At 39.5% G+C, this 72,089-nt stretch overlaps 1 protein-coding gene across 5 annotated transcripts; it reads right to left on the bottom strand.

Annotated features, from left to right (window-relative positions):
* Nucleotides 1-24,535: 24,535 nt before the first annotated feature.
* On the bottom strand, nt 24,536-33,037 carry SLITRK4 (SLIT and NTRK like family member 4). 5 transcript variants are annotated; one of them, XM_071569423.1, is made up of 3 exons: nt 31,565-32,015; nt 30,735-30,887; nt 24,536-29,728 (listed from the first exon to the last, which is right to left on the bottom strand). In XM_071569423.1, exons 1-3 carry the CDS (start codon nt 31,587-31,589, stop codon nt 27,165-27,167), a joined length of 2,742 nt encoding a protein of 913 aa, XP_071425524.1. In that variant the 5' UTR covers nt 31,590-32,015; the 3' UTR covers nt 24,536-27,164. The 5 variants fall into 5 exon arrangements, with proteins under 5 accessions (XP_071425524.1, XP_071425527.1, XP_071425526.1 ...); XM_071569426.1 differs by lacking the exons at nt 30,735-30,887; nt 31,565-32,015 and adding an exon at nt 32,958-33,037; XM_071569425.1 differs by lacking the exons at nt 30,735-30,887; nt 31,565-32,015 and adding an exon at nt 32,453-32,727.
* Between the last annotated feature and the right edge of the window lie 39,052 nt (nt 33,038-72,089).

The raw sequence follows: 72,089 nt of genomic DNA, 5'->3' as shown, positions 1-72,089 counted from the left end.
ATCATTTGCTGCCCAGGGAAGTGATGGAATCCCTATCCCTGGAAGAGTTCAAAAAACATGTAGATGTGGGGACATGGTTTAGTGGTGGACCTGGCTGTGTTAGTTTCATGGTTGTACTCAATGATTTCAGAGGTATTTTTCAATCTCAATATTCTATGGTTCTGTCTTAGCAAGTGAGCACTGTACACACATACTTTTTTTCTCCCACTTAACCTTACAATTTCTTTAGCAATATGAATTACATGCATCTGCAGAGAAAGAAGTTGGGCTTGGTAGTTTCAAAAGTAGAGTTTACTGCCTGAAGCTACTGCTCTAATGCACACAGGTCCCTCAGGGTCACCTGAATTCCTGGACAGCACAGCAAGGACTCACTCACAAGGTGGGTACCCTTCATTAGCACAGCGATCAGCCAGCAAAGAGTGCCCCTGACAGAGTAAGGTTAGGTGGGGACAGGAAAAAGAGAGAGAAGCAAGCATGCAGTAATTTACCCCATTCATGTGCAGTTGCTCTTTGGCTGCCAGACAATAGGAAAGTCTTGGAAACCATTTTCTTTATTTGTGTTAGAAAACCAGAAGCTTTGCCTACCTGAGGTTCTGTCAGCTGTATCACACAACCAACAGAAATATCATTGTCCTATTCTGCTCTCACAGTTCATAAACTGAACTGTAAGAATTAAGTGGAAGTTGAAGTTGGCAACTAAAGAATATTGAGAAGTCCCTAAAAGTTGGGAATTTTTTATAGCTGCCTCATTATGTTACATTTTGACTGCTCAACCACCTCTCTTTTTTTTTTTTCTTTTTAAATAAATCCTTCATTCCAGGTTTGCTGCACTCATCATAATTTTTTTGAGAGTCTGGAGAGTGCTTGCTTCTACTTTTGAAAGCATCTTTCAGGGCCTGACAAGTATCTTCTATGAAAACTGACCCCAAGTGCATTTGTCTTCTTAAATTAAACATCCACTGCCATTTACAACCAGCTTTCTTTAGAGACACCAAAAGCCATGAAGACCTCAGCCCCTCCTTTCTTTAGGACTGTAGCAGCTGGTAAAATGGCACATTTTTATAGGTTCTATCATATATTTTCATCAATCTCAATACAAAACAACCTTGTTTCCTCAACACACCACCATATACTGCTCATTACAACTATTAACAGGTCCATGAGCAGGAGGGGAGATCATTATCAGGTTTGATGGATGGGTAGCATTTCTGTTCTGCATCTTCCTTGTCAACTGATACCCTGTGCCAGGAACTACATCATAAGATGTCCTTTTTTTGTGGCCACATATTAAGTTTTCCTACTGTAAGTCTGTTATAACTTAAGTATTCCTCAAAAGCAGGCTAAAGGAAGATAGTGCGTGACTACATCAAAAGGTATTTCCAAAGAAACTGTGTTTTCATATTTCTTTGTCAATTCCTGAGAGCAATATTAAACTTCTGCTTTTAGTGGGACTTTTGTGGCCTAAATCACGAGGCCTTAGCAAATGCAGATAATAACCCTCCCTTTCTCACATACTGACTCCCCTGTTGTGACTTGACAAGCTCTTTGGGAAATGCATGACCTTTACTGCGTCGCTTTAGAAAGAACCAAAAATTGTTCTCTAATCTCAGTTGCTGTTTATGTAGTGCTAGATAAAAAACTACCTGTGTTTTTACATGTCTGTCTTTACAGTAGAATCGTTAACAAGTTTCTCAGCAACACCTACATTTAAAGACTTAAAACAAAATTCCATTGAAACTCCACTAGGTACCTTGAGGTTACAATAGGCTGTGATAACCAGCAGTTTGCAAATGGTAGCCTGCAGCCATAACAAAAGCTTGCTTGATTTCTCTATTCAAGAGGTGGAAGAGTAAAGCAGTAAATATGCAATGTGCTTTCCTCTGTGGGAAAAAAAAAAAAAAGAAAAAACCACAACAAACAGGAACAGACAACAACATTTGGAGATAACCCTACTAAAATAGAGACAAGTTGCAGCCTGAGGGCATCAGCCCGACTTCCCTTAAACTTTTGCAGTGTAGAATCATTGCCAGTAGGGCCCCTCCCCCGTTTTGCTGAACTATTTAGCATACAATAATCATTAGACGGACCACGCCAAACCAGATGATGACCAAATGAACTTTTATTCTTTCTTCCATCTTCTCTTTCCCTGCACCATGAATGAAACCAACTTCCATCATCTGTCCTTTATAAATTTAGCACTCTCCCCTCCACGCTGTTTATCTATTGCTTCTAGGATTTTCTTCTTTTTTTTTTTAGGATTTGAAATGCTTTACAAAAGGAAGAGGCAAAGGAACAAAGACAGGCATCTGAGAGAGCAATAATAAAACTGGGTGGCAGCTGGAAAAAAAATAATCACTTGAATTAGGAAAGATTCATAGCTCCTGAAAGAGAATCTGCCTCCACTGACACCAACAATCTAAGAAATGTGTGCAGATACCCATGTTTCTAATCTATTGCCATTCACAGTACCAGCACCGTTAAAGGAATCCAATGACTTTCCACTAACACAGTGCAATCCTGTTTCCCCCATACTACCAAATGCATTTACTTCTAAATCACAGAATTCATTGCTTTTTATTTCACTTTCTGACACATAACCATGGCTGATTCCCAGAGTTATTTTTCTCTTAGCAAAAACCATATTAATAACCCTGCAAGTGAATATCTAGCAAATTTATTATAAGAGGAAATAGTAAGACAAATACAAACCTCTGAGAAATTTAATCTATGCATTAAAATACTTGTTGAAAATGGAAAGTGTAATACAGGTCTGGATTTGGAGCAGAAGTAAAGAAAGTCACGCAAATAGTTTTGCTCTTCCAAAATGAAGTACTTAAGATTCCTTAAAGCTATAAAAAAATCGTTCCTGTGGGCACTGTAGAGAAGTAATTTTGTTTTTAATTGAAATGAACAGCCTGGACTTCTATCAAATCTGATTTGGTTGTGGTCTTTTTGTCTTTTTGTTGTTAATTTTTTCCCCCAAACAAATAAGCAATGCAAAGCATTTGAGGGAAGACAAGTGCTGAAGCTTCAGTGAAGCAGCAGATAGATGTAAAAATCTTGCTGCAGAAGAAATGCTTAAAATTTCCAGTTTATCACAGAATACAAAGTCTAATCAGCTAGGACTGAGTTTAATACATAAATGAGGTAAAATACATTGCAAGGTTTACAACCTTAAAGTGTTATGGTTGAAATAGTGTTACCTTTATCAAAGAGCCCCAAGCACAATGCACCTGAATGACTGCACATTGTGACTTCATGAGAGACTTTCTCTGCTCCAGTAAGAGCAGCTTAAATGTGCCTTTTTATTTTTTCTTTCAATGAGTCAGAAATCGTCCTCATTAAAGCCTAAGGCAGCCTTTACTGCTCTTCTAGGTGGTACACCATTGTTTTCAGCCTAGATATTACGGTGCCCAGATGCCACATCATCCAGGAGGAGAGTTGTCAGCACTGCGAAGCTTGAGTTTGTTTTTACTGTAACAAATTAGTGTTTCACACATACGCAAATCCCAAAGTAGGGCGTCTCCCAGCACCAGGTAATTCAAACTCCCACGAATCCCAGGTCAGCACAATAGGCTGGGATCAGCCCAGCCAGCCCCGCCCCCGCCTCTGCTTTAAGCAGTGGCCGAGAGAGAAGGCGACTATCCTGCTGTTTGCAGAGCGTCGGTCCCACTGCTGCTCCCCAGAACACAAACCACTCAAACACTCACTTGCACAGGTGGCCACAGCTCCCAGGTACGAACCTGCTGTGCTGGGAGGCTGCAGCAGTGGTGACCTTACCGAGGCACTGCACATCTACACGGGATGCAGACCTGCTCATTTCAGAGAAAACTGATATCCATGTGTCTTCTGATTGCTATAAAACAGTACATTAATATTAACTCTAATACTTAGACAATACAGCCCTATTTTCAAGCTGTGCTAATATTTGCAAGTACTTTATGCTCTTTGAGGATTTGAGTCTTGGTGCAGACACACAGCTCTTTGAAAGGTGGACCAAGAGATGTTGAGCTCTCTGGATCCCCAGTTCTTTTAAAAGTTTGGTCCCAGATGAAAAACTGGCTCTGCCTGTTAGAAAGCTCCCTTGGCAAACAAAACAAAAAACCCAAACCAAAACAACAGTACAAAGTACATGCATAATACACATACATCCTCCTGTTGGTCTTCTCAGTTTCTTTAAGAAAGCCTGAGCAATTTGGGACAAACAGATTTCTCTGTGCTCTGAGGTTATACAGCCTCATCTTAATGAAAGAAGGTGACTACAACAGTATAAATAATGTGTGCACACCCAAATATACATTTGGGACCTATATAAATTCAGTTCTCTGTGTTTTTTTGGGAGGGTTTAGCTAGTGAAGAAACTATTTAACCATAAACTCAAAGCAGCAGTTAATTTTGTGTTTTCTGGGTTTTGTGTTTTTCTTTCTTTTTTTTTTTCCCCAAAATGCAACATTTCTATAGCATCTTGGATTCTTGTTGCCTTTTAGTTCTTTTAATGACATAAGCAGAAAAATTCTTGATGGCTGTGATCTGTATTCCATTACCTTTACATGGATTCTTTAGCTTTTGCATTCTTACACAGCTGTTACACTATGCAGGCAAAAGATGACACCAGTAAACCATGTTCAAGTCACACTGAAACATTTTTATGATGAAGAGTTTCCTATTCAAGTAACACTGCACATTTCATAGCTCTGCTGAACCTGTGTTAAGTTGGCAGACTCCAGTTGTGCCATTGCCTCAGCTCATGACACGGGGGTAAGCTGTGAAGAGCTGAGGGTGTAGCAGTTTATGCTAAGAGCAAAATACTGGATCATTGATCTTACATGCAAGATGCAAGTGAGCTCTCATTCCCATGAAATTGAACTGTAGCCTCAGCATTTGAACCAGTCACAGGCACAGATTCCAACCTCCAGCTGTTTTATTCTCCAACACTTTTACTATTCCTACATCTGCATACGATTATGTGTCAAGCTCATATGTTATTCCTATTAAAAAGGTGCTATATAAACCAGTTTTCCTATTGCTGCTGTTAAAAACTATGAGTTGTATTTTGTCCCCTGAGGAGAATTTAATGCACATGAAAAATATCGCTTCCCTGAAAGTGCCTTGGAAATTTATAAGGACTGACAAGCTTTTGTCCATGTATCCTTACATTTACAACAAAGTGATCCATTGCTCAGTACGATTAGCACGTACCAGATCTACAGCAGACAGGGCTTCTTTGTTCATTTCTTAGAGAATGTAAACCATCACTAACATGCAACTTATCACTCTTTATCTTAGTCCATTGCTGTGAAGTCAAACCCAATAGTCACAATGGGTAAAATGCACCCAGTTACACAGATAGAGGGGCTTTAGTCCCCCACAGTGCTGCACCGACAGTCTAGAAGATGAGAGAAAATAAAAACCAAAATATTGAACTATTTCTATTCTTACATTTATACAACTCAGGGTGTGTTTGTGCGTTTGTTGTATTTCTTGATGTATATAGATATTTAAACTAGAATAATTATGCAAAGGAGTTAGTACCCAGAATTAAAATGAGAAAACAAAATTCACTCTCATTTCAATTGATGAAATTGTATTGAATTATATCAATTCCTCTTCTGTCTCTTAATTTCAAATAACACATTTTGCTTTAAAAGGGTGGTAATGGCCAAAACAAGTGCCCACTATAAGGCACATGGAGAGCAAGAGTGAGTGAGCATGAGAGGCTGGTTAACTCTCTGGAGTAGACATTTCAGTATTTTTCCTTCTTAACAATCATGTAAAAAGGATTTTGACAACACTTGTATTAAAGGATGGCTCCATTATGTGCAAATATAAATCAAATAAATATAAATGTGAAAATAGGAACAAGCAAATTTCCCATTTACATAAGAAAAAAACCCAGACTTTCTTTTGCACACTCAAAAGGTGTGCATTACTAGAAACTGTATTATAAATAATGGCCTTATACTTATCTATTTTAAATGCAGAAACAATACCATCTGATTACAAAGCACAAAGGATCCACTTTCTCAGTTCACAAAGTGAGAAATATACCTGCAGAAAATCAAAGTCTGTACTGATGACGTTCAGAAAAAAGAGATAATTTTATTAGAGGAAATAGTTGTAAGCAGCCACATTGTTTTCAGCAAACTACAAAAGAAGCATTAAAATTTTAAACTATATTATTCAGCTTCTCGCCTAGCCCTTTCACCAAATATCTCACCTCAATTTGTAAGAATCTTTTGTTCAATGGCTGTACTTTTAAATGACCAACAATTAAAGTGGTTGAGCTGCATTACAAATCTAGCCTTCTGGTTATGGATTTTTAATTACTCTCAATTAGTCTTTCTCTTTTTTGATTTCTTATTACTTGTTTTTGCCAAACAGGATTCCAATCCAACAGCCATTCAACTCAGCAGGAGTCATTCCATTAATGAAGTTTTGATCTGTAACAGCTTCTTTCATTTGCACTACAGACTATCAGGATCAAATCACAGCTGAATGATGTGGTAAAACAAATTGACTCATGAATAGCAGAAATTAAAAAGTCTGGCTTCCAGATAATTCCTGTCCTATTTCCATCCCCACCCCATCTCCCCCAATAACTCCTGCTTCCCCACAGCTCTATCAAAGCAGTTCTGCCCTGCACAGTTGCAGTTCCTCTCCCACAGCAGCTTCCTCTGGTCCCCAGGCCTTTCCCCTGCTATCCTACATCAAACCAGCCATCCTGCCAGGCTGATTGCTCTGCCTTGTACTATGCAAGCAAAGAGTTGTCTGAAAGGTTGTTGGCTATATGGCTGCTTTCAACTCAAGTGAAAGCAATGGAGTACTCCTGTTTGTCTCTCACTAAAGGCTCTTTCCCAGCTCCCAGTTTTAACAGACTGTGTAGGAACTTAACATCTTTCAGATTTCTCTGTGCTATCAAATTAGTGGATATTTGTGAATTTGTTTGGAGTTTGCTAAAAAAATTATCAAAAGCTGCTAGGAAGTGACTCACAGGGAGATGGACAATGTCATCATGAGTTGTGTTTCCTTAAAAAGCTAGACTAAATGTTCCCAAGGAGAAGGGTACAGTCTTATAAAATCTCAGACCAGGTATGAATGATAGTGCACTGGCAGCCAAATTGTTCATTTTCAAGAATGGGATCATAAAAGCAGAGTTCATTTGCTCAAGAGAAACAATTCTGTTGTACATTTGCAGTAGAGTGCATAAAGCTCTCAAGGTTACTGAATCTGCAGTGAGGGAAGACTTGTTTCCAGCACCCTGGCTGCAGGTCATTGCAATCTCAAGCAAGTGATCACAGTTAAATAGCTAATCCTGTTTATTCTACAGTTTAGCTTGAAAGAGAACAGAAAATCTCAACTCCCCTTGAATTTTGTACTTGGAAACTGAGCTGAAGATCTCTATGTAGGCTTAAGTCTTTGCAAGACTGAATTACATTGTGAAATCTGAAATGCTCAGTTTTAGGGGGAGTCACTTTCATTTTATTTTATCCACTAAGTTTACTTTCCCCTTCTGCTTTTGTATCAGGAAAAGAAAGTGAGTTTCACTCACCAAGAGAGCTCATGCAGAATGTCAAACCATTGTCCTCTAGCTACATATTCAACTGATGGTTACACCTGCAAGTTCCACTGGAGAAACACACTGAGCACAACATTGTCAACAGTTAAAATACCACACTGCCTCTTTACAAGGCAGACCGTGCATAGCTAAGCGTTCAAATATGTTCCCGGTACTCTTATTACAACAATATGACCAAATAATCTTCCCATTTTAATGATGTTATCTTCTAGAGGGAGCATAATAATTTAATCTGCTTCAGTGGAGACAATAAAAATTTTTGTACTTTTACACATCTCCCTGCTGTCAATAGTGGATTTTTTCCACATTTTTCTTTAAGTAGAACGAAGAACCATTTATCAAACACAAGTAGCAACTAGCAAGCTGAGATAACCCCATCTAAAAGTGATTATTATAAGATCCTTGACTTTTTCCTCTCAGTCCTTCAAGTGAAAACTCTTAAAAGTTAACAAACTGAATTCTCTTTTTGACAGAAGCACCAAACAATGTTTGAAACGCTGCCCACATCTGGGAAACTATATCTAATCAAATTCACGCCTGCACTGGTTGCCTGGGTAACAATCAGACAGTTGCTCCTACAAACAAACTGCAAACAGCAGAAGGAAATGTGCCTTAACTGGAAGCATCCACTTCTCTGAGCTTGAGCCTTGTTAGCTTAAGAAATAATCATATAACACTATCTTATTCACAAAGCAGCAGATGAATGAAGGGACGATATTATACATTGGTTGGTTCACTCATGAGGATAAGGAAGACATAGGAAAGGCTGTGAGCAAATGAACATAAAAGCACAGTTCCATTTTTAACATTCTCTCCTTTTCTTCTCCCTGAGAAGCACAGCATGGCATTTGGATGTAACTGTATGTCACTGTATAAAAGGGTGATTCATTACTTCTTTTTCAGGACATAGATTAAGTTATTGTCTACATTTCGCCCTCATAGCACAGGCCCTTAATTGATCAGCTTCATTTTAGACTCCTCCTAATGCCATACAGAAGGGATGGCTCTTCTGAACTTATATAGATGCGATAGGCACTGCAAAGACCGTCGTTTCCACAGCAACAGGGACCATGCAGAAGCTCTGAGCCAAACTTCATCCTCTCCCCTTCCCTCCCCCCTTACGTCTGACCACACAGGTTTCCTTCTTCGTGCTTCCCACAGACGCTTCCGGGAGGATCCAGCTACATTTGCACGGGTGAATGTCCCTCACATCACTCAGATGGACGAGTTGTATAGACAAGCATTGGCTTCGGGGCTCACGTGATTTTCAAACAAGTCTAGTTTGTTAACCTCAAGCATTCAAAAATGATGGTTTACAGAAGTAAGGTTTACTTATATAAAATCTTGAGACTTGAATAATAAATATCTTTGTGTGTGGTTTAATTTGGGTTATAAGACTTACTCCCCTTTTCATACTAAGTTTGGTTTTAAAGTTAGATGGTTATTTATTGATGTTATTGCTTTAAATTAATAAAATGCAAGCTGCTTACAAAATAACTCAGAATAAAAGGGATCTAAATGAACAATTATCATGAAAATATTCATAGTAACATGCTATAAATTAGACATATTGCAGTTCTCCTGTAGCACTAGTTTCAAAAAGGAAAGAAAATGGAATTGTCAAAGGGATGTTCCTTATCGAAACCTGAATCACTTACCTGCTAAAAGTAAGCACTGCAGAGGAACGTACTTGTACTGCAGATTTCCAACACAGCATAAAGCCCCTAAATAGTGCCTTACATCATGGGTTTCAAGTTGGTGGGTGTAACTGCAAAACTGAAATCATCAAAAAAAAAAACAAATACAGAAATGCCCATCTGACATTCTGGCCACAGTAGCAAAGCTGACAAAACCAAAACTACTGTGGGAATCCATCAGCAGGATGGCTACTTGCTTTGACAACCAATAAGCCTGTTGCAGTAGCAAGGATCAGATGCTGTCTGTTCTTCAGGGTCAGTTTTTCCAGTGCATTCCTACCTCTGTTTATTTTGTTTATTATCTTATGCAGGCAGTAGCCACGCACTACATAATGCTGCGCTCTTCACATGGCACAGATGAACAGAAACCAGCTGTGAAGTGAATGCTTTCTTCACAAACCTTTACACTTGTCACATTTGGAAGGTAGAGAGTAGATTTTGTACCAAAAAGGCTTCACCTCTGTGTTGGCAGACGTGTGTGCACATGTGCCTCCTCACCCCAGTGCAATCAGCTGGCAGGGAGCTCCCACATTCCCTCAGATTGATTCCAAGTCAAAGAGAGCTACAGATCACAGGCTGTTTAAATATAACCAAATAGGGGGACTTTCAAAAAGGTTGATAAAGGTAAGGGAAAGCTTCATGGTCCCTCAAGAGCTCTGAAACAAGCCTGTGGCTAGGCTCTGGAGAAAAAGGGGAATTTCTGTTTCCTGGTGCTTTAGTTTAAAATATTTTTTTAAGGAAATTTCATGCTTTTAATCAAGAGCAACTGTTCAACAACTCCTTGCCTTTTTCCTCCTTCTCAGACTGCAGTCTACTTATGTGTACATTAATCAGATTGTAAACTAGCATGCCCAGGATTGGAACAGGAACAAGGATCATCTCCTGAAGTTACTGCAAGCACTGCCATTTCAGCTGCTGCAGTTCCAGCTTTGAGCAAATGTTCTGAGCATTTGACTTTGGTAGCTGCTTGGTGAGGTGCATTTCCATATCAAATCAAATACATAGGAAAGCAAGTTGTGAACATGAAAAAGCAAATAAGGAATGCCTCATAAAAGCAGGAGCAGCCCTCAACTCCTCAATATTAGAGTATCTACCCTTCTATGTCTCTGCTGACCTTACCTAGAGGGATTTGCTAGGTAAGATGAAGAAACTGTCATCTATACTTATTGAAATCAGCAACAGACTGAAGTATTAGAATTTTTAAGGACTGCTTTTTGTTTGTTTATTTTTCTTCCAGCTCTGGAAAAATGTGGACAATCTTCAATTTCATAAAAATTTTCCCTACAGGCTTTTACATACATATCAACCTGAAACAGATTACTTGGTTTTCAGCAACCAAAAATGAGATTTTTCCCAGTGGTTTAGCAATAAACACTTAGAAATTATTTTAAGCTTATTGCAAAGCAAAACACTTCAATGTTTAGTGTAGTTTGAAGAATACTTTTTTCCTGAGAAATGTATTTTTTATTTCTTTCCTGTCCCCATAGTACAGTTTTTCAGCTCTAAAAAAAGCCAGTGGGTCATGATGATACTGTTGACTCGTCAGGTAAGCATCAGGAAAATGGAAGTTGCTTTGTGTGACTTTTTTTCCTGAGAGATATAGGGTTTTTTTTGATTTTATGTATTTACCTATTGCTCAAACATGTTATAGGTTTAGCTGGACATCCTTTCTAAACCTGTATTGAAAGTGAGTAGTTAAAATGCATGAATGAATGAATGAAGAAGACATTAACCTAAAAAGTAGAAACTGAGGCAGAGAATGTGTACTCTGAAGGAGTACATAAAGAAACAGATGTCAACAGAATCCTAGAACCCCTCATTTTTTTGTGGAGAACTTTCCAACAAACTAGTGTTAAATGAAAGATACCCTTAGAAAACAGCCTTATGTAGGGAATTATGTTAAAATATAACAGGAATAAGGAGGTACCATACAAATAAAAGATAAAAAAACATGCTATGTATACAGTAAGTTTTGCTTTAAAAATCATATTTTTGTGGAAAGGTTTATTATTACAGTAAAGAACCCTGTGACATTTAGTGCCAATATTACAATATTTTTAACCAATTAACTCATTACCGGGTACAATATTCTCTATGAAAACAAGCTTCTATGTCAGCAATTTGCTTCCTTCTCTACACCTGACTTTATATATGAAATTCAGCCATCAAAGTCTACCATGGCCATCAAAGCCACAAAGTCACAGCCATCCACAACTACTATGGTCACAACGACTGAAGGTCGAACATACTATAGAACACTATTTCATAGAAGTGGAAGTTATTTTTACTTCTTATCTCCTGCACATATATCCCAGGGAGAACTCACAATCTGTGCTTCCCAGTTCTGGAAACAATGCACTTTACTTTGTAAACACTGGTCTTATGCATCATGTAGGTATCCGTGGTTACATAGATGTAAAGAGCTCTTGAATTACATCCTGCTTGTTTGCTGAGTTTCTATGCCAGTGAGAGCTGCTGCAGCAGCAGATACTGTGGGTCTGAAATAGAGTCTACCACAGTTGACAAGGAGATGTCATTAAATTAAAAATCTGAATATCTGAATAAATTAGGCAGCTGGTACAACCCCAGTTGGTCTCAATTTATATGCAGAATAAGAAAGAAAAGAGGAAACAAGAAAGCTTTAGATAGTATATTTTCTAACTCCACATTATCTTGCCATGGCATCAACTGAAAAAGCCTGTAACTTATTCTTCCACCGTGTTGCACTTCCATGAACACCAGTGACACCAGAGTCTACATCTATTGGTAAAGCTCATTCTAGGGATACTCGAGTCAGTGGAGCTCTGTTGACTCCAGCAGCTGCAGGAGATGCTACCAGAGGGTCTCCATGCCAAGCCTACCCTCTCCACCCCAGCAGTGAAGACAAGGCTAGGATCATCCTCAGCTCTTTGCCAGGGGGCAGCAGGCTCCCAGGTGACACTGCTGCTCAGTGTCCTGCAAGCCATAAAACACAAGCAGACTTACTACTGATGTCAGCAAGGAGTAGGCATGTCTACCTTACTTTTATCTGCCAAAGCTTGGTTTACATGCCCTGAAAAGAAACTGTCTCCGGTTCCTGCCCTTTGGCTGCACCCTCTGCAGAAGGGCAATGTCCTCACATCATTTGCTGCAAACAGGACAGGATCTGCTTGAAGGTCAGTGCTAATTCACTGGCATCTGCAAAGCACATGGGGACAGCACAGATCCTCAGCACCTGGGTCTGCAATATAACTCAAATGCTGCTCTTCTTCCTTTCCACTGAAACATCTGTATGAACTCTGTGCAACAAGCTTTTTCCTGGACACCCTCTGTGCCTTCTGCCAGCCCTTGCAGATCAGACTTTCCTGAGGAATCAAACTCAACGTTGCCTAAATGCCTCAAACTGATGAAAAGTGGGGTTTAATTTTTTTTGTCTTGTTGCACCCCTTCCCTTCACCAATACACATCCACTGAAATTTAGAAAGATGCCCATAGCTGCCTTTTAAGTGGTTACAAAGAAAGAAGGAGAGTGAGACTGGCATTCCACATACAGCCTTTGCTGCTTGCAAGGAACTTCACCATTTGCATACCAGAGTTAATTACCCAAAGAGAATAAAGGGCTGTGAAGGAAGCTGAAATTCGGTTTTTACAGAGGTTAACACATGCAGTGGCTCATTCCAAGCTGTGTTCTAAATATGAAGATGATCTGTGTTCTGCCACCACATTTCACAAATTGCTGTTTAGTCTTGGATCAGAGAAGAGCTTGACAACATCTTGCTGTAAAAATAAAATGATAGATTCAGGTCTGCATTTTACAGTCCCACAACACTGATCTTTAATATTTCTTAGGCAAACTTTCTGTTTGAGGTTTGGAGATGGTTTTATTGTTTTTCCTCTCCTAGAAAAGATTTGTTGCCCAAATTCAACCTCTGAAATCTCATGCGCACTCCCTGTCATACTATTTTTTAGAAACAGCATTTGATCTTCTGGAATAAATAGTATGAATAATTCATGAGAAAGATATTTTAAAGTCCAAATTCCACCCTTCCCTTCTTCCTTGTACTTCTTCATTCGGCATTAAAACTATTATAAACAGGCACATTTTGGTAACAAGCTAGACTGCCTGTGGGTAGGAGGAGTATCATCAGTTAAAGAGAAACCACGCATAGGAAAAAAACCCTTAAATAAAACACTGGAACAATAATACTGCCAAGGTAGTATTGATTCAGCATACTCTTGAATTATGTTAAAGCTTTTAATCCCATGCTGTCTTGCTTTTTTTCCTTAGGACCATATTACTTTAAGTCATATACCTTACTGAGGCCTTATACTTAAAGCATTTAAACATGACTGTCAGCATTACCAGCATTTTGAAGTTTGTGAATAGTGTGTGTGTGGCTTGGCTTCGCAAACAAAGATTTGGGAAGGGCTGTCCCCACGTGGGTGTGCCCTTCCAGCCTGCACAGTGGATTTTAGGTGAGGCACAGTGTGCGCAGAACTGGCCCCACCGTTTAAGTCCTGAGGTTCATCTGCCACGGCCGAGCGAGCTTGGACAGTGACATTGAAGTCCTCAGGACTAGAACCTACAGCGCCCAGCATTTCCCAGGAGGTCTCCCATCCAAGTACTAATCCGGGGCTGACCCTGCTTAGCTTCCGAGATCTGACGGGATCGGATGTCAGGGAGGCATTTAACTGCCTGGTTTGTGAATAATATTTACTCTAAAAGCATATCTCCACAAATCTGTGTTCCTAAGGTAATAATTTTCTTCATTAATATCTTGTATAAGACATTATTTACTCCTTTTTAAAAAGCATATGGAATACTGCAAAGCCTTAAACTTACCAAATTGTTTCATGAGTGACAAACAGTGGTCAACATTTTATACCCAATTCTAACATATTAACATCAGTTTTCAAATTTTCAATTCCAGAGCATGGCAAATCATACTGACTCTTTTTTAGTAGAAGTGAACTGTTTTAAGGATCCATCAACAGCTTGTGACCCCTCTAGCTCAACAGAAGCACCATCAGAAGAGGAGCAGACTTCTGTTTCAAACACCCTACAGCACAGACTGGATGACAGGGCAGAAAGATCAGCCATGCTCACTGCACACAACACAGGTACAGCTATTTCTTGGTTACAAATGGGGTAAGATTTCTGTTCCTTGGCTCTGTTCCTTGTAGGTATTTGAGATGATACTGGAGATGACTAGTTGGGGTGACACTCCCTGTGGAGATGTTGGTACTCTCTCCTGGATAGGAAGAGATATGGAAGGTAAGAATAATCCCCAAACCTGTGGATTTCCTGGAAACTCAGAAACATTGTATGGCCTGGAACCACTTCGCTCTGCCCCTCACTTCCTTTGAAGTCCACCTTTCATCAAGATTGCTGCTCTTACAGCTCTCCTGAAAGCTCAGGGAAGAACATCAGGGTAAATTGGCCCATCTGTTTTCATTTGGCAGGGATTCAGCAAAACACAGTTTAGCAAAGTGCTTAAATAAATGCTTAACCTTAAGCTTTCTATTAAGGACTTCAGAAAATGCTTTACTGGATTAAGAACAAAAACTACTGGAAAAGGAAGGAGGTGTTCATGGTCTGTTGCACAGTGAGAGGCTTGACAGCAGAGAGGGAGACTGCTTTCAAGATTTGCCAAGATTTGTGCATGTGGTATAGGATGGGGGTGATGGTGGCCATATGTGACCACAAAACAGGAGAGGGACGGTGGCATGGAGCTTTCACAAGACATTTTCATAAAAAAACCAGGGAAGATTACACAGCCCTGCTTTTTGACTGTTTAAGCCCTACTGGGCTGCTTCACTCTCCAGACATTAGAGTGACACCAAGGCCTTAATTCCCAAGGGTGCAGAGAGAACTGCACTGCCCATCAGTACAGGGGAGAACAAGCACAGGGACACTGCACAGCTTGTCTGGCTCCCTTGCACAAGGGCCTGTCCTGATATCTCAACTCCTCCCACAACCCCTGCTCATGGTTCCTCAGCCATGGGAGGGAGAAGCAAACAGCTCAACTTTTATGTGACGATGTAGGTAATGAAGATCCAGGTCGCAGCATCTCTACAGGTTCATAATAATCCTTCCTTTGCAATACAAACACTGCCTGCAGGTGTTTACTCCTGCCTTTTCATAAACTGAAATGAAACAACACATTTGCACATGACTAATCTCTTCATAATGCATTTTACTTCCTCTAAACTGGTTATAAGTACAATTATTTTTCAAAAGACTGAGAAATCTGTTGGATCTTTATATATAGGTCCTTGTGGACATCACAATCCATCACCTTTCTAGTAAAGAACTATACAAAATGAAATATTTAATATGTGATAAATTAAATATTAATGGCCAATGTATCACAGACTTCTCCAAATGTTTACATGACTATATAAGTTAGTTTATTTTTGTAGCAGCTCTTCCCATTCCCACCTAATTTGATTGCTAAGTGCTTCACAAGCCTCTAAGTAATCCCACAGCTCCGAAGTTACTGCTCAAGGCCTCCAAACCCAAGTTGTTTCAGTTCCTCCTTCAGCATCTCTCAAATATCCCCACAGGCTACTGGGCTCACCTGTGTTTGTCTGCATCACTCACATAGTTTTACTGTAGTTGGAGGTTGTGGTGACACAAATAGAAACCCCTGCTTTCACTCCCATTAGTGAAAAACAGCATCCTCCTCAGCAGAGGGAACTGCAGAGGTTTTGTGAGAAGTTTTGAGCTGGCAGAGGAGGGGAGGCTGTGGAGGTTGCTCAGGAAGCACTGCGTGAAAAGCAGGCCATCCTGCTGAGGTAATTAAAGAGCTCCTACGGGATTTATTCCAAGATCAAAGCCCTAAACATACTTATTTAACTCCCATATCCTTGAAAAGCAGCACACAAAGGACTTCTGAAATGCCTGTTCTGGGATGGGGAGGGGGGTGCTGGTGGTGGGGGTGGGGGGAGATCCCAAGCCCAGGGCCCAGAAGCACTTGCCACTGAGCGCCAAGGTGTGGCAATGCTGCAGAGCAGCTGGGGTTTAGCAGCTCAGCTTCTGGCCAGAGTCCGAGGATGTTCCCCACACTGGTTCCCACTCTCTAGCTCCAATGAGCAATGCAGCCAGATCCAATCTCCAAAACAAGCATTTCTGTGTCTATGCCTTTGTGTTTCTGCTACAAGCCTCTCATGTAGCACCTCTCTCCACGTCCCTGTGGTGTCACCCTCTCCACCCCAGGGACATGAGCGAAGCCAGCCTGCAGCAATTGCCACCACTCATTAATCCCCAGTGGAACACTGCCAGGGCTGTTGACCTCCCACACATCATCCTGGTCCTGGAGCTGAGGCTGCTGCTTCTGACAAAATCCCTGCTGGGAGAAGGAGCTGGATGGAGCAGCCAGAGAAAGGGATGCTCAGTGGCTGCAGGGTCAGGCATGACCCCTGGGATTTTTCCACAGCTTTTCTAAAGCAATGCCATACCTTGCTGGCTTTGCATCACCCCTCACTGGCAGAAAAGTCCAGCCCGTCTGAAGCAGCCTGAGCATTTCTCTCTCTGCAGCCTGCTAAATAAATATATATTCTGGGAGTTTGGAAAAAGTCAGTTCCCCCCAAAATTAGCTTGCTGACTGAGACTATGAGGTCCTCTGGGACAGCTGCTGTCTCTCATGGAAGTCAGTGGGGTTTTAAATACTGTAATTTTTTCTCAACACCTGAAAAAAAGCCCCATGGTGGCAGTTCACACAGATTCTTCCACTGACTTCTGAAGCGCAAGACAAACTCTAAAAAGAATGTGAGGTTTCCATCTCTAATCCCCTTCAAAATAGCTTAGGTGTGTATGATGGAAGTAACTGTGAGAGGCAATTGCTGCACGGGGGCCCAATTACTCCCATACTTCAAACCAACCCAAAACTCCTGTCTGCAATGAATGAAGGGCTTAAAAGGTGTGAGTTAAGAAACAGATAAAAGCATCATTTCAGACCTATGTAACTGTCAGTTTACTTTTTCTTTATTCTTACTACAAAATACCATTAACCTAAATGTGACTTTTACCTATCACTGGCATTCTTTGGGGTTTTTTGTTGGTTTTCTGTTTGTTTGTTTGTTTGTTTGTTTGGGTTTTTAATTTGAAGCTTCTGTTTCAGATGAATAAAAGCCTTCCAACACTACAGGAAACTGAATTTTGTAAGGTTTATGTAGTGCAACAAATACCATAAAGCCTTGCCCCAGGGTTCATTAGGTCTTTAGAGACCTGCAGTGGTGTTAACGTGCCTTAACATGGCCTGTAAAGGTTTCATGCATGGAAAAGTGATATCCTTTGCAGAAAGTATTTTCCAAAAAGCTCCTTATTATGAATATCACCTATAAACTATTCCACACAGTTTGGGTTGGGTTGGAGTCTCCTTGTGATGAGTTCAAGTAACAGAAACCTTTCTTCACCTTTAATTGCAGTAGCAGTGTTGGGTGGTACTGCATTAAACTGACCTTTGGCTTTATGTTACCTCAGCTAAATAAATAAAAAAAATCACAATTTCCCAGCAACAAACACAAGCATATCTTATCATTCACAGTGTGAAGTTGTTACTACAGTGCCATCTTCAGTGTGTTACATAAAGTGGAGTTTTCCTGTAGATGATTTTTCTTTGTTCTTTATGGGTTGGAAATGGATTAAAATAATTTCAATGGCAGAGAAAAATGAACAAAAAAAAAAGGTGAAAGCTTTCTCTCTTTGTTAATAATAAACAGTGTTGTGATTGAGAAAATAAATAAATTATTTTATCAGAAGCATATAAAACTACTAGGTAAAATGATCCGAGTCTGGCCATCACAATAGGCTGTGAGGTAATAAATGGTCATCCTCATCTACTGCCAGAGACACTCAGCAATACTTCATGGAAATGATATTTTTGCAAGTGCACATTATGAGTAGTATATTATGGAATCATTAAAAGTTGTTAATTCAGGTTTGCCTGTACATTATTTACAGACAGGGAAAAAACATATATCTCTGCAGATGTGACAAAGAACCTGGTCTACTTGTACTGTGGAGGATGTGACATTTGGATAAACACGTTTTCCAACCTGGTCCCAAACTTTAGATTGGACTCAGAAGTGAAGATTGTTTTTCCCATTGCAAAATGGACTGGCCCATATATTGAAGAAGCAGACAGGCAAGGAGAGTCTTACATTCTTGATTACAGAGCTACTGTGCTGTTCTGCTCCTGTTCCTTTGCTGCCCTGCAATGTCAAAACAAGGATGTCACTGAGCCTTGATTGTTGCTTGGCCCAAGCCATGGATGTCCTGGGCCACATCACTGAAGTGAGCTCCAGAGGGTATAGGAGAAGACACTTTAGCAAAGGTCACTGCCATGCTTCTCTCCTCTCTGGAGACGTCTTTTTCATAAGGCCCATGGCAAATGCCTGCAGAGCAGGTATGGATACATGTTGTTGCTTCAACCCCATATGGCACCGAGAGACACCAGGCAAACCCACCTCATACATTCATGATGTCAAAGGGAATACTTGTGACGGGAAAGGGAATAGGAATTCACTCCAACTCTACACCTCAGACCCACAACCAATCAGTACAGTAAAAACCAGAGGTGCCAACCAGAAAATAAAAGTGATTTTATTATTATAATGCAGATGTTCTTTTTGGAGGGGATGCATTTGCTTGTCATTTTTAAGCTTACGTATTTTCTTGCATATGGCTCAGAGCTGTATTGCTCTGTATAAACAAGTCTATTTAAAAGTTGAAGGAGAAAAGTCTACAGAAAGGCAAACACAGCTTATGCACTTTCAGTGATATTTCTCAATCTGAACAATAGAGCACTATGTACAATACAATGGTATTCCCCTTTTGAAATGGATTGCATGCTGATAGTACTCATCATTTGCATACTGCTTTCATTTTGAAAGCACATTACAAATGTAAAGGAATGCTTACCAACACTCTTTACAATTTATAATCCTTACTATCTTTGCTGTCTTATGCTGAAGTGGTATAAATTACTTGACAAAGCTACACAGAGAGAATGTGCCACACTCATTTTGTTGACCATTACTTCTACTAGTTACTGTTTACGTGACTTGCAGCAAAATCATAAAATCTTGCTCATGGCATAGCTCCAACAGCTGAACTGAACCTCCAAATTCTACGGGAAGCTACTTAAAAGATAAAACCTCTTATAGCTTCCATATTTTATATTCTTGAGAAAGGATTACAAAATAGTGGTCTTGTTTGTTGGCAGAAACCCAATTCTTCCAAAGTACTTCCTGAATATTTTGCTTAGTTAAGGCAAAAGTCATTTTTGTTGAACAAAAAGAAATATTAAATCTAAGTTATTCATGATGTAGTTGTTCTTTATTTACATCTTAGAAAACGATGAGAATTAAAAGCAAAGTTTTTGGATCCAACCTCCTGATCACATTTGTAAACCCACTGATTTGTTGAACTCATCCCACAAAGAAAGATCTTCATAAGTATAAAACAGTGCAAGCAATGGCAATATGTTAAGAAAGAAACTGTATGAACCCCAATTATTTGTGTTAACCCCACACAAAGAAGTCACCCTGTGTATGACATTTGTACTTTTGCTGCTAATTTCATCAAACTGCAGACACAACTCAGCAGGAGCTTGAAGATTCGTCCTGAAGAATGCCTATTGATCTAACTTCCATGGAAGCAAACAGAGAGGGAACATTCAAAATCTTGCATTTAATTTGTACAACACAAAAGGCAGAAAGACATTTAAGTCAAATCTTTGCAACTAAATTGTGCCCCGAGCTGCACATGTAAGTCCCTTGGCACCCAAGGGCATATTCTAACCCAGGAATGGAAGAAGCTGAAAAGCTGCATGCTAAAAATATAAAAACCAACTGCTTTCTTTCTCTCTGTCTTAGTAAAATACTTCCTAAATGCAGATATGAATCAATAATTTGACCATTCTTTAAAATATCTGTATTTTTCTTTTTCGGTCTGGAAAAATTCAAATTCAGCCCACTTTGCTTTTCAAAGGAAAAAAGAAATGTTATTCTTCTACCATTTTCCTACCCTTCTCCACAAAACTATTTTTGGGTATCAGCAAACAGACTGCTCATACATGAGACTGGTGACCTGGAGTCTTATTTGCAGTGTATAGACAAGAAGAATACCCTGCTGAGAAGGACTCAGAGAGTCTATGAAATCCTGCCAGGGAGCAAGAAAATCTGCTGTATGGTACATCATTTCCTGCAGTTTCTTGCAGTGAAGAGCTCAAAATCTGTCAAAACATGCTGCCCTTTGTGACTGCTCATTGAGACGTACTTACTGTACAGTGTCTCATATTCAGATGTGAGCTATAATGTACCACATGAAGAGAGTCTCTACCAAAGCATCTGCTCAACAAACATTGGGTACAGACTGACCTCCACACCCAAACAGCACTCAAGTGTACCCACATCTCAGTTAGAAGTGTCATTAAGAAATATGTATCACATCTGGTTTAACCTAAATAATTTGTTCAAGACTTTTCAGTGAATAGTGACACCAAAACCTAACTTGGGTGAAGTGAGTGCAGGTATCTGCAGGATTTACCCCCCAGTCTGTCAGGATTGAATTGCCTGAATCCCATTTATGTTACACTGTACAACTTACAGTCCTGAAAAGCTATGACTGTCCAGCTTCAAAAGCCCAGCGTGAATCTTCACAACAGAACCTTAAACTATTTCCTACACATCTCTGCTTTGGATCACACACCATCTGACATGACTCAGAAACAATCCAGGACAGACTCTCACAGTTTGCCTTTTTAGATGGTTTTCAGAATTTGACAAATCCTACTCCTTTGCCTCTTTGGAAACTGCTATTAACAGAAGTCTAGACAAACATTCAGCTCCAAAGGACTGATGCACTGAAGGTGAAGGGAGAGCATGAAGTGGAAGGATGCCCTGGAAGGTCACAGTGCACACATTTCCAGGAAGTTACATTGGATTAAAAAACAAAATGAAAACACTGGTGGATGGGGGAAACTGAGGAATATTCTCTGCTACTCCATGGTTACAAAGTTACTACTAAACTCTATATAGAGATACCCTTTTGTTTTCTGGTTAAACAAAGATCAAACAGACAATGATGCAGCACTGGTTACCCATCAGGGTTGTTTTACAGAATATTAAGCCTTCATATACACATATATATATAAAAAATCACATTTAGCAGCAACTAGGTCTTTTTTTCTTATCTAATCCTTATTTCTGCTTTTAAGAAATTATTTAGTGCTAAATGGCTACAAAAATTCCCAACAAGGGAATGAAAAGTCAACATAATTCAGTATCAGTCTGACTGATACTGGCTGGTGGTACCAATGACTGGTGTTTTAAAAATAACAGACTCCTCAAAGTGTACTGTTTTCAAACAACAAATGAATTATCTCAAGTATTACTAGTGACCACAAAATTAACAGTAAACTGAAGTTATTTGCAATAAACTCCCTACTTAATGGGAAAGAAGGGTAACTTTGTTCCATTATAGAAAGAAAATAAATTGTATTGTTAAGAAAGCATTTGTATTTTATGTGAGATTATCCTAAGACTACGTATTAAACTAGTAAATTTAAATAGTTTTTATCCACAGTACATCTCCAGGATGTCCAGAGCTCATGGCAGAGTTCCATTCACATCAAACTGACCCAGGGCTGCACTTAGTCAGTATTCTCCCTATAGTCATTTGAAAATAGTAACAGCTTTACAACACAAATCAACAGAGCATAAAGCAAGATTATACCACACTTCAAGTGAAAATTTATTTATTTTTATTTCAATGATGGATAGCTCCTCAACTAATATTTTCTGCTTTTGTTTACTAGGATAAGGCTGTTTTGACTCCAAATGCTGCTCAGTCAGTCTGGATTTACATTGGTACATTTCTCAGCCGTTTGTCCCTGAGCACCAACATTCCTATTTTTATTTTCCAACAGAGCATCGATCAGAATGCATAAGGATGAGTAAACCAAAACTGGAAATAAAGACTAAATAATGACAAAACATATCAAAGCTGTCAAATTCCTCTACATTCAGGAAAGCAGTGCACACATTATCAAAACATGAATACTTAATTCTTGGTTCTCAAGTTTTTTTCTTTAGAAAGAGAGTTTATGGAATATACATGTAGGCCTTTTTCAGCTAATGCTGTGGGTTTGCTCCTAATGTTACACTTCAACTGAAAGTGAAAAAAATCTGTATCAAGTCCTGATTTTCTAGTCCATATCATATTCCGACTTTCATTCACAGCTAATGTAATGCATGTTAAATCCTACACAACAGGGAATGTTAGATCCAGGTATAATATAGCTCTGTTCCTGCTCATCTCCCTTGCCATGAAGATTTTTATGAGGCTTTGTAAACCATTTTTAGTACAAAATATAAATTTAGAAGTTAAACTACCTAAAGACATCTTTTCAACTTTCAGTTATAAAACTAACCTAACCCAATGCAGTAATAGATGGATAGCTATTTTTTTTCTGAGGACAAACTACCTTTTTCCTCTGAAAAATTGTGTTATTGAAGATGATTAATACGGGAGCAGAATCAAAACAAATGCCCCTAGAAATATGTAATTGTTCCTTTAAGCACTTCTGTATTGAAGAACTCAGAATCCAACTAAAAACTAAATTCTGCTTGTGTAACCAATGCAAAAAATTCACAGACTTTGGAGGGATTACCTGGAGGGGAAGATTTTGTTGGATAACAGAAGGTGGGAAAATATTTCATAAAATATAATAAGAAAGTGTTGAAGTAATTAGAATACATTACTGTTTAACTGCTTTACAGACTCTCTGTCATTCACATACAAATGAGCCAAAAGAGAATATTACAGGCACTTAACAAAGTCTAGTTTCCGAAATACAATAGTATCAAACAATTTTATTAATATTTCATACAAATTTTGAAGTCAACACTGGCTACTATCTTGATGCTGATGAAGGCAAACAAAATTAATAAACAGCAGTTTTCTGTGTTTTACACTGGGATGGATAAGTCATCTTCATTAAAAACTAAACTATAATAGTAATGATCAAAACAGGGTAAAGCCAATACATTTTGTTTTCTTTACTTTATTTCAAAATAGAGTGATTATAAATACATTCTTGTTATATTTCCTTCCTAACTCTTTGGATGCAACCAAAAAAAAAAAAAAGTCTCACTGTGCTCATTTCATACAATATCAATATACAAATCATGCAAAAGATATTATAGATACTATACCACCATCAAGTTCTGGATGTTTTATCTTGATTCTGAAACATTTGCTAACATTATTCACAAGACCATGCCTTTATAATTTATATCATCATTATGGCTTTAAAAAAAGCATTTAAAAATATTTTTTATACTAGATTGCTGCATTATTGTCAATCTTAAACACTAAATGCAAAACAAATATCCTGGTCTTGTGTTCTTCCACTGTGGTATTTGCTTTTTGATAAAACTGCACAATTCTTTTCTTTTTCAATGAAACAATTACACTTTATTGATTTTATTTAAAAATATAAACTTCTTTATAATACAATGGAGATGACCGATTCTGTTAACACCTTCACTGATCTAGTTTGTGTCTATGGGGCTTAACAGCCATTTTACAAGCATGGCCACTCAAACCAGTAGAATGAACAGACAGACCTGTTAAGCCACACCCCAAGAGTCACCTCTCGGAAAGACTGACTAGAGATTTGGGTGGACATTACACTAAAACTGCTGTGCAGACACATACACCATTTCAAAACATGGAGAACTCAAACAAAGGTTGACACTAAGGTTGTCATTCAAAGTAACAATTTCACAGAAATACAGTGTTTTGCCAGCTTCTGCATTCTTCACTCACACTATTATGCCTACATATTGCACCATATATTGTAAAACACTTACGGACAAGTTCTACAGGAAGGTCCAGATTGTGCAACCTTTACTGGTGCTGGTGAACCTACACTCAACTGCCTAACCCCAAAAGAGTCATTGGCTCTATGTATTATATACAATGTTTCTGAGCTGGCTTGTTTTGAACTCAATGACAAAACTCTATCTAAGCCCCACTGTTGGGCAGGTGTTTAGTTAATAGCTCATGGATGGCACCTCTGCATAGGCTTTAGGCCAAGCGTAAATGCAGTGATCAGGAAACTCTGACCCAGTGTAATGGTACAGCATAACGGTTCAGTTCTTCTTTTGAACAGCAAATAGAAGATATCACAAGAAAAAGACCAAATGAAAAACAAAACCAAGAAAAACCCTAAACAACCCCTCTCCTCCCCCCAACCCCCCCCTCCCCCCGCCTTGTAAACACAAAACAAAACTGCATCAATTTTTTTAGCTGAGGAAGGTATAATTTAGCATTGTTCTTTTAACTCAGGGCAACATGAGTCATAAGCACATCAGTTCCACCATCACTTAAAAAGTATTACCTTATTTGCTCCTTTCAGTATTTTTAATCATGTCTCTCTCAAGGGAAGGGTAAGGGACACGCCAGTCTGACAGGGCACTGAGTGGGTCAGAAGCCTTCTGCTTTGGCAAATCCCAGTGAACATGGACACATCCTCAAAAGCACACAGCTCTGAGTGGAGCAGGCACAGTGAGCCATCATCCTTAGCCTGCTGATGGAGCCATCAGAGTCTACCATAACAGTGCATCATCACCTCTCCCTAAGCCACACACAATAAACTCACATGTTCTTACATCTTGGCCAAGTATTGCATCATTGGTCACCCAGGAACTTTTCATACTAGAAATGCCTATGTACAGAGCATCCATGTCCTGAAAATCCCTATGACATTCTCAATTACACTGATTATTGTGCACAAATAGCCACAGCTTTTTGAAAGCCACTAATTTATCTTATGATTTTATTATCCCAAGCCATGTATATACTTTGAAATATGGATAAAAATAATCAAATGACGCTCTTTCTAAGCCACAAGAACATAAGCAATGCCTGAAAGTTGGTGGTTTTTTTGGTATATTTTGTTAAAAATATACTGCAGGCTGTTTGCCAAGTATCATTCCAGAATAAAAATTTTGACTCAGAGTAATAAAGCCCTGAAATTAGAGGTTTGTGTTGGAAATAGCTGACACAGCCTTCTCCATAGTATTACTAGTGGGTCTTGCTCTAATTTTTGCTAGTTTCGAATTCATGAGAAACATTCATGTTTACATCCTACTATCTTAATTGACTTATGTATTGATTATAAAAGCTAGGAAGGGATAAAGGTTCTGGAAGCATAGGAGGTAAGAGGGTCTTATCCAAAGCTCACCAAGTCAAAGAACTTTTGTTAATCTCATCGCATAGATTTTTTTGTGGGATGCTTTACCAATATATCTCCATTCTCATGTCAAGGTACCATCTCTAAGTGAGTTACAGGGGGGATTTTCCATTCTCCTACCTTTTTTTTTTCCTTAGCTATTCAGATTCAGCTTTCACAAAGGCAAGTTTTTACGCTCTAGATATGGACTACACAATATTCTGAGCTTAGACCACTATACTCATTTTACACTGTGGTTTTAAATAGACGGGATTTACCATATTGTTCACTGTTCTGATCAGGTTTTGCTGACTAACAGCAGCCAGACAGATAATAAGAGCAGAAACTTGAGGATATACAATTAAAATATTACCCTTAGCATGAATTCCTGCAAATACTTCTAGTGAAAACTATTTTGACTTAGCTGTAGAGACCTGAAAAGCAAGAAAAGTGATGGCAAATAATTGCCTGAGACACAATACTAAAAAACTAATGAACCTATTTTAAAATGCACCATTGGTAACAAACCTGAAATAAGATAATATGCTAATCTCACAAGAATAGTACAGAACAATTTTTTTTTATTATTATTATATCTGATCACTTAGTTCTGGATAATGCTATACATTACACTCCCAGTTGCTGTTTGGTATATTGTTCTGGTTTTATTTATACTGAATGATTAATGCATTGTGATCAGGAAAACAAGTCAGGCATATTAAATACATATTAAGGAGTACATATTTTTTCCTATTTAGTATACAAAGTATTTCATAAATATGAATTATATTACAAAAATAATTTCTGCTACGCTCACACAGTAAGCACTTTGACACTTTTGGACAACCTGTTGGGTTGCAAGAGTTTCACATAACTGAGAAGGAATTCTAGTTTTAATTGGAGATGAGTCTTAGAACAGATTCTGCATAAATATCAAATATTTTCTTCAGATGTCACAAATACTGCAGAAGTCAAGTTGAACTTTTTTCTTTCTTTTTTTATAAGTTTCTGTATAGACATGTATGCTTCAAGTGGTCAAATTTATTTCATAGGTATGTAATGCATGGTATATTTTAAACAAATATTTGCACAATTTAACATTATAATTCCAGTGGTTTCAAGATGCAGCCCATAAATGTAACCAATTTACACATACTATTGAATGTTCTCTCTTTGCATGCTTGTTACTTTCCAAATAAGCTTTAAACAGTGCCATTACAACACCACAAATCAAAGGATTATTCCAGTTCCACCAACTTAAATCCACGTGCAGGATGAAGGACCCAGCTGAGGTACAAATATCAGTACCAGGTTTCTTGTGTTTGCTCTAACAAATCACAAGGAGACGATGGTTTGCATTTAAGATACAAAACATATATGCCTCTTGAGGTTAAATTCAGTGTAACGTGTATAAAGCATCCCTTTGGCAATAGAGTTTGCAGTATCCCTACAGGATTCCACAGGGCATGAGTTTTATGTAGTGAAATCTATTACGGAAATTCTCCTCTACTTGACAAATCGTACGCAGCTACAGTTAATCAGACACCCTTGGATACACCTGCCTCTATGCCTACCAATATAATATAGTATTTGGAAGTTAAAAGTCAACAAAAGGCACTTTCATCATTAAATAAATGTCCTCTGTAGGCAATAAGATTGTATGACCTATATTTTATTCAAAGCTGTTTGTTCTTCAAGGACTTGTAGGTAGTCAGGTGAACCTTGAAGTTTAGCTTTTAGTTCAAAATATTCACTTTTTCTTTGTTCTACTACAATTTTACTATGATTACCACCTATTAGTGATTTCTTGTTTTTTTTGTCTTGTAGTTTCTCTGGGTAACGTATTTCAAAGCCACTGACACCTATGCTGTTGTATTCTTTTTTACTTTCAAGGAAATTTTGAATAAATACATTGGAATCCCTCCCAGGGAATAACTCGTCCAGTTCATCAATTGTGCTAAGTCTTTTTCTGGTATCCACATGCAATAAATCTTTTTCCTTGTCATTAATATTTCTCAGAATGACTTTTTGCCCTGGTGGGTCAGCAAACGTGAAGCCTGTTTCAGACTCTTTTAAGCCACAGGTATGACTTTTGCTCATCTGCTCAATGGTTTGAGGAATGAAGGCCTCTGCACCTAGTCCATCCTTTTTGTTAGACTTGTGGTCGTGCTTTCTTAGCTGCAGTTGCATAGAACTGCATTCTTGATTTCCAATCCCTTCATGCTTTACAGTTGGTTTTTTGTTGCGCCGAAGCACAAAAACGAGAAGACAAAAAGCAACAAACACTGTTAAAATCAGCACAACTAATATGCTTAAGATTAGGATGGATAACGGAACTGGGCCACCAGGAGGACTCCGAACTGGTCCCGGTGGTGTTGTAAAAGTAACAGCAGTCATAGGGCTAGTGAACAGAGCAGATGGCTTGTTTAAAAGTTTAGGACACAGGATCTCATTTTTCAGAGACTTAAGTTCTATGTTAGCAAACTGTACAGGTGTTTCACATTTCAACTCCTTCACCACAATACCTTCATTTAGCTTTTCAAGCCACAGTTTTAAAGCAACTAAATCACAAGTGCAGTCCCACGGATTACCTTCCAAATCTATTTGTGTAAGAGATTTTAGCTGATCAAGAACACCACTTACAGGTAAATACATGAAGTGATTGTTCCTCAGATTCAGTCTAGCAAGTGGTGCACCAGCAAAAATGTATGCTGGCAAGCTTCGTAGAAGGTTGTTGTTCAGGTAGAGCAACTGCAAATTGGGCATCAAGTCAAAAGTGCCTGCTAAGATTTCTTTGATAACATTGTATTCCAAATACAGATACTGCAAGTTGTGGAGGCCAGTGAACATTTCTGGGCTCAGACGCTCTATCTGATTGCCATTGAGATACAATCTCCGTAAATTTGTAAGGTTGCGGAACACATCTCCTTTGATCACCGAGATCCGATTACTGCCTAAGTGCAGCAAATCCAGCCCCTCAAACTCAGAGAAATCCGTAGTATCCACATCCTTAATATAATTGCCATTTACATGCAGCTTCTTGGCATTTAAAGGTTTTGGTACGAGTTCAGCCATCGATTCTATATTTCTTTCTTGGCAATTTACACTTAATCCCAAGTCTGAAGGATGTGTTTTGCAAACACAAGGGACCGGACAAGGAGTTAAAGGAGGCACCCTGGTCTGGTAAGATACAATTTGACTGAGATTGCGATTAGAGAACGCTTTGCCTGCTACGATCCCCGAGATCTTCGAAGGATTTGTAGTCTTTGGTGGCTTTGTGACTAATCTGTGCACTGATGTTTGAGTGGTGTGGCCGTTTGGTGTGCTGTAACCAGGCTCCAGCTGGGAGGGAGGCAGGATGCGCACGTCAAAATCACTCCCTGTCCCCATGGAGCACAGCTCTTGCTTATTGGTTTCTTTCAGCAGCCGTCCATACAAGTCACTGGGTGTCTCACAGATGGCTTCTCCAATGTAGATGTTATAGGGCATGTTCTCCAGCCACGCTTTCAAAGGCAACAAATCACAAGTACAATTCCAGGGGTTGTCTTCCAGCTGCAATTCAACAATTCGCCCAATGTGTTCCAGAACTCCAATGTATGGAAGTTTCTGTATTCGATTCCCCCGTATATCCAGATGGGTTAGAGAAGCAAATCGAAAAATATTATCAGGAAGGAATGAAATCAGATTGTCATTAAGTATCAGGACTTTCAGCTTGTGAAGCTTATTGAAGGCTCCCCGTTCAATAAACTTGATTAAATTGTAGTCAGCTTGGAGATACTCCAAGTTCTCTATGCCAAGGAAAGTGTCAGCCCGGAGAATCTTTAATTCATTGTTGTTTAAGTGCAACTGTTTTAATGAACTAAGACCCATAAAGGCCCCTCCCTCAATGTTCTGCAACTTATTATTACCCAGTTGCAAGGACACTGCATGTGTAAAATTAAGAAAGGAATTTGGATATAGAACAATTAACAGGTTGTTTTGAAAGTTGAGGTGGTAAAAAGTAGACCACGGTGGTTTAAGCTGATTTGGTCTGTAGACTGCAACCTTCTCACAGTTGACATAGAGTACATTCTCAACTGACACACAGGAGCAAACATTGCAAATTTCCACAGATATATCAGCCTCTGCAGTTGTAGAAGAAACTGGAGATGACAGAACCAGAAAGACCCACAGAAACATCTTCTTGTGATCAGCAAGCAACCTTAGGCTCCTGAACAAAGATAAAGAATCTGAAGAGAGAAGGAAAGAAAAAAGAAAATATTTTTCAGTTGACATTGTTCCAAAACATCATTTGGGTTAAAAATTGTATACCACTGAGCTACTGTACCTGCCAAGGATTATAGATAAACTACAAGCACTGAATTTAAAGTAACATGAAAGATTTTAACAACCAAACAACTACACGGGAGCTAGAATGATTTCAAACACAGAATGGAAATTTCTGTATACAAGCACAAATAACTCTCAGGTCTGTCAAATATATTTCTCTCTCTTGTACACGCCAAGCATGCATAACTAACAAAGTAAAATAACCAAAGGAGATTCCAATTTTATGCATATTTACTGTCCTCGGTCCTGCACTGCTCACATGTTGCCGTGCATTTCAGGGATATTAAACACAAATGCTTATGTTATGCATGCCCAAACATCTGGGCTGGGATAGCACGATGCAGAAAGGATAAAGATGCAGACACAAAAAGCAATGTCAATACTCAATGTATGTATCTATAGAACAAACACATACAGATTTATCACTATGATAATAAAGACATTTACTCAAGTGATACATAGGCATGCACACACATTGTTTCTGTCACTTCTTATATCTCGTTTGAATAACTAGGTGGTAAACTGATGGCAGAAATACAACTATCCACAAAATAAGAACATCAGCTCTGGGTGACCAGTGGAAGCACACAGACACGAAGCAGCATGCACAAGCATACAGCCCCATCCCCAGGAATATGCTGACTTGCAGGGCAAAACAAAGTCACAATTCACCAGCCTGACACTACCGAAACCTGAGAACTACTTTTTTTTCCTAAAACATTATGTAATTTTCTCTTATTCCTGCATTGATAAGAATCCTCTGCATATTGTTAGGCCAGCTGAGCTGCCATTTTTTACACAGAACAACTGGAGCCACACCATTCCCTCTGAGTTAGAGGGCAGCTTTTTTTTTTTAACAAATCCATCAATAATCAATACGTTGCACTCCCCCCATTTTCCCATTACCCCCATTTCCCAACTTGTCCCTTGCATTTCCTGCTGTGGGAAGCCACTGAGTTGGCAGGAGAGAGCCAGGGTAAAAGTGAAGAAAGCAGGAGCCAGCTGGAGGGAGGAGAACCGGACTGGAGGGAGACACAAGGGGAGGATGCGCCGGGGGACCTGGAAGGGAGGGCAGAGGAGAGGTCAGGAGAGAACGCTGGACAGGACAAGAGGGAGAAGAAAGCTGCGAGGAGACAAGGAAAGATGAGAGGAAAGGATGGCTGAAGGGGTCAGGGAGGCCGTGGAGCAGGTGCTCAGGGAAAAAGGGGAGCGGAGCAGTCGCTGCTGATGCCCGCACGCTCCCGATTCTGGCCGCTGGGAGCGCGCCCCCAGGGGCAGCCCGATGCCCCCGCGCTCCCACCGCTCCATCTCCCTCCCACTGCCAGGCGCGGTGCTCCCGAAACCCTGCCTCGCCCACGCTCGAGTCCCCTCTTCTTCCTCAGCCCCGCGGCCCCGGCCGGTGCCGAGCGGGGACGCTGCGGCCGCTGCGTGGGGCTGGCTGCGGGGCGGCGAGCCCGGCCAACAGTGCCGGCACTACCGCAATTTTTTGCCGCAACCGGCTCGGCGGGTGCCGTCTCCCCTCTGCCGTGGGCGCCCCGTCACCCTCTGCCTCCCGGCGGGGGAGGGCAGGAGGGACACGGGCGCGCACACAGGCGCGCACATGCCAGGCGGGAGCGGGCACAGAGCGGCGGTGCAGCCCCGCATCCCTTCCACCCTCCCTTCGTTACAGGGCACGACCGTGGTCCCCGCCGCCAAACGCTTCAACCGCCCTCCCTCTCCCACCCCCGCCCGGATACCTTTGCAAAGTCCAGCCCGCAGCATATCCACACACCCCCTTCTCCAGCCCCGCTGCGCAGATCTGCTCCCCCCGTCCCTCCTGCACTTCCACCGGCTTCTCCGGGCCGCCCCGACCCCGGTCACTCCGTTCGCCCGCTCTCTCGGGAAGGATGGGAGAGGGCAGCTGTGCCTGCTGCCGCTGACCGGGGCTCCGGGAGGCGGGCGGCTGCGGGGAGCGACGAGCGCTATGGCAGAGATGCTCCAGCAGGAAGCCACTGTCGCCTCCTCGTGTGCCTCCCCCACCCCCCTGCTCCCTCCTTTAAAACAGCATCAGTAATTATTATAGCAATGAAAACAAAGCCTTCGTAATAATTAGAAGAAATTAAAACGCCAACGTACCCGCGGCCGCGCCGTGCCCCCACCCCCGCCCGCACTCACACGCCCGGCGGGGCGCCCGCCGCCCCCGGCGATGCTCCCGGCGGCTCCGCGGACAGCCCGGCACCGTCCCTACCTCGGCACTCGGGGTCGCCGCGGCCCCGCTCGGCCGCGCTCCGCCGTTCTCCTCGCTCGCTCCAGGCTCCGGCGGCTCCGCGCCCGCACCGGGCGGCGGGGGCAGCCGGGCGGCCCCCGGGGAGAGTACCCCCGGCCGCGCGGGGCGAGGGGGAGCCCGGCGCTGCGGTACCCCGCCGGCTCCGCATGCAGCAGCAGCAGCCGCCTGGCTGAGCCCTGCCCCGGCACCGCGGTCCCCCGCACACATGCGGGGAGAGTATTCCTGTGCACACGGGCGCCCGCTCCCATCGCACTGCTCTCGCCCACCCCCTGCACGCAGAGAGCCCCCTCCCCTTCGCCACACGCACACCCGCACACACACACATACATGCACACGCGAACACACACAAGCAACGCACCGAGTGCCCGGGCGCTGCTTCGGCGAGCAGGGAGACACCGCTCCGGGGCAGCAATCCCGGCGCATCGCCACTGCCGGAGCCTCTCCCGCACGCCCGGAGGCGCCGCGCCGCCGATGCCGCTCCCGGGGAGGCGCCGGGCTGCGCCCCCGCGGGGCTCAGGCGGGGTCGGCGAGGCGGGAGGAGCCCCCCGGAGCGGCGGGGCCGCGGGGCTGCCATGGGCGGCCGCGGCAGCTACAAGTGCAACCCGCGGCGCGGCCGGGACGGGGCCATCGCGGGCCACTCGCCCGCCAGCGCCTGGAGCCGCCGGGAGAGCGGAGCGGGGGAAGGAAAGCGAGGGAAGGAAAGAAAGAAAGAAAGGACGGACAGCCCCCTCCCCTCTTTTCTTGCGATCTCCCCTCCCGCTTGAAACAAAAGTAGAGGTGGAAACTGAGTGGGCAGGATGGTAACATTTGCGGCATTTAATGTGAATGCAATTATGGAGCGGAATCGCTGCGAGGAGACATACCCGACCCGTTCTTAAGACAACGCAGCTATTTGTCTCTCTCATTCCTTGTGGTTAGGTGGAATTCCTCCTCTCTGCGTAGGTAACAGCTGCAGTCTGATGGAAAAAAAAAATCTTCAAATGTTATGCACTTGTGCTAAACAGATTCTGCTAATTAAGAACTCCTATTGATTTTACCTTTCATAATACACTTTAAAGTGGTAATGAATGCCCCCAAACAAGGTGACATCTCATTCCAGAGCAGAAGAGTTAGTTAACCAAATGAAATCTTGCATGAGGAGTTCAACGGCTTGCCCTTTACCATGAATTCTAACATGAACCAGCTAGAAAACTGTTTATGTGCTATACACAGACCAGTTGTGAGTGCTACTTCTGGGCAGTAAGCACCAGGGAATGGAAAACAGCAACTGCTTTCTTCATTTAGTGAAATGAAATAAATAGCTTGCTCTAAAAGGCTGACTGCATCTAATTGAAATAATTGCAGAATGTTATGCAGTTAGACTGATACCTGAAAACAAATGCAGCTGAGACATCAATAATTTGCATATCACAACAGAACTGAAAGTGATCTCTGATTAATATTCAGGCAATTAAAAACTGAAGTCTTTAAAAAGTAAACTCTTAATTACTGAGCCATTAACAAAGCACTGTTCACATAAAAGGGAATATAAAGGGCCCGGTTTAGAAGCATTTGCATAGAGTTTCAGCTCAATTTTTTTAACTCTATTTAAAGAAACCAATTAATTAGGGAGCAAAGGTCTAGAATAAAATTCATTTAGAAAGATACGTGGTTTATAGCTCTGTTTTAACAACAGGCACAGAAATGCAGGTGTAAACATCAAAATGCCTATTTTGTTTAACTGGGTACCTTAAGCTGGATAGTAAACTAATTCTTTGCTTATTTAGTAGGTGAAAGAACATATTGACAGTTTCAAAGAGGTCACTACTCCCACCACCATTCAAGCAACTACTTAAGAGACTGAATCAAACATCAAACAGGAAGCATGACAAAATATTATATTTTAACCAAGTAAACCATGAAATCAGTAAGTACTTGACAACTGAAGTTGCAATATAATTCTGGTTGTTCCTACTATAAGTGGCTATTGCCAGTGGCATATGATTATGGTGGTGCAGAACTTATCTGAGAAGGAAACTTAGTTAGGCAACACAATTTCATTATTAGGGTTTTAAGATGTCATGCTTTTTTTATTTCTAATTTACAGTCACAAAAAATAACTACTCCTCCAAATCTTGTTTAAGTGATTTCTATGCTACTTGCCCTAGCATTACATCATGTCAAACTCACTAAGATTTAAGCTTATATATCCGAACGACAGTCCAAAATAGACTGAGGATAATTGTAAAGTATAACATAAGCACCAGCTTAAGATCAAGACTGGGATCCAAGATGATGATGATGTGCTTAAGAAATAAAAAACTTTAAGGGCTTGCATCCTAGAACCACTTGGTTGTACCCCTGTTTTGAGATCCAGCTGGAGGTTTTATCACTATCAGCCGAAATTTTCTGTGTAACCTGGTGGTAGATAGTAATTGGATGACAGCAGAGCCAAACAGGGCAAGCTGGAATATCTGGTCTGGTTCCCTTAAGTTTACAAGATTACTTCAGGCTACACACCATGCCCATTATTGTCATCTCTAACCTTTTCTTAAATTTTCTGCTGTGGTGGAACCTCATTCATCTCCTTTGATTTTTTTCCCCTGTCTGTTGTTTGCCACAGCAGCATGTATTTTTCCTTCTTCAGTTTAGCTAAAGGAGAGCAAAAGCTAACAGGCACACAGATTCATAACAGGATTTTCCACAGAGAGAAGTATCTGAAGAAAGAGTAGGAATGTGAGATATACTACTTCGCACCCAAGCAGACACACTCAGGGTGGCATTCAGTAATTGTGCAATTAACTTGTTGATAATGCCATTACCATATCTGAGTAGTTCTTGGGAGAGAAAGGTACTTTTTACTCTTGGCTACAGAAACTCATCATTCAATCTGCTCCAAAATTACAAAAGCCTATTTATATTCTCCTTCCTTTCATGTTTTTGTGAGAGCCTCTAAAAAATACTTATCCTTTAAACACACAGGCATACTTGGTCACCTACCTCTCCCAATTTAATTCTTGGCTGATGGAAGAGCTTGAGACTGAAACTGAGCTTTATGTGTGTTCAAAGTCTGTCAGGGGAAAAAGCTTCCTGTAACAGAGTCATCAAAATGCAGAGGCCAGTTGAGATGCTGAGTCTACTGCTCACAGCAGGAAACCTTGGAGAGCATTTTCCTCATGCCATTCGACACACATGCAAATAGGACTTCAGCTGAAAGCAAGGGGAGTTCTCTGCAATAAGTGGCTTTGTTTTTTCATCCATAGTAATTTTCTGAGTGAGAAATGAACTGTCAGGAAACAGGAGCTAAACAACCTACTCATTCCTGAGCATTCACAAGTACAATTTAAGATGCTGTACCTGATGTCAGGCTGTATGTGTGCACATAAGTGGTGGGGAGGAGGTGTCTTTCATACAATTGCCAGCCACCTACCTTCATGTTACCTGTAGATGTGAGCACATCCTAAATGCTTTTTCCATAGGCACTGAGTTGCACTTTTCTGCTCCTCCTCCAATTTGTCCGTTGTCATCCTGAAAATTAAGTAAGGGTTAGTTCCCAGTAGTTAGAACTTACTAAGGATACCAGTGACCCACACATCCCTGGCGCTTTGAATCAGAAGACCAAGACAAGACATCACAATTCCCATGAGCAGCCCAGGAACACCTTTACTTGTTCGTGTGCTAACATATGTGCTGGCCAGCAGTGAACAAGCCTTGTGTATCCAGCTGCCAAAAACACACCTGTGAGAGAAGCAGCGTGCACACATATGCATTTGAGTTGTTCTGTTTGAAAAGGTTCATGCCAAGAGTAGAAACTTATGTAAAAAGTCTCTAGAAATTAATGGGAATTCCTTTGGAGCAGAGTCTATTTTATAACTGTTATATAAGTACTACATGTTACTCCTTCCTTTTCCCAAAGAATGGTAAAAATAGCCCAAAAGTTATTGTTTTGGGCCTTTGCACAGGGCCCAGGTAAAGAATTAAGTGGTTTGTTTGAACACATGGAAAACTGGTTAACAGTTCTTTGAATAGGAAAGTAAAGGTTTTTATGGGCTTTGTCTGTTTCTGAGGTTTCTGTGGTTAAACAATTTCTGTTGAACAGATCTACAACATGTTTCTGCTCCCAGACATATCAGTAACAACTGCCATGCTCAGCAAACAACATCCAGCACAGCAGAATACAATGACTGTGCAGCTCTTTCTTATAATAGGGCTTCAACTAATAGGACATAGCCTTTTGAGGAAGAAAAAAAAGCAAACCAAACCACTAACAAAAAACCCCAACCAATAACTCCACCTATTGGCCCTGTTTTCCATGTATTTTGCCAGACTGCCAGTCAAAAGAGGGGGAGGAAGATCATCCTTGAAAATGCTGTATGTACTCGAGTGAGTCCCAGCATGTACATCCTTTTAAAGATACAGTGTGAAAGGAAACAGTGCAAGTCTGCAATAGGCTGAAGCCAGACCCACTGTGAAAGAGCACTTTGCACAATAAACTGGAAAAAACTGTCAGATACTTGTCTCTGCCTGTCTCTCTATTATTTTCACCTAACTTACTCCATTTTATCCAGAGACCCTCTTCAATGTGCAACAAGTAACCCACCACCTGCATCCAGGAAACCTGAGAAAACACTGGAGTGCATGAATCCCTCCACCAGGGATTGCCAGGGATTTTTAATTCCATCTTTTGCTATTCATTTGCAATGAGTTGTTTTGAATGTTTGATCAAGTAGGCAGCTGCTGGTAGTGGGTCTTCTGAGCAGTCCTCTTTGTGAGCTCAGCCTGTGGGGATGTCCAGCTCCATAACACTATGCTTGCCAGCCTTCCATAACACTATCCTGTCAAAGCACTGTGGGTAGGCATTTAATTTCACTAAATTGCAAAGTATCCCCTGCTTTACTTAGTTTCTTTCCCTGTGCTCATTAGCCAGAGGATGTTCACCCTCCAGCTCACTGTCAGAGGCTAAGCCAAGCTTGGCCTATCCTCTTGCTTCCTGAGACAACCAAGTGTGAAATCGGGGGAGAAAGAAGATTTGAAAAAAATAATGGATGAAGAACTTATCTTGGATATTTTTCAGTAAGGTTTTATGATATAAGGTTAAATGCAAAGCCTAGAAGCAACTGCTGTTATGCTACCCAGGTCTCTTGTAGAAACTTCTCACTAACTGATTTCTCAAGAAAAGAAATATATTTAGAATAAGGATCTTGTGCTAGAAAATTCTGACATTACTGAATATACCAAGTCATGAAATAACACTTCATCCTCCCTGAGTGAACAGCCTATTAACTGAATAAAAGAACTCTGCCCATGTACTGCACAGGAAATGTAAAGAACTTTGACTGTGGTTGGAAATGATGGAGGATAGGAAGGAAAGAAGTACTTTAAGAAGGAGGGGGGAAATATATTATGTTACAAGACTTGTATGCTTGTTTGCTCCTAATAACTTTGTCTTCAACAAAGTCAAGCAGGGGAAATCTTTTATGCTATGAATACCAAATCTGTTAGGCTTCCAGTCAGGACTGGATGGGTTGAGGTCTCTCAACATTAACAGAATATGAATGTAGAATATTCTAATTTCAGTACTCACTCCGTGTTTTCCTCACACATCAAACTGTTTCTTATCACCTTCTGGAATTCCACAGACCTAAATGGGGCTTCTCACATGTGTAAAGGTTGATGGTATAACCCACTCATTAAGCTGTCTACAAGCAGAAAACTGTCTTACTTTATCTCTTAGAAAGTTCAAGGGTAAAGCTTGCTATAAAATATGATAAAAGAGAACAAAATAATTGTCATTCAATCTTTAGAATGAAAAATAAAAATTCTATTTTTGCTGAAGTTTAAGCTGGTGCTGTCTCTTGGACGAAGAGCCTCAAGCAGTGACAATGTAGAATAGGGAATAAGCACAGAGCAACTTGCCAGCTACTCTTGTCTCTCATCACGAGAGTCACTCCTCAGGTACTGCAGTTCCTGTGCTTATCAGCTGACAGACCACTGTGGTAGAATTAATAGGCACCTACAGAAGAAACTATGTGCTTTAGACTTGTTGCTTATTTCAGAGAAAAAGTTACACTAAGGAGGAAATATCTGAAACAAAATTAAGTTGTTTCATGGGTTCGCTCATTGCTCTACTTTAATCTGCTTTTGCTTCTGGGGTTTCTTTTGCAGCTGCCCTAATTTCCTCTACTTTTGCATTTGTTATTAATTTCAATTAAAGCCTCCATAGGCTCATGAGCTAACAGACTTTTTTATTATTGTTTTTAAAAGAGAAGGCCAATACTAGCTTTCCTGTTGCCTCTAGACTATTGCAAAGGAATGTAGATGGATGTTCTTTCAAGAAAGAAATTGCAGCTACTTCAGTAAGTGAGTTATGATATTTTTTTCACCTAATGATTAAAGGCCTGTGCTGATCTGATGTAAACTGGATCCAGGGAAGGGATGCTGAACCTATAAACAAAAAAGATGTTTGGTTTTAACAGCAAACATTTTGACACCATATCAAAATGATCATAAAGGCAAAGAAAATCCTGAACTGGAAGGCACCCACAAGGATCATCGAGTCCAACTCCTGGCCCTGCACAGCACATCCCCAAGAATCACACCGTGTGCCTGAGAAGATTTTTCAAACACTTCTTGAATTATACCAGGCTTGAAGTTGGGAGCACTTCCCTGGAGAGTGGGAGCCTGTTCCAGTGCCCAAGCACCCAATGTGTGAAGAATATTTTCCTAATATCCAGCCTCAATCTCCTCTGATGCAGCTTCTCTTCTCAGGGGAGATTGTGGTTGAGATGGGTGTTTCACCCACTTCACGAATTTCAGTGCTGTCTGGGTGAAGGTTGGAATGCGCCCTCCCATTATCTGGCTGCCTCACATAATTGTCTCCAAGGCCTGAGCAGTCAATCCAGACTGCTCCAAAAGCAGGTAAAATGAAATCTTCCTCACCTTAGCAAAGGCAAAAGCACAGCAATATGGAGAGGCAGCTCTGCTGCATTCTCCACTGCATGGGAACAGGACCTGAACCATCAAGAGTGAAGATTTTTAAATGACAAGCCAAAGGGTCTTGCATACTCTTGTGCCATCTTTGGAGTTTATTGGACTCTCCTTGAACCAGCTCACTAGCCCCAAAATAACACCTTTTTTCTTGTTTGGCCTAGGTTAGTTTTCAGCCAAATTAGTGAGCTGATTGGCTGGTAAAAGGCTCCAGCATGTGTGTGATTAGTGGTGTGAGTAACCAGGTACTTACAGGATGAGAGAGAGATAGGACAAGTTATGGGAGGAGAATGAACTGGACCAAACACACAGCAACAGCAAATATTAAAAGTTTTACAGTGTCTAATGCAGATTCACAATCAAGTAAATTTAATTTTAATCAGAGTTTATTTAGAGAAATAAAGAAATAAAACTAAAATTCTGCAGAGCTTCCTTGCTCCACCAGAAGAAAGTCTGTATTTTCTCACACATATATATATATCATATATATCTTCCCACATGTCTATGAAAACTCATTTTCAGAAGAAACACTTATGCATATTTACTAAATAGTGAAAGAATCAAAGTCAGATTAATGTGAAACACTGATGCCTAAATGATGATAACATTGTAGTCTAAAGGCAAATTCTAGCATTATTGGAAGCCTCTTAAGCCAAGAGGAGGATATGTTTGTAGACACATTCAGTATAACGAAAGAAAGAAATAACAATGTCTCTGCTTAATCTCAAGATCCACAACCTGAATACTCTTTTGATATACAGCATTTCAGGTCTTCTCCAAGATGTGAAGTTATACCCTGCCAGGCAAATCTGAAGCCAGCATGTTCTGAACTTAAGGGGAAATACATTTTATTAAACAAGTGATTAATATATCAGTAAATATATTCAGATATTAACATATCAATACAGTAGGCAAGAGGCAGTGCAGAAGGATTAGGAGGAAAAAACTGCTATGTCCTTATGAGGAGACTTTAGCAGGGATCATACTGAACAGCTGAAAAACAGGCTTGAGTGAGTGGAAAGAGCAGCAGAGGGCTGGTTTTAGGAGGCTTGTACAGAGTTTGGGAGCCTGGCTAGGAGTGCATGAGTAATATTCATAGACACCTTTATCCACTAATGGAACTGACAGAAGCTGACAATTATGACAACGGTAATGAACCTGTCTTATCTATTTTAAGACACCTTGTATGAAGAATTCAGAGAGAAAGAAAAAGAAGATTATTCTTTGGTTGGTTAAAATACCATGACTTCAAGGGATTCCCTTTCTGTTCGCTCTGCATGGAAAATATACAAAAGCACCATAATTGCAGAACATTTAAATAGGTCATTTAAAATAGATCCTACAAAGTGAGAGGAAAAAAGTCCACCCTACTTTAAAGTAACTTTTTTAACAAAAAAGAAAGAGGACTTCCTTTTATCTTCTTATTCTTCTATTATCTTCCATCCTTTAGAAGGCCAAGAAAGCCCAAAGATTTACTTTAGAGTGCCTGTAGATTTACTTTATATGGCTGCTTTGCCTCGAGATTAGCCCAAATGTGATGTCTTCTTGATGTTTACAAATGCCAAGGGATCTAAAACCTCTTATTTTTCCTCCTTCCAGTTTGTTCTGAAAACACACTATATTGACTGTGTGCCTTTTCTTTATGCTTTTTTTGTGTTGTTTTCTCAATCTCTAAGATCATTGTCTGTATTGTGTGTATTGAAGGAAACTTTCATTGGTATTGCAGGGCATGTAACTGTATTTCCTTGACAGCATTCCTGCTGGTATCCCCATGGTTTTCACTAAGGTCTTGAAGAAATTTTTAGACAAAGTCAAGGTGTAATGCAACTTTTACTGAAGCCAATGAAACTGGTCAGGTTTGTTTACAATGGGGATATCTAATGCTTTCCTATTTCAGTATGTAAATTGCTTTAGCATGTAATGACTGTTTAAAAAATAAACTTTGCTTCTGTGTAAATCAGCATTAGCTCATACTACAAGTTCAAAACCAAGTTATCTAACACCATGAGATTTTGTTCAAGTACCATTGCCCTCCTCAGGCTGTATCTTGTTAGTTTTGACGGCTGCACAATGAAATATAAAAGGACCTGAAAAGGTCTTTATGTGTACCCCTTTGGCCCTTTAAATCTGACATATAGCTGGTGGACCAATATGGATACATGCATGCAATGGTCCAAATTTCAGCTGAGGTCAGTGGTCAGTGGGAGTGGGTCTGTTATTCAGGTTTCAGTTCAGTATCTATTTTTTTGGAACTCCTTGCCAGCATTTTAATGACATTTCTCTACCAGTACCCAAATATGCTTGGACATTAAAAAGTGCAATTTAGGAGCCAGCCTATAAAACAATGAAGTCAAACTCATAATGTTCAGTGAGACTATTTCTTATTCAGTTTGGGGAAATAGTTAGTCACTCACATTGTTGTTTTGCTTAGTAGCAGAGTCCTTCTCTCATTAACATATTCTATTAATGTTCGTGTTCATGTGTTTGTTTTCTAAAACATGGAAGAAGAATATTTCAGTTCTAGAGTTTTACTGAACAGGTGTTAGAATGTGGACATTCTTGAACCTTCCAAAAATAGTATTATTATTTTAGTCAGGGTTGAGCATCAGTATTCCCCAAGTGCATCATAGAGGCTAAGAACTGAGTTTCGTGGCCTTTATTCTGTCACCTTCTGTCAGCTCTGAATTTCAAGAGCTGACATCTCTATCACATGAAAAATCCCTCCTGAACATTTAATAATTTTGTTGTGTTTCCCTGATGACTCACTTTTTAATTAAAAGAAGTGTATTTAAAATAAATGTTATTTTTGAAAAAACTAATTTTCAACAATACCTAATGCTAAGCAGAGCTGATAATCCTAAAGTAGAAATGTCAGATATGTAGCACAGGAGAACAGAGTAAGGAAATATACCCCAAAACATTTATCCTGGGACAGTTATATTGCAGAGGCATCACTGGGAAGTTCTGTGAACACATTAAAGATGAGGTTCTCAGATCCCTTCTCCAGACCAAGGCATAACAGAACTACCATATATGAATGGGAAATTGAACATTTTGCTGGCTTTTATATGTTCTAAAAACTTTCTGTGTCTGAAAGGAATTAAGAAAGCAAGTGGACAAACATCAATTGGAACAAGCAAGCAAACCAAATTCAGAAAACACATTAACAGTTCTCCATGGAATCCCCCCAAAATCATTAACATTTGAAAATTTGCCAAAGCTCATAGCTGAAATTTAGATTTTAGAAAACATTTCCATTTGCTCTGATGATAAATATTACACATGATGTAACATTTCTCTCAACTGATAATGCTCTTTATAACACATTTTATGAATCATCACAGTTTTTAACACCCCATCACTTGTCTGAGAAAAACTGAGGAACAGAAATTGAGCCTATTTTTTAGAATCAGGAGTAAGGACTCCCATAATGCAATGGTCTTTGGAACAGACTCTGATCTGTGATTGTCTCTTGTTACTGAACCTTATTCAGGTAATGAGAATTAGCTATGTGGGTGTTTTGCCTTAATTGCCCTCTTTGTGTACATAACCACTGGATGTGGTGGTATAATCTGATCAAGGGTTTCAGTTCTCAAATTCCTGACTATCAATCCTTTGTTCAAGCCACAGTTCCTGCTGCATCTGCCTTTATGCTGGTCTGTCTGACTAGAAAATCATATCACTTTTCTTTGTGAACCACTTTGAAGGTTTCAAATGACAAATAACTGTGACTTTAATCCTCTCTTTTTTGAAACAATTTGTAAATCAGAACCATCAAAACACATGTGCAGTGAGAGAGCACAACCTGTGTTTTTCAGAACATTGTGGTTCACTGCATCTCTGAAGTGCTTTAAGCTTACATGTCCTATGATTTTATTTCAACATTTCTTTTCTGTTCTCCCCAGTCTGTGTTTCTCAAGAGTGAGGGAGCAAATACAGATATACAGACTAGCACCTGATGAAGCCATTTGTTAAGTAAAATTCTCATCTCTATTACAATCTTGCAGCTTCCTATCATTATGTCTGGGTTAATCAAAGGCAATTACAGAGCCCCAGTGAAGCTGCCAGAGATCTATTTGGATGCACAGCAGAAGCCCATGTTGATATACACAAAGACTAGTTATGCATCCTCTGACATAATTATTTTCACTGCAATGGATGGCAGCAAAATCAGGGTTTGAGAAAGGGCAGGTAGTGATTTGTTTGGTGAGTTATTGTTTGCTTAATGGTTGCTTAAAAATGCTAAGTTTTTCACACTGTAGAATTAGCCTGCCTTGTACCTATGAAATAGCATTATAGCAGTGGGGAAAATGCCCTGAAGTGTTGGACTTGTGTGCAAAACACAGTGGGTGTCTGCATGTCACCACACAGGGGTGGCCCTGAGACTGCCCCGTGACCTGAATTAGGTGAAGAGCAAGTGGATGTGCATTGCCAGAGTACAGAGCCAGCAGGTATGTGGAACACGGTCCTTGTGCAAGGCATCCAGGTGGGTGGGAGGTGATGGGGAGAGGAAGCACATTTTGCTTCTGGTACAGACAGAGCTGCTCCAGTTTCACATCTGCTGAATCCCTTAACCTGACACTTGAACACCACAGCAGAAGAACCTAATCTGCACTCTTAGATCAAAGATAACAGAAGCCCTGCCTCTGCTTTCAGAGGGCTGTTTTTGTTCCCCATGGTTTTGCAGGATCAATCAACACACATTCATGGCCCAGGATTGTGTCCTACTATGCCTTAAACTTCTCCTGGCTGCAAGAGGTACTTTATATTAGCAACCCACTTCCCATCTCCCTTCTAGCTCCACATTCAATCATTATTATATCTTCTGGGTGTTTTGCTTTTGGCTTTTGTTTTTTTGGGTTTTTTTGCTTATGGGGTTGTTTGAAAGGAGAAGAGAGGAACTATATGTGCAAGAGACCATTTGAAAAAACAAAAATCCCTTTGTTAAAATTGGAGGCTGCAATACTATTGCAAACAACAGATTCAACTAATGCAAAGCTGTGCTATTTGTAAACACATTCTCATTGCCTGGGAAAGTGGAACAGAACATACCATACTGCCAAGGGCCAGGGAAGAGCATTATCTGCAAGTACTTTATCCTGTCACCTCTGAAAAATGGAGGAATGGTGCTGGGAATCAGCTGAAGTGAATACCAATGTCTGTCCTTTCCACCTGAAGAGCCCTCAGAGCTCCTTCAGGTTTGATTGTCATTAGCCTAGTGCTTTTATTCCCTACCTTGTACAGGAACTGAAGTTGGAGGTCTGAAAAATCTTTGCAAGTGAAGTTGTGAATTTAGGACCTAATTTTTTTCACAATTCAAGATTCCAATCATAACTTTCAGATTTGACTCAGAAAGTGAATGCGCTCATGTTACAATTACATGAGTAAATCTGCTTTCTGCAGCCACCCTTTTTTGGGATCCAAGGCCTTTTCACAGCTCCACAATTCCTGGATGGCTTTTCCTCTGGCCTTGAACAACATGCCAGCACTCATGGGCAATTGGGCTCAAACTCTGATTGAGTCAGAGGTCATCACAGATCTATCTGAAAACCTTGTTTAGAGTTTAAAAACAGGTTAAGCTGCTTGTATAGATATATGAAATGTATTTAAGGGCATTAACCTCTTCCTCAAAATGTTTTGGTAAGATTTTTACTCTTAAATTGCCTCTTTTGAAAATGCACATTCAGAGATTTGGATTATTGTCTATTTAACTCATGCATTAATTCCCAGGAAGGAATATGCACCATCTACTGTTGAAGTCTCTGCTTTTTCTTTCTTTGATGGAGTAGCAGCAGAACGAAATCCATGCATTGTTTCATGCAGTAAAGGGAATTTATTCATTTTCTTCTGCAATTTCACTATGGAAGATGATTCCTTGGCTATTTAATTGTTTCTTCTACTAGACCTGGCAATCTAAGAAATGCTTAAAGCACTAGCGTTTTCTAAATATCTTTTTTTGTGCATTGTGCATTATGTTTCAACAATTCTGAATCTGGAATAAGGTAGTTGTATTTCAATGTATTAATCACCCATGTTATCAAAACAAATGTCTGACCTGCTAGGACAGCTAGCACTGCTCCTAAGCTGCTTTATGGGGTAAAAGAATTGAGAGCTCTTCAAAGAGCATCATAATTGTTAATTAAATAGGAACTTGTAAGAAGGCAGCAATGAAATTAAAATAATAGCTTGGTCTAGCATACTTGAAAGTCCAGATGTTAATATCTGATTGGGAGGAGCTCTGAATTGCACTGAAGCAAGTTCCAGAATTTGCTGCTTATTATTCAGCAGGCAATCTGTATGCAATATTTAATAAAATAAGGCATTTGATGAATAATTGTTGACAGATCTTGTCTGCTTCACTGCTTTTCACAGAACTGCATCACTGAGCCTAGACACAGCATATGTCTAGCAGGTTCCACAAACTTTTTTACCATTTTATATATATTCAATTTCTGAAATACACGAAGGAACAATTAATATTATCCCTTACACAGAATCACTTGTGAGCAGGTCTAGAGAAACCAGAACTCTGCCAAAGAGCTACCGGGAACTGTTAGAACAGGCCCTCATTTGATTTAAGAGCATATGTCGACCAAAATTTTGCTTTCACCAAAACAATTTAATGATCATCTGAAAGAATGCAGCACATATGATGCAAATGGAAGTAGAAACTTCCCCTATTAATAAGAAGGGAGAAAAGCTACTATTTGCAACTTACTCTAGCTGTAATTTTTCATTCGTGAACACAGTTACCCACAGCCTATTTTTCAAGTCTGCAGCCTTTAGATATTATTCAGTGTTGGGTAACTTTTTGTGGATCCATCTGATAAGAACCTGCTTATCTTCAACTTGCTCAGATTTTGCAGAGTGTCCCCAGTCCAGAACTGGGCTCTGGGACAGAAAACAGCACACTTGTGTCACAGATTGATGGTGCTGCAGGGAATCGACTTTACTTTGCAGGGACCTTCCAGCAGATAAATAACAGCCCACTCCAGGGACAGGACTGGAAGCTGTGGAGCTAAGACAGCATGGCTTGGACTCCAAAGCTGGAATGTGAGTAGGTTTGGGCAGGAGGATGAAGGGCTACCTATCAAACCAGTTACAAACAGAGCAGCTCCTCAGGACTGGCCGTGAACAGCAGGGGAAAGCAGGCTTTGTGAAAGTCTTTTTAAAGAAGGAACTGGCTCTTTCTACAACCTAAGCCAAACAGTCCTTGGCCCCTCAGTGCTTGTTGTGAGCTAGATATTTACTCTTGAAAGAACTTGGAGACCTGGCAGAGGGATTTCAGTTTTTGTGGGTTTACTTGAATCCAAGCCCTTTTCTTTGCTGTACAATAGGATGACACAAAGATTGTTCCATCCTCCCTGTATGAGTAAAGATAGCACTCCCCATGAGCAGACTGGCAGGGCTACCTTTGCTACCAGCCAAGAGAAGAGCTGGCCTGACTCTGGGAGAGTGCAGTGGTTCTGTCCTCAGTGAATCAGCTGAAAATTTTACAGCATAAAGTCATGAAGAAGGCATACAACATAAAGCTTCTTCAGTTTTCACTTGACATCCTTCTGAATTAGGAGCAAATCATCTGCATCAGTTTAGTAAGTTAAGTGACTCTGCTTTGTTTACACTGCAATTTGTTTTGTAGCAAGATTAATTTGCTTAAAGTTTCATTAGGAACCTGAGAATTTCAGTGACTAAACTGCAGTGTCCTTAATTCTCACAGTCTGTTTGCCCTTCACTCAGCAGCAGTTTAAACCAAAGGCAGGTCAGATGAATTCACTAGGTCTGTTTGGCGTCTCAGAGTGCAATGAGATGAAATAGCTGGGCCAGTAGACTGCAAAAGGAGGAGTTCCCTCTCTCCTCCAGGCTGGAACACATGCATGCAAGTGTGTATACACATATACACACACCCACAGGGACACACAGAGTGATCAGGAATCTTAGCCTGGACCACTCCCCCAGTCTGCTTTTGTTAAAAGTTGTATCAGCACACCTGATGCAAAGGGACAGAAGTGAGTGACAGGAAAATGTGATGCTGCAACCAGTTCCCAGAAGATAATGTGTGTGAAATGACAAATTAAGATGCTTGTTTGGTCATGGCCTGATGGCACTGCCTCAGAGCTTCACATGTCAGCTCAGAAACACTCCAGCTACAGTATGCAAAGAACTGTTCCCACTTTGCAAAATGTTTACCTTCCCTTGCTGGTTCAAGTTGATTCAGGACATTTCTGTTAGCCTAAACCTCACACTGACCATTCAGGCACCAACCAGCCTGGCCACTTCAGTGAGCAGGTGTTGGCTGTATTTCCATGGCCAGCAGAAACCCAGAATCTCAGAGCCAGAATAAGCTCTGTACCTTGTGCTGTTATTTAAGAGACAGAACAAAGGGTTATGGTATTAAAGTAGAAGAGTGTAGAGTTAGACCAGATTTAAGGAAGGGAATTTCATGAGGGTGGTGAAACATAGGAGCAGGTTTCCCAGAGAGATGATAGATGCCCTGCCCCTAGAAATATTCAATGTCAGGTCAGATGGGACTCTGACCAACCTGATCTCCTTGGAGATGTCCAGGCTTTGCAACAGGGTTGAACTGAATGACCTTTAAAGTTCCTTTCCAACCTAAACTGTTCCATGGTTCTATGGTCTGACATGGAACCAATATGGGACTGATAATGGTGCAGGAGATCAGATTTCAGTTTGTGGTTTAACCATTTACTGGAGCTGGCCAGCATTGAGGAGAAACAGAGAAATCTATGTGTGTGTTTGTGATACTACAGATAGAGTATATTGAATGTTATGGAATGGCAATTCATCTCTAAAAAACCCCCACCAAAATTTATGGACAGATTGCACAGAAACATGCCTTAAATTTGTTATCAGCTATTAATAGGCAAGCATTACTGATTTTGTCTCTATTCCAAAGCTGGATTAAAACATAAGCTGTAGGAATGTTCTTAATCATTCAGACTCTCTCTAAATATAAGATGTGACTGATCTTTACTGGCATGCAAAATATTATAATTAACATAACATGATAAAAATGGTACAATTTCCACTATGGAAAGTTGTTCTCTATTAATAAACCAACCAAGTGAATATCTACTACATATTACCACCAGTATAATTCAAAATAACATGCTCTGGGGAACTATATATTTGGATTCCACTTGCCCTCTGGTACACCCCCAGTTAGGTTGTTGTTGTGCATCAGGAGGCAAGAAGTGTCCAACCCCACCAATGTTTGTGCATGCAGCTTGCTACCCTGGGTCACATTTGTACACTGCAAGCGATTCACTTCCAACAGTGGAGAAATCTCCATGTTTTATTTTGAGTACAGGTCTTTATCCACGAGATGGCACTATGTTTGCCACTGCAGTGCAGGACTGAGTGCAGATGAACTATAACAGGAGAAAATGAATCCAGCTGAAAAATGCAAAAAAATATTTATCTTCATTCTTAATTTATTCAAAGAAAATGTAATTTCTCATAATTTTCATAGTTCTGTATTTCAGCTGTATAAGACTCACCTTATAAGGAACTAAAGGGGACATTTTTCTTCAGTGTCAATGTAGATACATTTACATACCCACATTTTGCCCAAAGCTGTGCATTCACATTCATTGTCGATTGGGCACAATTTCCACATAAACCCACAAATGTTATAGGCTGACTCAGAAGTTGCTGAAACTTCACAAAACTTTCAGCAGAGCTGGCAACTTGCACAGTTTAATAACAGTCAGAGGTAGCTGGATGTCACATTCACCTGGGCTGTAAGAAAAATAATTTAGGAATTATTTTTTTTATATAAGATATTACAGAAATCTCTACAGAACCTGGCAAAGGCATTGTCATAAAATGTCTCAAAGACCCTGGTGGCATCATGTGCCCATTGAATAAAATACTACACCTGACAAACCTATAACAATTGCTAAAGCAGCATTCTTTAAAGCAGGAACACATTCTATGATGGACCACACTAATTGATAATTGCAAGCCTATTTTTGAAATAAGGAGGAAAAGGACCCTGTTAAAAAGTATCTAATACTGACTGCTTTAAGTATATATAATATACATGTGTGTCTATGTATAAAATATAATATTTTCTGTTACACTTGGGACAATTGACACAGAACAAGCACTATAGAGCTGAAATCTTATAAAAAAACAAACAAAAAATTATGATCCCTGTGCCACATAATGATTTTCTGGAGGAAGACTCCTCATGCAGAGTCACTCATGGTACAGCCTGTGCCCTGCAGGCTGGGCAGGAAGCCCTGAGCTCTAGCAGCATCCCCAGGAGAGCAGCTCAGCAGGACAGACCAAGCTGGGCATGGGGGGCCCCGTGGTGAGGACCTGATGGCTGCTGCCACAGGATGGTATGAGGGGCTGGATGGGTTTCTGGAATGGCACTTCCAGGGCAGGAGCTTGCAGAGGGGCTGGGAAGGATGGGAATGTGGACTGGGATGGGGGAGACACCAAGAACAATCAACCCCCTGCACACCGTGAAGCTTCCACTTCTGACAGAGTGGCTGCAAAGGCATCTCTCCAGGCTTTGGTCTAGATAAGATGTCAAAGCAGAGTGCCAGGTCATTGTCCCCTCTGTGGATGCCCAAGCCCTGGCACCCTCTGTACCACAGCTAATATTTTACAGAGCCCCAACATAGTAGCGATGGGCCCATCTTTATCTGTAGCTGTGCTCAAAGCAGAGAACAGGTTTCTCAAGGGCAACAGAAGTGGCAGGACCTGTGTGGTGTTGGTTTTCAGGCAGCAGACAGAAAACCACTAAGGTACTGGTGCTGCTGCAGTGCATGAGGCTGGCAGCAGGTACAGACTGTGCAGAACATGGATACACCCTAAATATTGCAGTTCAAAGGGGTTTCTCTCTTTGAACAGAGCCATGGTAGAGCTATATAAAATCTGCAGTGTGATACAGATGAGATAGTCATTCACTGCAATGCTAAATATTCATGGGAAGTTCCCCAAATTTCTTGAGGTTATTTAAACCTTGGACGTGTTAGTGTGGGGGTTTTGTTGTTTTTGTTTTTGGTTTTGGTTTTTGTTGTTGTTGTTGTTTTGTTTTTGTTTTGTTTTGGTTTGGTTTTGGTTTTGTTTTGGTTTTGTGTGTCTATGTGTATGAAGGTTACACACAGAATGCTGAAAAGCAAAGAGGAAGCAGAGAGGCATTATGACCAAGTGTAAAGACAATAAAGAGAGAAGTATTTTTATTTTCCAGGAACCAAGCAATATATTGCTTATTAATTGTTCCTGTTCCTATATCTATTTAACTGACTATTGATACACATGAACCTCTTCTGAAGGTGGGAAGAACATAGTAACAGCTGAGGAAGGGGATATGAGAGTAAGCAGAGAAGTAATGTGGGGGGAAAGTTTCAGGTGTAGAACACTGAAACAAGAGCTGTCATGAAAGCACTGCATGGAGATACAAGATGGGAACATAAGTGTGAGAATTTTGAGTCTAGGGGCTGTCTTTTTTCATTTTTTCCTTGCTCCACTGTTGGCAGGTGATGGAATCTTGGGTAACTCCTTGCCAAATAACAGCCAAATGGGTGCAATAGACATGAAGCAGGAGGGTTTATCACACCAGGATTAAACAGTGGGGACTGGGGAGAAAATCACCAACATGACATCTGAGTTACACCTGAGTCTGAAGCCAAGACTCACTCTGACAAAGAAAAGTCAGTGTCTTTTTGTCCCCACAGTGACAGGGACAGTTGTCACAGGCACCTCTGTGGCAGGAGCAGCTGTGCCCATGTGAGTCTCTGTGCAACCAGCTAATCATGTCAATGAGAACGGCAGCATAAATATAAACTAGGTTATTCAGCTCTCATATATTTCATATAAACTGACTTTCACAACTGTGCTGACATAATTCCTTTTCCACAATTGCTTTATAAGCAGGTAACCCACACATTTAATATCTTTAATGTCTTCAGTTGCACCCTAAACTTCTGCATTGCTCCCTAATATTCTGAAGAAAAGCCCTGACTTGTCTAAGTCTATTAAGTTAAAACTATTCTCATCCACAGACTGAGGTTTGTGCTCAGAAAGCTTTGCAGCATCCATTTCAAGTTCAATGTTTTTCTGAGTCAAAAGTCAAATATTCTTTCAAAGAACTGTTCTGATGTATGGTTTAAACAAATTCTACTAACCAAGCATTGCTCCCTAATGACTGAGATTAGGCACAAAGAGTAGTTTTTTTTTTCTATGGTGATTCCAATTCCTCAAGACTTTGTAGTTTGCTTCCTCCCACCCTGCTCTGACTTTGACTTCTGGAGTCCAATGTCACACTGAGCTCTGTTTTAGCTTCTGGCAAGGGATATCTTTTAATTTTAGCCTACTACATGTGTGTTTTCTAAAAGACATCAAATACAAAAATGGTTAGCAGAAAAAGGATGAGAACCTGACTTCAGCCATCTGTGGAAGCTGGAAATCACTCAACATTCTTGTTAGATTATTTTCCATCTTTTTTCTTCTGTACTAGTCTGCATAGGAACCAATAAAGTATCCTATAAGAGCTCCAGTAATCCCAAACCTACCTTCTCTTCCACAACAATAATAAAAAAGAAAAACTATTGCTTTTTTATATCTAGTAACTTACATTCTGTTCCCTCCCTGAAGGCTCCACTGGAGTTTGCGCTGGAGTACAATATTTTGCATCTTTGCCTTTCTCCACATTTTTCTCTTCTGCTTACAGACAATTAGTAAGAGAAAATTCCTCCAAAGGGTTGAGCTCAAATGGTCTGTGCCTTGAACTCTGACTACGCTCTGTGCTGAAAATGTTATATATTGTAGATTGGTGGCTCCAGAACTGTTTTTGTTTTCTTCTTGCTTTAGAGAATTCCTGCTGCAATTCTGGTGGACTAGCTGTCAGAGGCATATACTTTGTTTGATATTTTAAATCTAATGAGGGTCTCAAAATTAGAACAAGCCCTTTACAGTGACAGTGAATGATGACTCACCATATAACAGAGTCTCCTAGACAGATAATTATTTAGGCATGGATTTCAGCAGATCATCCGTTAGGTGTCTCAGAGCAAGAGATTATTTTTTTATCAACTAGAAAGACAAGCAGTAAGTTAAAGTACCTTGTAGGCAATACTGACTCATGAGGAGTAATGGGAAGTCATACATGTCCTGGCTGAATCTGGCCCTTCTTATTTAACATTTGACATTTGAAGCTTGCTAATTGTGAAGATTTTCTTGACCATATATCTGTCTGGAACTACCCACAAGGCCTGATTTAAGTTTTTTTGCTTAAGGAATGAATGGTTTCAGTAGTGATTGTGGTCTGACACTGTCACCCCAGATCCTGCCTTGGGAAGAATTACAGTTGCAAGCTCCAAGGGAGTATATTGGGTAACATGGTCTAGGCTGCCATCAGTCATGGTTAAAAACTGTTAGCAAAGCAGCCAAAGGAGCCCCAGGTTGTATTTATATTCCGTTTCATTCATCCTGAAAGAAAACATTGCAGGCAGAAGGAAATCCGTGACACTTTTGAGGTTCTTGAAGATACATTTCAAATTGCTGTCTTAAAATTGTAGCCTGAGCAATTTGACCATCCCAGTGACCTTATTACATTTAGATGAGCTCTTTATAATGCTACCCAGGGGCTTGGCTTGTCATAAGGTGTCAAACTTTATCTTCTGTAGTAGCTCTGGGCGCCACCCACCAGAGCTGGACTGCAGGATGTTTACCTGGGGGAGCTGCTTAGGACAACTTACAATATCTTGAGCTGGCAATGTCTGCTGGAAAATGAGGAGAGGGATAACTGAATACAGCACAAGGATTTCTCATGCAAGGCAAGCATTATGCATTTTTCAAATCCCTGATGAAAATTTTCTCTTTCCCCTATGATACATATGAAGTATTTCTCCCTTAAATCTTATATCCATATTTACTTATCTTTGTAGCTTTTTCCAGCATTAATCTTGCTACAAAAGTGTGTAGGTCAGACGTCATACCTCAACTTTGGTTATAATACAAATACTTATAATTCCTGCTGCATCAAGTTCTTAGCAAATAATTTCCTCTTGCCACTGATTTTGTGCTCTTCCAGGTCCTCCACAGAGCATTTCCTTAGTGACCAGTATCATGAAATGAACCACTGAAAACAACCAGAAGTTGCAACAGGAGAAAGTAATAATAATAATAAAAAAAGGTAGTTTAATGTGAAAAAGCAGGAACTACTTTGTTACTCTTCGGTTGCCCTGAGCAAATGCTGCTGTTCTGACAAGAAGTTTGTGGGTGGCTTTCAGGTGATATTTATAGCATCCAGGGAAAAGTAATTACCTCACATCTGGAGCTTTTCAGAACTACTACAGTGGTTTAATTTTTGTATTGACAAAGGCATGAATGCTCTTCTTAGGGAACTAAACCAATAAAATGGGGCTCTTTGTATTTGGATAAATGACAATATCCTTTAAGAAAAAAGGAAAATAATGGAGACCTTCTTACAAACGTGAAAATTAATGACATTCCCTTATGCAGACTTTGATACAAACTCACCCTGTCTGGGTTAATTTGAGTTAATTTTAAATGCTTGCGTGATCCCCTATTTTCAGTCTCTTTATCTAGTATTCACTTTTTTCCCCAACTTTTTTTCTAAGCAAGAAATCTTGCTTATGCTCAAATAGCTCACATTTGAAAATAAAAACACATTTCTTTTCAAAGACAATGCCAATAATTGGAGCAATTATATAAGAGGCAGTGCTGGTATGTGCAGACAGCTATCAACAGATCAAACCCAAGAGCTTCACTGCAGAAAATTCACTTTGCACTGAGACAGCAGATAACCATTTTGGTACTGGGAATGGATGAGAAAGAGAGGAAGGAAGAAAACCATAGATACAAGTGCAGTCCCTAAATACAATGGTTAGCTTAGTACAAATGCAATGTGTGACATTATTTGGTGTACACACAAATGCTCTGTGTATGGTAGATACAACTTACAGTTACCATTAAACAGATAAAACCTTGTAGTGAAATCCAAAACTACTGCCCAAAACAGTCTGAACAAAAAGAGGCTGAACAGATCTTACATCAGTACTTTGACACATTTATATGATGGTCACTGTTGAGATTGCCTAAACCAGGGAGCTGCTGAAATCATTGTGTTTATCAAACACAACACTTGTCAGCCACTGAACAAATAAATGTTTTCCTGCCTGCCTACTCTTTCCAAGGCATAATGTCCTATTTCTCACCCAAAAATGGAAAGCTACCTAGCTATGCACATTTTTGATTAAATAAAACCCAAACCAGACCAAAAAAAAAAAGAAAAAAGAGTGTTTTCATGGAAACCAGCGTTTTCATGTCCTTTAAAAGAACGGTGTGTTGCTACTTTCATGTTATTATTTATATTGTGAAATATCAATACATAATTATATCACCCCCTTGGCCCTGAGTATATTTTGGGTCTGGATTTAATTTCTGTGGAAAGTAATTTCCATTTTCTTTTATTTATGCAATTTTAACTTAGTAGTTTTAGTCCATATGCACAGGCATGAAACTTCAGTAGCTATGGCTAAAACCAGCAAAGCATATTATCCTTTGTCCATCTTCATCTTGGAGAGAGAAATGTAAACAGCTTTTCCTTTAGGATTTAAACAATCCAAAAAGTTGCAGAGAACTGCTATTAAAGCATATATTCCAGAGTGAGAGTAGCAGCAATAGCTACCACTTTCCTAATGTAATGATTTCCATATCCCCTTCAAAAGTGTGTGAAACCCCACAGGATTTGTCTGAATATAGATGGGTTGACTATTATATGAGTTTAGTGCTTGATCCAGGCTGCTGAGTCTTTGTCAGTCATGTTTCAAAAGGAAAAGGATAATGATCTACTTGTCTAAAATCAGGTGCATATTTTGGGTGTTCTGAACCTCTTCTCAAGAAGAACCCTTGAAAGGAGTCTTCAGTGTTAATAATAAAATAACAAAATTAGATTGTAAAGAGAAAAATACTTAATCACAGAAACCCAAACTATTTTTTTGCAAGAACAAAAACATCAATAAAGAAAGGCTGCTCTGTATTTCCAGATTCTGAAATTTTGATCAAAATACAGAAACTCAGAATTTTTCCTGAGTGAATTAAAAATGTTATTAGACTAGAATAGGACAGACTGTTTCAGTTGGAAGAGACCTGCAAGTCCAGCTGCCTGACCAGTTTGGGGCTGACTGAAAATTAAAGCATTTTGTTAAGGGTATTGTCCAAATGCCTCCTAAACACTGACAGGTTTGGGGCATCAACCACCTCTCTCCGAAGCCTGTTGCGGTGTTCAGACACCACTCTCTTGGTACAGAAATGCTTTTTACTGTTCATTCTGAACCTCCCTTTGCAGCTTTGAAGCACTCCTATGCATCCTAGCACTGGAGAGCAGGGAGAAGGGATCACCACCTTCCTCTCTGCTTCCCCTCCCCAGGAATGTGTAGGAAGCAGTGAGGTCACATTCCAGTCCATTCACCAGTCTTGTTGCCCTCTAGAGACACTCAAGGACCTTCACATCCAGCTTAAATTGTGGAGCCTAGAACTGCACGAGAGTGTCTTTTCCAGTGATTGCTCTATGTTATCTTGTCCTATTAAATCTTGAGGTAGCACATAATTTTCAAATCAGTCAAACACACACACACACACACACACAACCAAAATAACCTGTAATTAATTATTATTTCAACCCTGGTGAAATGAACAATACTGTAGAACATCAGGGTTGAGTTCATCCAAGACTCAAAGAGCTGGCTGATGTCATTGTGAGGCCTCTCTCAATGATTTTTCAACCATCTTGGGAATCTGGAGAGGCCCCAGTCATCCAGAAGCTGGCAAATGTTGTCCCAGTTTGCAAGGAAGGCAAGAAGAATGGTCCAGAAAATGACAGGCCTGTCAGTGTCATTTCAGTGACTGATAACATTATTGAGGAAATTATTCTCATGGGTACTGAAAAACACCTGAAGGACAATACAGCCACTGGTCACAGTCAGCACTGGTTCACGAGGGGAAGCCCTGCTTGACAAACTTAATTTCCTTTTAGGACAAGGTCACCCACTCAGTTGATCAAAGGAAGCCAGCTGATTTAATCTCTGGATTTCAGTAAAGCTTTGGATACTGTCCCTCACAGTGTCCCTCTGCACAAAATGTCCAGCACACAGCTGGATAAAAGTGTCACATGATGGGTGAGCAACAGCTTCACATGTCAGGCACAAAGAGTTATAGCATTGGGGTTACATCAGGATATAAAGCTATTGGAGAGTGTCCAAAGAAGCACTGTGGAGGTGGTGAAGGGTGAAAAGGGTGAGATCACTTGGCTGGTTCAGCCTGAAGAAGAGACAGGCCAGACCTTATCGGGACCTGCAGCTTTCTCACGAGGGGAAGCTGAGGAGCAGCACCGATCTCTGCTCTCTGGGACCAGTGACAGGACCTGAGGGGATGGTCTGAACCAATGTCAGGGGAGGTTTAGGTGGGATACTGGGAAAAAGTTCTTCGCCCAGAGGGTGGTGGGCACTGAGCAGACTCCCCAGGGCAGTGGACACAGCCCCAAGACTGACAGAGACCAAAAAGTGTTTGGACAACACTCTCAGGCACTTGGTGGGATTGCTGGTGCATCCTGTGCAGGGCCAGGAGCTGGACTTCGATGATCCTTGTGGGTTCCTTCCAAGTCAGGATATTCTGTGTTTCTATGAATCAGAAGCAATTTGAAATGTTTCTAATTACCGTATTGGACTGAGTGCATGTCAGGAAGGAGGAACTATGAGTACAAAACTGTGTTTATCTCTCTGAGACTGTTTCAAAGCAGAGATCATATGGATTAAAATCATATCAGCACCTTAGAAAAACTGTATGTGTGGATATTTTCATATCAGAGAAAAAATGAAATGTTTGAAATATAATAGTTATTATAAAGCTACAACTAAGTTACAGGCAACACCAGACAATCAAGAAATAGCATAATATTGGCTGTGAAAAATCAGATTTAATTCAACCAAAGACAGATCACAGGAAAGAATTATGACTTGGCAACTGAATTTAGTCTAAAAGATCATTCTAACTTGGCAGAAGAATTTAACTTTATGGGTTCTTCCAACTCATTTCTATACCTTTTTTCTGCCTGATATAGGTTACTGTGAAAGAAATTTAGAACTGCTGCAAATTTAGAAACAGAAGATAAAAATAATCCAGTGCTGTACCTGGCAAACCACGAAAGTTGTTTGCATCACTTTAGTTCAGCTGTTCTGTAATATTCCAGACAACATTTGCATCTTAATGCTTAACTTGATGACCACAAAACCAAAGCTTAACAATTCATTTCTTGTGTTTCTTTTCATTTAACTTCATTGACACTTCACTTATCCTTGCAAAAACATACACTGAAACCCTGCCAGAAATGGAATAGGAAAATGCCAATGTAATCAGCTGCCAGAAAGGCATTTGAACACAGTAAGAAAATGTCCTTGAGCCTGAACAGAGGTACATCAATAAGTGTGCAGATAACAAGAGATACAGAACTTGATGAACACTGTATTATTTCCCTGCTTTAAGCAAAAGTTTCTTTTAAGATGTATAGTAAAAAAAAAAAAAGTATGATCAAGAAAGAAATTCTACACATTTTAACAGATGTTGACCATTACCTGTGGTATTTATTGTGCTACCAGGCATTGTGATGCCATCACTGCTGAAATACTCACAAATTATCAAAATGTTGTGAGAAGAACATGTTCTCCGGTAGAATAGCAAAAGATTTCACAGAAATTCCATGTGAAAATGAAGGAGGTTTCAATCTCACGGTGGACCTCAGGCATGTGAAGCAATGGTCTGTGAAATCCGAGGATCTACCCAAACACACCGAGGCCCCTCTCCTGCTGTCTGGGCACTCAGTGGGAATTTCAACCAGAGTCCAGTCAAAGCAACATTCAGAGTCCTCAAGCAACGTTCAGAGTCCTCAAAAATCCAAGGAATAAAACACTAAATTTGACAAACTGTTCTTTGAAGGAAACTTCTCACATACAATTCTCATATGTTCACTCAACCTTTGGCTTGACATGACAGATGAGAACTGGTTTTGCAACAAACTGATGATGATTGTAATTTACTAAAATATGTCACTTCTTAAAAAGTCTTCAGCAATCCCTTAAAAGAAATAAAAAATCCTCTCTAATTTGTTTTGCTAAAAGCCTAGTGCATTAACACCTGTTGAAAGCAAATGTGCTAATAGGAGTCCTAAAAATAAAACTAAAGCTAAAACTAAAACTCACATTAAATTGCCACAACAACTGTCCCATTTTATCAATGTTCTTTGTACAAAATGATGCAGTTCTGCATAATGCAAATTTCAGGAGAAAACATAGTTTCAAAGGGCTATATCATATAATGTAGTGTAAATTTTCCATGAAGCTCCCCATTAGCTGTTATATACATATCTGGTAAAACTTCCTTAATAAAATTAAAAATCTTTTCTATCTGGGAAGGATGGTTTTTTAACAATTGATTTAAAAGTAGCTGGGGGATAACTGGATGATAACAACAACTGAGATATATGAAGAACTAATTATGTTAAACAAATCACTTGCTTCATAATACTGTGACCAATATGCAGTGTAGTGGATAGAAAGGAAGAAGTAGAAGTGAAAAAAACTGCTTTCTTTTTATTTTTTTTCCCATTAGTAATATTTTTAAACAAATAATAGGAAATGCATTCATATAAAATTAACATCCTGCAACTATACAAGGAAAAAAATGTCATATTGTAGAATTGTTAAGATTGGAAAAAACCTTTAGGATTATTGAGTCCAACCATTAAGTCAGCTCTGCCAAGTCCACCACTAAACCATGTCAGCAAGAACCTCTACATCCTTATTTAAATCCACAAATACATCCTTATTTAAAAATCTCTATTTAAAAATCTACTATCAAGTACAAATCACTTGATTTGCAGGCTGTCAGTTTTTAAAATGGTTCTTAGTGTTGAGATTTGAGTGAATTTTGTTATATAAAGCACTTACATTAATTCTACTGTGTTATTTTACTGTCCAGAACTACACTTACAGAAGAGAGACTTGTTTCTTACGTCAGCTGTCTAAAGCGATGGAGATAAATCAGCTCTCATAATGACTGGGTTTTTCCTGGCATCCTGAGGAAATCACACGTTGGGATGTGATAATGGACCAGATAGAAGTCACAGTCATCTCCAACAGCACATACTTGTTTTCTTCCACTTGGAGTGAAGTATCATTTTGGCAGCCTTGCTGAAATGGGGGTAAAGAGAAGGTACCAGAAAAGTGATGGCTTTTGGTCTGCACAGGGCAGAAATTCAACAGAAATATGCAGCTCCCTACTGCTGTGCACTCATGAAAGATGGAGAGTTATTTGCAACATGTGAATGGGCAAAATAAAATATAATTTGTTGTAACAAGATATCTCACTGTGTTTAAAACAGAGTTTACTGTACTCCAACAGTAACAGTGTTGACAAGGCTGAATTTATAGTCTGTGTCTCTCTGGTTTTCAGAATTACTTAAAAAACTAATTTTACAAGAGTTTTTCAGAGTGTCATGCTAGAGTTTTCTGAATGAATGAAAAATTACATGCTTGGGACATTTTCCAAAGTTATTTTAATGCAACTACTCATGAAACGAGTCTTTTTAGCTATTGAAAGATGTTTGTTTTGTAGAAAGTTATGGCATTTGCTACCTATTGAAGAATAATTTCAATGCACGTGAATGAAAAGACTGAGTGAAATCCACTGTGTTTTGACCTGAAATTAATAAATATTTCTAGTCCTGTGTTTAGGTTTCCTTTTTATTCTGAACTTTGTCTCAATGTCAAAGTAAACACAGAGGATGCAAAATATTTTCAAATGCAACTAAACCAGTTTGAACCTCTTTCAGAAAAATTGCCAAAATGTGGACAGCAGCTTGTGGGTTTGTTTTTGTTTTGTTTTTTTTTTTTTTGTCATTCAATCTCTTTGAGGAGTCCTGTTCTCTAGAATGACAAAGTGTAGCAACTTTTCACCCATGTATTGTAAAACAAAATTCTTCTTTGGTATAGATTATTTTCAGGTAATAGCAGTGTGAACTTTGTGCGTCTAATTCATGTATTCCTTTTCCCCAACAATTTTATGCTGTTGTATTGAAGTTTTTTGGCTTTGTGTAGAGACATTTAGTACAGCAATTATGTATTTTAGACAGTAGAAATAGCAATACCTTACAGCTTAATGCAAGCTGAATAAACATTCTCTCATGTGGCTGAATCTTGGTTGCTCCCAATATCTTCAGCTATTAAACTTCTTCATTAGTCTACTATGTCTTAATTAGTGGCCTACAGCCATCACTGATGAGATGAGGACTGGGGGAATGAGGGTTGCAATAGTCAAATCAAATGAAGGATAGGTTAACATGTGGAATATAAGCTTAGCAGGGCCATTCAGAACTTGGCTGCAATGATAATATTCCTGGCTGTCTTTCCCAAAAACTTACACAAAACATAATTGATAGTACTGAGCATTGTCATAGTAATACAGAGCAGGCCACATATTATCTTTTAGTGTATGCAGAAGTTAAGGGGAAAACCTGGATGTTGGTTTGGATCTGCTTTTACCAAATAAGTACAAGGTGTCTTGCTCATCCTTCCTCATGTTAAAATTACCACGGGAAAAATGAACTATTAACTAACTCAAACTTATGGAGTGTTTGTATAAAGATTGTTAACTGTCACCTTCATTAATAATAGAAAATATTTCAAAGGTGGACAACATTCAAACTTGTTGAAGCTCCAGTGTTTACCTGGGGTTATCCAAATAGCCTGGGGTTATCCAAAGAAAACTTCTTGAATTTGGAGAACAGCTTTGGAAATTTCATGGAACTTGTACTTTTCCTATTACTTTCCTCCTATTTCATGCTTAAGACTAAACCACACATTTGATGGGGAGAATTAGAGACTTCTTTTAAAAGACAGTCAAAACCTAGGGGCATTTTAACTACTTTCTCCTTAGTTTGCACAGTAACATTTACACAGGCTAGATGTCCATCTGCATATTAGCCTGTCAAGCCCTCCCAAACAACTCCTACATCCATTGTCCAACCTCATCTAGATACAGAGGTCTCACAGCTTAAACTCCTATCTAGAAATCTGTGGCTGACAGTAACAGTGGGACCCACATTTGTGCTGCAGTCAGGGTAAGAAGCAGTTGGTTTTCAACTTGCCCTTCCCCTGCCCAGGCAGCAGGAGCCAGCAGGGAGCCTCTCAGCAGCTTCCCAGGGTGCTGGGAAGAGATGGATGATTTAGGGGGTATGCTTGTCAAGAAAAATAGTTGAGAATATGATTATAGGGAGCTTGGAAGAGAGCTGCTTTTTATGATAAGAGAAAGTAGTAAGTGAATCAGTAAGAAATGAGATTTTATTAATTTACTGCAAAGTTTGCCTGTTTCTACAAACCAACAAACTGTGAGCTGCAACAACAGTGAGTAGCATTTATGTGCATCCCAGGGAAATGCACGTATAGCACTGCTGGACATTTTTGCACCACTCTAAAACTTGAGTGCATGTATCAGTGGAAATGCTTGAATCATTTAGACTTCATCTCTCACAGATCTCAGGATTTTCTCTGGCACTGGTACTTTTTAATCCCTTATCTGAGTTCATGGCCACTACCTTCACACACTTTACAGATCATGACATCTCTTCTTCACATGCAGAGTGTGATGCACAGGCCATGAGAGACTGTAGTCTGTGTGTCTGTCGCTCTCACTCTCTACAATTTTATGTAATGAAACTGGAAGTTCAACAGCATTTGGGGCCCCCACATCCTCTGAAACTGGGAAGATTTTTTTCTTAAATAAATGGATTTAGAGCATTTAGTTGCTACACCTATTAGATATTCAAATTACCTGTGGGAAAGTAAGGTATTTTAACACCTTCTGATCTGCTACACCATGCACTGAACTGTTGTTATGCCTAATTCTTTCAGCATTGTGATGAGGAATTTGCTTGCATTGATAATGTAATCATTAGCCTATGGGGATTTCTGGGTTTCTTGTTGTTTTTTTCTTAATACTCATCCACAGTGAAAAGTGCTTGATATTATAATACAAACATAAAATAAGGCCTCAAATTTGCATTTCATTCCTGTGATCTCTTATCTTTAGAGAAGGATTAAAAGCTAAGCCTCTTTACCAAAATCACCGAACATATTAATTATACACCATATAAATAATTTAATTGCACACAGAGAATAGACTTTTTGAAAGTTTCATACATACTTTTCTTTATATCATGGAAATTATTGTAAAACTAGAGCAATTTTCCTCTTAATACTTTTCATGGTGAAAATTCATCTTGCTTAACTGTAATCTGTAATTCGATAATACACAAAAAAAATTGCTAACAATGCAAAGCAATGGGAAAGTCCATTAAAGATTCAGAATAGCAAAGGGGTTGTGAACCTTGTGTGCCTCTTGTTCACAGATAAGGTCAGACCAGCAGCTATTTAACTCTGACTCCACTAAAGGCAATGTAGCTTCACTCACCTGCCAGCACTGAGGTTTGCTCACAGCATTACCTGAGTCACCATAAAACACTTTATAAGAAAAACTTGGCCATAGTTGCTTGTCCCTTCAAGTCTTGCCCTGTACCTGTTACAAGCTTAGCACCAACATATCTCCAATATCAGGCGAAATGTGTTAAAGATACCAGAGCTGGGGGAGTAGAAAGAGCTGGGAAAAACATTATGAACTTAATGCTATAAAGCATTAATATTTATAATGTAACCAGTAGCCTTCAGTTGCCCTTAAATCACAGGGAGATGTTCAGAGTCATCAGGCATTTTGTAGACACATGACATTTGCCAAACTAAGCTGTCTAGAATGTAGCATCCTTTTACAAAAATAAATATAACTTTGTTGTGTTTTTATTACTTTTGATTTTAACATTTAAAAAAAAAAGTTAATTTCTGGAGCCAATTCACTTGTAAACTCTGTTGGAATATGGCTTGAATCAGAATCTATCTTCAGATTTGTGTTTTCTTATTTTCTGTACCTGTTTTCTTTCTTTCTGCAAACTGGAATTACTTGAATTTCAAGGAAAAGTTGCTCAAAGGGGCATCCTGGTATAAGAAGAGTGGAAGGATCCCTTCATATTTATTAAAACCACAATTGGAAATTCCACCATACATTAGTTAACTGATATACACTGCTTATTTAGCCTCACAAGAGCTTCATTACTCACGATCACCTCTTTGGTAGAACATCTTATTGACCTGTCTCAGTAGAGGTTTATAAGCCTGACTGTAACATTTGTCCTTGTAGTTTTCCTTTGTCCCTGTCTGCATTAGGTGACTTTTCCTGGGAGTCCTCATCTTACATGACCATTGTCAATTGAAGCAGGTAGAAGAAAAGGGGCAGGTGACAGTTAAAGATACTGGGACAGATTCTCCTCAAGATTATGCCAATTTTACAGTAGCATATTGCTGTTGTCCTCAGTGCAATTCATTGCAGCCATTGACTTCAGTGCTATTGACTTCAGCAGTCCCTGTTTAGAATGCTGTGAGGTTAAAGGAAGGGCAAACCTGTTATTCGGGGAGAGAGAGAACAGGGCCCCTGGATCCTACTTTTTGTTAACTCATCTATGAAGTGGATGCTACAGATATTGGTTTATGAGATTTAGCTACCATGTGCATGTTTGCAAACAGAGGCTGCAAGGTTCTTGCCCAACCTCAAAGCAGAATTTCCACTCTGCAACTTATCCACAATTACTAAACTAGGAAGACAAAGAATATAAAGAAACAATTTTTTGAAAATTATAAGAACTTGAAACCTAAGTACCTAAATGCTTTTATGCACATGCTGGTTTAGTGACTGAAAAAGCACAAAAAACACCAAAGGGCATATTCTCTTATGGAGTTCCCCTTGACAATAAAGGACAACAGCACACAAATAGAGGAGAAGTGTATTGATGTATATTCATATAAGTAAATTGGTATAAAGATGACTGTTTTCCTTTTTTTTCGAGAAGTTTCCTGCTCTTTTCAGCCACAGATATTAAATTTTCTTCTGTGAATGTCTCATAAATTCCTAAGAAAGGGTCATGACAGGTCAAACAGTAAGCTGTCTGTCATCTCAAGTGAGATATAGGGACACACTTCTACCCTCTTGAAACTGTGAAAGATTTTTATTTCTTTAGGATAAACAGAAGTTACAGTTCTGTCCCTATTAAATCTCAGATATGCATATTTTGATTATCTAAAGACATTTGGCAGTTCCAGTGTAAAAGTGTTCCTGACTAAAGTGAAATAACTGTATAGTATTGAAGAGCTGTTGAGCTTTATAAAGAAAGGGTGATAGTTGTGTATGTAAACATCTCTCTCTTACATTGGTTGCTGAAAGTGGGATGTAAATATGAGATATGTTACCAATAAAAAGCAATTTCCCAATTTTTATTATCCCATTCATTCCTATGTCCTTGTCAAAAATGTGGAAATGATCTATTATTTTCTCCAAGATCAAAAAAATTTATAACAAAAACCAACTTTCACGAGGAACAGAGTTGCTAAAAAACACCAGACAAAAAGAGGTACTCAAAATACAACAATGATAATAAATTTTTCCTTTTACGAGACATTTGTGAAGGATGCATTCTTATTATAATTTTTACAAGTGTAACTCTCAGTCTCTTCAAGGTTCCCTAGTGATCATAAAATTATTTTCCTTCATGTCATTTTGAATGATTTCCTATCTAGTTTATTGTTAATGCCTTCCCAGAAGTGTGAAGTATGGGCTTATGATTTCTCTCTATAAAACTGTAATGGATCTTCTCCTTAGTACCAATTCTCTCTGGTAAATGGCTTAGAGTAGCTGCTGCTTTACCGTGAGCCATATCCATAAAACCAAGCACACCTGCTTTGGAGTTCTGGTGCTTTGCATAGTTTACAAACTAATAAATACAAATCTGCTTATCCTGCAATATACTCAGGATCTAATCCAAATCAATACAGACTTCAAAAAGAGAGAGATAAAACTTTTATCACATTCTTTCAGATCCTTCATTCAGTTTTCCTACTAGATGCCTATGAATTAGAAAAGCTGTTTTCTTCATAGTAAGTACAGTATCTACCATGTAAAACAACACCCCATAATCCTACACAGTTATGTGTGTAGCATTAATTTTTTCTCCCTCATTCCTTGAAAGAATGTTACAGTTCTATTTTTTTGAATTGCTGTGATTTTTAAGAGTAATACTGACTTGAAAATTATGTTGCCATTTCATTATTATTAGCGTGATTTGCAAAACCAGCACTTTATAGGGTCAAAAAAACCCCGCATGACTCTCAGCTCTATGGATTTTTTGATCTGGTTGTTTTTTGGTTTGTTCTCCCCCTCCCCCAAAAAATATTTTGTGCAACAGAGCAGAGAAAGATAGGAATGGTTGCACTGGATAAGACCTGTTATCCATTTGATACCAGTATTCTGCCTCTGATAATTTTACAATGGCTTCAATGTGAGAATTTCTTTTGTCCGTGCTTCCCAGACTGGTAGATATGACTCTCGGAGTGCTCCTTCCAGAACAAACTTCTAAAACTTTTGTGAGAGGACTGCACTTGAGTCCCCAAGTATGAGATAGAAAAAAACCTAATCATTCACTCTTCTCACATATGAAAAATTATTTCTCTTCAGGGCCAGCATAACTTCTTTGCCCAGATCAGCAGGAGTGGGTGTATGGGAAGGAAAATAATATATTATAAGGATAAATATTGTTGAGCATACAATAAAATATTATTTTGTAGCTATGCTTTTATAAGCACTTAAAAGGCACTTAAGTATTTGAGATCCAGAAATAGGAAGAAGAAACAGAACAATTTTTTTTGTCTTAGCTAAATAATTATATTCAAGGTTTAAAACGGAATGAAGAGTGATGATTTATACCAGTGCAGATGGAAGCAATGTGACTGTATCTTCTTGCAAGTTTTCCATGACTACTTTGGTCTCATGTATGAGGTACCTCAGGGGAAGATGAAAAGCAGACTGAAGCCATTTGAAAATCCTTTTTCATACCACTTGTGCCTGAAACGAAGAACCCCTCTTTTTGCAGACATCCAAGGGTTAAAAGCAGCATGGATAAGGTCAAAAGCTCTCTTTTGAAATCTTGCCCAAAGTTGAGTCAAATACTTAGAGAATTTGAAGTACTGCTTTTGTAAGTTTCCATGTAAAGAAAACTAATCCAACAGCAGCATACTCAACATCACTTTGCAAGCAAAAATATCACCCAAATTTCTCCCTATTATTTCTCCCAAACTAGTATCTTTCCTCACCAAGATGCTTCACTCTCAGTCTAATAAGCATAAGTTCATCTGAGCAGAGGCTGCTGATTTCTGTTCCTGTAAAATCCTGTACCTGGGTAGATGGATGAACATAATGAGTGCTACTGAGTAGCTGGCAAGAAAATACTGTTTGATAGTAAGCTCAAAGCTGAGATTCCATCAAAAATGTTCATTTGAATGGTTCTGTTGACTTCAATGCCCAAGTAATATTAAGAGAATTGCTGCCTTGAAAAACTGATGCCTTAACATTTTAAGCATTCATCTCACTGCACTGCCCTAGCTGATTATTAATTTTTTCAAGAGTGCATTTTTTTCCTCATTGTTTATTGGAGTCTCCCTAACTTAGACAGGCAAAATCAATGAGCCTTTAGATTAGAATTGAAAAAATGAAAATGGGAAGTGTGATAAAAGGCCAAATTCTAATAATATGCCTGCAGCCATAGAAGTTAGTGCTTTTAGATCAGATGTGATCCATGTGTCACAGTTCTGTATTCACGTTTAATGCCAGGTGAGTAATCATACATTTGGTCATCCATGACAAACTACACTGATAGTTCTATTCTTATTTCTACCTTTCCCCCCTCTGTATAACAGATATGATGCCATCAAATGAACTAGGGCTACAGTTATTTTAGTAAGTGGAGTCCAATGTTGATCCCAAAACATTTTTTAAAATCTGGAAGTTCAGTGTTTTTATTTTTACTTTTGTTTCATAAATTGCTTTCCTACTTATGCTTATTTGTAGGCATAAGATACTGTTAGCTATGATTCAGTGAAAGTTTCCAGAGTACAATAACACTGAAATGTCTCATACAATAAGTGCATCCAGTTTATTCTGGGATAATGAAAATGTCTTTAATGATTCATTACAACTTTCCTTTGCTCTTTATATGGTATCAAACCATTAGATGGAAATTATCTGTAACTATTGTCTGCCAGCAATTTAGCAATTGCTGAGAAAAGGCAAAAGGATCTAATGCACAACCTGTATGGTGTCTGAAACTATTCCTGTATAAGTCTAGCAGAATAAAATTATTGAAATACAAAGTAATTAATGTTTATGACAAATTTAGCAACATGAAATCTCACTGTTTAGAGTAGGCTTCATCTGAACCCACACAGACAGAGGAGTGACTGCACTGACTTAAAAAGAAAACAGAAGATGAACATATTCATGTAGATCAAGTCATGTCAATCAATTTACAGAGTCAGTAAAATTTAATGGGCATTTTCCACCTAGGAATTGTTTAGGTGAACGTGTACTTCCTAAAAAGAATTTAAAAAAAAATTTCATAAGATGATAAAATATTCCAAATACCAAATGAATTAAAAACTTATTGAAAAGGAGGAGTAGCAGGATGGGATTTTGGAAAAATTTGCATTAAAATTTTTAAATATATTAAACGAAAAACAAATCTGGATTTGTTCAGTCATAAACTATGCCTGCTCATGGCGCCACCATTTCTGATACTTTGAAATCTGGATTAATGACTCTGCTTCTCCTGATGGCCAGGACTCTGTCTACACACATTCAACATGCTTTCCTTTTGGCTACTTCATAGGAATGTCTTGTGCAGAGCTGTGCTGCTGGTATTTGTTGAGATTGGCAGCCATGGGGATTGTATCAGTTCTTTGGGAACAGCTCCATTAGTATGTCAGTGATTCTGAGGTACAATGCAGCTTAACGTGGCTTTCAGGAAAGTCAAAAACATCACTGACAACTGAGTAGCCACAGAGAATTTTCAGATACATAGCCTTACCAAGGTTTCATGAGTCAAATTCTCTTTGGATTGAGTATTGAATTCCTATTTGTTACCTTGAAAAACACAGTATTTAAAGTATTTCAAAAGCTGTTAAAGAGAAATAAGATTTTTTCTTCTGCACTTTGGGGTGTATTTTGCATTGCTTTTGAAACCTGTGTGTTTTTAATGAACCAGAATGTCTCATAAAAAGGACCTCAGAAGGGAATTAGACTTTTGAATGAGTTGACTGCACACGAGGCAGTTCTCATTCTAGCAAGAATCAAAGAAAAGTGAGCAGCGGATACACAGCTTTTGCTGAAATCAGCAGCAGAGTTCCTTTTTATTTTAAGGGAGTCAGGATTTCACCTGTATTTTTATTGCATCTTTTCTAACCACAGTCTGGAAAACCATGGTAAATAATTGTCATAACTGCCAGGAAGAAAAACTGGAGTGGGCACTGAGCATGAGAGAACATATATTCTTCAAAATGCTCTTTGCCCAGGAAAATGTCTAATAAAATCTCTTGGAAGTGCTCAACAGTGCAAATGAATCTGATTCATTTTTCATAAGTAATGACCATCAGGGAAGAAGCAAATTCAAGCATTAAGTTGAAACAAAGACAAAAGGCTTTAGAAAAGGAACAAAGTTTCACCGTTCAAATCTTTGGAACTTGATTTTGCATTCTTTATGCACAAGAAACTCTTGGTGATGTCAGCAGAAGCTGTGCAGTGGAATGCAAGACTGTGCTCTGGAGTGGTGACCATGAAAGAGTCAAGGCTTCATTCTTCAAGCTTAGTCAAAACTCCTCAGGTGTTCAAAAGTCAAATGTCAGCATTACAACCAATAAATCTTCATTTAGCCACTGAGGTATCCAGAAGTTTTTCTGGTATCTCATCAAGTGCCCACAACTACTTCTAAAATGAAGTATAAGACTTCACACTTACATTTCTGTAACAGTGAAGGCTCCAAACTCATTCTTTAGTCCTAACTGTGGTACTTCTAGAACTCATGCATCTTGTTCCTGATACTGCTTTGATTTGGGACCAGTTGTGTCCTGGTCCTATCCCTCAAGTAATCTGGACCCACCAGAAGGCTGAGCTAATAAATGCACAATTTGTCTTCTTAAGTGTCATCCCACATAGTAATGGCGAAGAAGGAATTTTAGTTCTGCCAGATATTAATACCCAAGAAATCATTACATAAGGTGACCTACCATCTAAGTCTACCACACAAAGCCCAGGTCTTGCAGAAAGGAGATCCCACATCCATCATTGTAGGGAAGGTCCATAGCCATGCCCAGAAAAGATATTTTTAAGATGTTCCTGTGATGATAAGTTCCAAATTCTGCATTCCAAGTGGTAGGACAGAATTGTATCTTGAAATAATTCACAATTTTGAAAACAGTAGCAATTTTTTCCCTTTTAGTTTTGACACGTGTTTCTGCTGCTGGAGCTGACAACTCCTCAAGGTATTCTGGAAGCACCAGTAGCCTCATTTTGTAGTTTGGGGGTCTTGGGTTCTCTTTCAATAAATTCTGGAGATGTGCAGTCTGCTAAAGACAGCATGAGGAAATACTCAGCATAACAACCATTTCCCCCTATCCATAGGCAAATCAAAGTATAAACACAGCAACACAAATGCGGTCTTATATGAAATGAACCATGTAATGGCTTTGAATAGAATGTGCATGGGAATGAGATGTCTGGTAATTGGCTGTAGAAATGAGTAAATCTAACCTGTTTCAACCTTGTATGACTGATGTAACACAATGCTAAGCCAGGCAGGTTAACACTTAATTGCCAGGTTACAAAGCTGAGAAATTAAAATGCCAGGGTGAATTTCATTTTATGTTGTTTGACAACTGTGTTCTTTTGTGAGTAGTAAACAAGCCATAGAAAAACAACACACTTTGTGTGATGTATCAGACATAAGACTGTGAGTGATATATCTTACACATGAATGCAAAACTAAATTGTGCATGTGTTGACAGGTGACCTTAATTCAACTCTGCTGGCACATTCAACTGACATGAAACATTTGAAAAAATATGCTAAATTTTGATGCAATATCTAGTGAATATTGATCCCTCATGGTCACAGAGAATCAGTGTGTCATTTTTCTAGTTACAGACAGGGTTAAAAAAACCCCAAACCACCTCTAAGTCACCATAAGACTCATCAAATAAATGTAATTGATTTCCTAGTGATAAAGCATTTCTTTACAAGGAACCTAGAAGTCTGTATCCTGTATCCAGCCTTTGGGAAATGCATGCAACCTTACACCATCCCACTGCTTCTCCTGAGAGTCTGATTGATCTGTGTGTTTATTATAGAATGATTTCTCTACTACATCTGCAAGATGTCAGTACTGCATGAAGTCAAATTAAGGGAACCTCTTTCAAAAGCCTTTGGAGCTGTACTTTAAATATCTTACTTCTCACATTCTTCTCCTGAAATAAATATGGCTTTTTTTTAGTAAGATACTACTCACGCTAAGTAAATCTTCATGAACATGAAGAGAGGAGGCAGAATTCAGAGTAGTACTATCTTGAATTGAATATGTAATAGATTTTTTTATGTGGCATACATGGCTATTTCTCTCCAGTGTCTATACTTATATTTTCTGTGAGTTCTGGTATTCTCCAGATGAAACTATATTTTGAAAATTTTTATCAAGGCTGTATTTTTGCCAATTTTGTAAATACACATGTAGTTTTTAGCTGGTGGCATGGTGCAACCACACTTAAAAACCCCCAAAACATACCACCAAAAAAATCTTGGCCAGCTAGGTTACTGAATAAATTTTACAAGGTGTTTCTGTGCATTAGGCATTCACTATATATACCAATATTAAGTACAGTGACATGAATTAATGCCAAAATATATCAAGGTGCATGAAGGATGACAGTGAAATACCTACACTAAAACCAGTGTTCATAAAAGAGTGTTTTTCTCTGCTCACAGAGGAAAAGAGCCACAACTTGTTAAGGCATGAGGAGTGCCAGACAAATAAGCAAATGTTGTTCACTTAGTAATGCTGATGCACTCACAAGAAGGGCTTTGATAACTCTTCTGATGGAAGACTCCTTCTTCCAAGTGGCAGAATCAAGACTACTCTAAAACACTGTTAGAAAAGAACAATCTAAACACACAGTGGTTCTTTCTATGGCTCTGTTCTCCATAAAAAGGAACAAGTGCAGATGGGAAAGTAAGAGGTATGACATAAGCCCCTGCAAAACTGCACAGCCTGAGGTTATGTTCCGTGCAGCACTGCACTCCCAGTGGAAACACAGTGAGTAGGAGAAGGAGGTTTTTATCACAAGGTGACCATTTCAAATCAAGTCCAGCTTTGCATTCCATGTCCCAAATACACTATGATCTAAAGATATTTGATATTAAATAATTTATCTATATCAATCTATGTTTTAATGGGTATTAATTTATAAAACTTCTATTCGCTGTCACTATAGCTCTGCCATACTAATGCAGCAGTGCAGACTGCAGCACGTGAAAAACTGCTCAGTGATTCTACCACAGAAGTATGAGGCATTACACCCACAGGGGTTTTTTGATGGCCTGAAGGGCTGAAGCAGCACAGATCATCAGGAATTGTTCAAAAGAAAGAACTCTCACAAATTTGAGAGAAAGAGAAAAGGGGGGGGAGGGGAGGGCAGGGAGAGGGAAGCCTTTGAGATGTATAGATATTTTTAAAAAATAAAACTTCTATGAATCTTTACAGAAAAAATAAACCACTCTAAGAAGTTGTGAGCTGCAGACTTTTCTGCAGTGATCTTGCTTAATGTGTCTTTTATACTCATTGCATTCTGCTTTCACATCAATGTGCAGGAACAAGTAACCTGCCATGTTCTATTGTGTCTTATTGTGCCAGCATTATGAAATATAAGAAAGCTGAATGAAAGGCATTATGAAATTTTTTTTGTGTTGCAAATTCAGGAGTTTGACAAAATATTGTAGTCTGCAAT

Source organism: Pithys albifrons, chromosome 14 (assembly GCF_047495875.1).
Source record: "Pithys albifrons albifrons isolate INPA30051 chromosome 14, PitAlb_v1, whole genome shotgun sequence".
Classification (NCBI taxonomy): domain Eukaryota; kingdom Metazoa; phylum Chordata; class Aves; order Passeriformes; family Thamnophilidae; genus Pithys; species Pithys albifrons.
Note: the sequence above shows the minus strand (reverse complement) of the source record. Positions and strands in the feature narration are given on the sequence as shown.

What these genes read in the sequence shown, in the direction of transcription:
- SLITRK4 (XM_071569422.1), bottom strand. Translation starts at nt 32,242, where the DNA reads ATGCGGAGCCGGCGGGGTACCGCAGCGCCGGGCTCCCCCTCGCCCCGC. An exon ending in CGGCGACCCCGAGTGCCGAG is followed by an intron (nt 29,729 to 32,055) that starts GTAGGGACGGTG and finishes TTCTCTCTTCAG; the next exon opens with ATTCTTTATCTTTGTTCAGG.